Source organism: Numenius arquata, chromosome 18, assembly GCF_964106895.1.
Source record: "Numenius arquata chromosome 18, bNumArq3.hap1.1, whole genome shotgun sequence".
Classification (NCBI taxonomy): Eukaryota; Metazoa; Chordata; class Aves; order Charadriiformes; family Scolopacidae; genus Numenius; species Numenius arquata.
Genome location: NC_133593.1, coordinates 6403377 through 6474098, shown reverse-complemented (window position 1 = coordinate 6474098; position 70722 = coordinate 6403377). Strand labels below are relative to the sequence as shown.

Sequence of the window (70722 nt, the reverse complement as noted above, 5' to 3'; positions counted from 1 at the left end):
GCAGCCATCAATACGCCAATTTTCCAGACTGCGATGGAGAGAAAGGGAGCAGAAATGGCAAAATCAGGACTCACTCAACCCATCCTGCTTCCAACACCCCCCGCACGGCTTCTCCGCTATTTCCAAATACAGGCACGTTAAATAGACCGCTTGCAGCGAACGTTAAACGCCATTTGACCTATTGCCATAGGAACCAGCTGAATTCTGTAGGTGTCTTCCCTAATAGTAACAACTTCATGTTCTCTTGCATTCAGTCCTATAGGAATATTCTATTTCTTGCTTTCCTAAGGAAAAAACGAGACTTTCTCTGCCGGAGACGGAGCAGAAAGGGCAGAACTCCCCAGCCAACGTGCTGCTGACGCTTGTAAAACGAAATAAGAAACTTTCTTCACTCGTGTGGCCGGCGAGAAGCTTTTGCCCTTAGATCAGGGCTTTCGATTCCAAATACTTTGGGTTCCTTTGGGCAGAAATCCCTGCCTCGCTCCGCAGACAGCCTCTGACTAACTCCAGGCGGATGGAAAGCAGTTGTTTTGGGTTTGTTTTTTTTTTTTTTTTTTTGTGCAGACACCTCCACAGCTCATTGCACAGACTTGCTGAGAGCCAGGAAGGATGATGGTAGCAAACCATCAGTGACCCAGATCTGCAACGTGCTGCCCCAAATCAGCAGTGCCCCTATGAATGACCTCCCCATGCCGGCCTGGAGATAAACGTATATACATACGTAATGCACATACATATATATAAATATATATACACACTGGAACAGGCTCCCCAGGGAAGTGGTTATGGCACCAACCCTGTCAGAGTTCAAGGAGCATCTGGATGATGCTCTTAAGTCATATGGTTTAGTTTTAAGTAGTCCTGTGAGGAGCAGGGAGTTGGACCGGATGATCCTTATGGGTCCTTTCCAACTTGAGATAATCTATGATTCTACACACACACACACACACACACACATATATATATATGAATTCCTGCCACAGTCTGTACTTGCTGTGGGGTGGCCTTGGCTGGCTGCCGGGCACCCACCCAGCTCCTCTCCCGTTCCCCTCCTCAACAGAACAGAGGAGAACACAGGATGAAAAAAAAAAACCTTGTAGGTCGAGATAAAGACAGGAGACGGCCCGTGGCCACCAAATCGCCGCTCTAGTGGCCACCAGAGTGCCCAGCCCCGGCACAGGGGGACGCAGCCCCTCCACCACCTGCGTTGCCCCCCCAATTTGAGTTTCCCAAATTGTCCGACAAGTGCGTTTCCCCAGCACAGCATCGATGCAAACCGGCCGGGATGCAGGCGAGGCAGCGCCGCTGTTTCTCCCTCAGCGACTAAGAAAATGTGACTATGCGATCAACCCTCATGAATGCACCGGGGGAAGCCTGCCAGTGCCTGCATTTGATTTCTTGCCTAAACTCCAGCCAGCTTAACGCAACATCAGCTTGGAAGCCATAAAACACGAGACAAACAATGTAAATCAATGCGACCAGCAGAATTTAACAGGAAACAGGCTGTGCTCTTTATTTTCTGGACGGGAGAGCAGCTGGCCGGCGCAGCCACGATTACCTCCGCGAGCCCTTGCACCCATTTGCTTATTTGCAAGCAGGGAAAAGGGAGCTGAAAGCTGATTTCATGTAACATGGGGTTTGGTATAAATCAACTGTATGCGACTTAAAATTGGACAAAAGGCAGAAAAGTCACAAGAAGAGACAGAGGAAATGCTATTAAACTAAAAGACTGGAGTAAAAAGCAAGCAGAGGGATGAAACTGGTGTCTGGAGATGTTGGGATTTACTGCTTATCTAAGGACTGGCAGCAAGGGCAGCAGCGTACATCGTTCATCGCTGCAGGAGTGAATGTCTACCACAGAGCTACAAATAACGGCACTTAACACCTCTTTGGGGTATTTTAAGGCTGGCAACAAGGCTGGCAGAAAGCTCAGTGTTGCTTCTCCCTCCAGCAGATATATTCTCCTCCCAGCCACAGTCCGTGCTCTGCTGGAGGGTCTCAGCCACGCTCAGCGACGGCACCCGGTGCATCGGCCCCGCGGGGCTATAAACGATAACAGGGATAAAGCCAAAATGCGCCGGTGGGGAGGCTGGGAGCCAAGCGCTGAGCTCGCAGGAGGACGGGACTTGAGACAGCCGTGGGGGTCAGCTCATGAAGCGCCCAGCTGATATAATCCCTCTCACAGCCCGATCAAAGCCTGCTAAAATCCATTTCCATTCATTTCCCCCCAACCCCGTCTATTCCCCTGCAAAACCCTGGCAGCAGCGCTCGCTCGGTGCTGCGTGTCCCCGCAGGATAACGCTGCGATAACCCCCCTAACACCATCACATCTCCCAAACTGCAAACACAAATGGGGTTTTCACCAAAACCAGCCACTATCCCAAGTCCGACCCGCCTCGTGAAGAGCATCCCGCTCACCCCCGACCCGAGCGACGCAACCCCCCAACTCACGGCACTGCTGAATTTTCACCTTTTTAGACTTAAATGGGTGATTCTGGTCCCCATGGGCAGTGAGTTCTGGCTCTGGGCAGACCCTGTCCTTCCCACCGCAGCCACTGACCGCCGAAGGGATCACAAATATTTGAAGAAGGGCTCAGCCCGGAGCTGGAGCCTGATTTCAGGCAGATCGGGAGGATCTCCCCGTGACGAGAGGCAGCTCAGGACACGCACCGGGTCTTTGGTGATCTCTTCCCACCAGCTGCTATTTCTTCCCCACCCGCTTTTATAGGAGCCTGATAGCTCCCATTGGCTCGAGGCACACTTATTATAGCGACTACTATGACCCATTTAAATTGCGTTAAATAATTTCTCAGTTCATTGTCCTGCAGAGATTAGTTACATATAAGCATATTTTAATGATTAACTATTGGGCTCTGCTGAGGCCCCAGCAAAAAAATGCAGAATCCGCAGCCTCCCTCCGTCCCTCCCTCCCCTCCTGCCAGCTCCCCATCGCTATCCCCATCACGCTCCTTCATCACCAGTCTCGCAATATTTATGGTTTTCCTCGGAGCCTCTGCTCCTGGCCTGATACAACCAGCTCAGCTGGCACTGGAGGGAAGGCTCCAGCTCCCGGGGCTGGGAAAAGCTCAAACCCTACTGTTCAAAGATGAAGAAGCAACATTTGGAGGTTAAATCACAAAAATGCAGCATTTGTAGAGTCAATCATATGTTTTGGAGCGAATCGCAGGCTTTCACAGTGGGTTGGGGGTTAGAGGTGAACCCGTGGTCGGACCTCGCTCCCGGTTGCCCTGGTGAAAGCCAGCGAGATGCCGTGGGTAGTGGTGAAGTTACCTGGGACACGAGCCAGGGTCCGTGCAGAACCTGCACCGCACGTGGCTGATGCCCGCTGCGGTCCTTGCTCCCGGCATTTCTTCCTACACTCGGCTGCGAGGGTTGGGGCTCCAGCACCAGGGCAATTTGGGGCTGGATTCACCTTTTGAGCCGCTCTGCGCACAAGGAAGATAGGTAAGAAGCAGCAATTGCTCACCCTTGTGTGCACGGCCCCCGGTTCAAGCGATCCCTGCTTCTGCACCCACCTCTGCAGAGCAAAGCCTCCCCTGGGCAAAGCACATCAACCTGCCCAACAAGCCCGAGGCAGGAAAAATTGCCTTTCACCAGAATAACATTGGACGCTCGTACGCGGCTCGTCCCACCTCGTCCCACCAAACCTGGCGGATTCTGAGACGAGGCAGCAACGATCCTGCCGGGGGCACCCGGCATGGATGGGACAACCCCAGCACTGAGCGGGGATGAGTTACACCAGTTTTTTGGACCACGAGGAGCATTTTAGGGTGGTTTTTGGTGCAACACCCACAGCATTTGAGCCACCTTATCCAGATTCCTGAACCTCCAGGGTGTCACCCAAGTCGGTGACACACGGGCAGGGGTCCCGTTCCACTTGGAGCAGGCCCACAGGGCTGGGAAAGAGAAAACCTTCTGCTGAGCCCACGCCTGGGGGAAGGATACTGCACAGGAAAAGGGAAAATGTTTAAATTGGCGTGAAGTGGCCCATTTCCACCCTCGTCCCACTCACTGGGCAGCTGGGAGCAGCAGCATTTGGGGGGTTTTATGGGCTTTGCCGGGCGATGGAGAAGGAACCTGTTGGGAGGACGCAGTTGGATCCCAACAAGTTGAGTGGGTGTTTTCGGCGCTTCCTTTTCCCTCCCTCCCGGCTGCTGCCTCCCAAGGAAGCCTTTAGCCCTGCCTTCCTACGGCGTTTAAGGAAATCAATGAACAATACAAAAGGGGAAAAAACCCACCTTTGCAAATTAATTTGAAGGGAATAAAAAAAGCAATTGTGTCTTGAAATGATACGCAGCAGATTGAAATTTAATGCTGCAGCTGGTGAAGCTGGGAAGGGGCTGGTCCGCAGCCAGCCTGGGATGGGGGAACAGGGCTCAGCCAAGGAAGGTGGCACCAACCACCTTTCCCATGGGACAAGGGACACCAGGCGCCCAATACATCAGAGCGGGGACCAGGAAGCCACCTGCAGAGGTGTCAAGGTTCTTGTCCTGCATGTATTCCCTAAACCCCAACAGCTTTCTGTCCACCGTGACATTTCCAAGCTCACTGTGTATTGCTGTGTATCGCTGTTCCGTCCTGGGGCAGCCAGAAAATGGAACACATCTAATTAACAAAAAAAAAAAGCAATTTGAATCAGGTGATGAGCCCTCTCAGCCCAGTGCAAGAGCAGACACACGAACCACAGCTGCCCATGAAAGACCCCGAGTTCATCCCAGCTGACGCCCTCTCTCCTTAAGGGGCAGCCCAGGGAGCAGTAAACTTGAAAGTCCTTTTAGACCTGGCAAAAATATCGCTAGTCCAATAGAGAGCTTCTTTTTTAAAGCCTTTAGCATGTCTCCAGGGGTTAACTTTTACTATATATATAAATATACACATATATAAAGTGTGGGAAGAGCCGGGAGAGCACCCCCCAACACACTCACCGCTGCGCTGGATAATTTCAACTGCTCAGACTTTCTATTTTTGGAAGCCTTTTTCCTGACGGCGTCTGGTTTGTAACACAGGGGATTTGCTCCCCGAACCGACATCCCACGGAGCAGCCCCAGGGGCGAGATGTGAGGTCAGGGGGCCAGGCTGGCTCTGCCGCCCCCAGACATCCAGAGTTTTTGGTGGAGGAGCAAAGGGTGAGTGCTTGGGGTGAAGGGGGGGTTTATCCCGGAGGAGTCCCAAGGGTGGCAGAGGGATTGCAGATGGGCAGAGCCCTCCTGGGTTGGAGCAGAGCTCACTGCTGGGGCAGTGGGTTTAATCTCAGGCTTAACATCCCCTTCTCCATCCCTGATGTTCCGCAGAGCCCGCAGCCCATCGCCAGGGGAACAGGTTGGGTTAATCGAGGCATCACCCACTGGTGGCTCCTCCGCTGTGAGAGCACAGCACAGCAAATGCTCCAGAGGAGCTGCAAAAACGCCCCAAGCTCCAGGAGCAGCAGCCAATGTGTATTTTAATTCCCTATCTTTTAAGGGGAAAAAGCCAGGCAGTGCATAAGGAGCAAATCTGTCAGGAGGAATGGCCTTGCTGCAGAAACACAAACGTACCAGGTCCCCGACACACTGCAGCAACCCAACGATGACAGGAGCGGTGGCAAAGACGTCCCGTTACTTGTTTCCAGCTGGGACCGATGGTTTGAGATCATCCCTGTGCTCCCAGCGCTGATATCCCAGGTGAAAGCCCCGCTCCACGGCCTCGCTGCTGCCTCAGCTCATGTTAGACATCACCGTCCTGCGGCCACATCTGGCTGGGAAGCAATGGAATGATGGGGAATCTGTGACCATGCTGTCCTCCTGTCCCCGGAGAGAACAATGGTGGGCATTTTTTGGGGTGAGAGGTGGGGGACTTTTCAAAACAGCTGGGTTTGGTGTGATTTTTTTCTTTTTTCTTTCTGTTTTTTTTTTTTTTTTTTTTTTTTTTGTAAATGAACAATGAAGTTTCTGCCCGGCCCCATAAAAGAAAAGGGCCGGGTGATTCCTGCCAGCTTTTCTCTCGCAGCTCTGCAGGGCACCGAGCAGGAGCCCGGCGGGGCCAAGCACTAATTGCACGCAGCGGTTCGGGCGGTGAAGCTGCCCGTTAGAAGGAGGACGGGGGGTGGGATGCACAAATAAGGGCTTTAAACCACAGCGGCACAGAGAACCCTCACGCTCAGCTCTACTGAAGCCCATCTGAAGTGACCAAAGACACTGGTGCCACCAGTGCCACCACCACCTTCCTGCACCCAGATACTACCGCGTCAGGGACCTCCAGCACCAGCTGGGATCAGGAAAAGGATAAAATAAACCAGAATATCCAATAGCTCTGCAAAACCTGCAAGGGTGAGGCAGAGCTGTGCTGCGGCCTGGGTGGCTGCATAAAAATGCACCATCAGCACCGCTTCGCAGGTGGCTGCGAGAAAAAGCCCCTATGGCAGGCTTGGCTGTGGGAAAAAGTGAATTTTGGACAGGGATCTCGGTGTCGGGCGTCTCCGGTGCCCCCGTGAAGCGTGTCCCCCAGCTGCCTTGCCAGGATGTGGCAGAGATGCTGGCAAGAGCCATTCGGAGGATGCTCTTTAATCCCCCAAGTACCCGCCAGGCACTGGGCCCTGCTGGGACTGTTTGCAGCGTCCTCGAGCCCTCCCTGCAGCTCCCTTCCCAGCTTTCTTATTCGCATCAAGTCCTTCCCGATGATTTTTTGGCTTTCCCATCTCTTTTCAGATGTTCTCTCACCCCATTTGGCTGGTTCTCAGGCTGGCTTTATTGTAATTATCTTTAAAGTTTAACAGCATCTCAGCTATCTTTGATGGTTGTTTTTATAAACACTGAAGTTAATAAAATAAAGATCCTTAATGCAGAGGGAAATTAATTTAAGCAACATGTGCAGGGAGACTCTTGCTCGTGGCAAGCAAAGGTTCTTGGGGCTTAACAAATGTTTCCTAAGTGCTTGCTGCATTTTAGTTGTGCTTTGGCTGCAGCTCTGATTTTTTTTTTTTCAGCACAAGCATTTCTTTTTGCTCAATAAAAACTTTGCAGCAGGATTTCTTTCTGTGGGAACAGAAAATATTTCCTCTGTCAACGTCTTCAGCAGCTCCAACCTAAACAACGCTGCCATCGACTCCCTCCAGGACGCTGGCCGGATCCCAAGCTGCGCCTCCATAGCAGCCCTTTGGAAAGGGGGATAACATGACCTTCCTCTCTCCGGGAAGGTTATAAAACATCACTTGTGGTTTTAAAGGGTGCTTTGGGCTTCTTCAGAGAATTCCCTGGGCTCATCTGGGGGAGTGGGGAGGTTTGGATGCATCCAAGCTGCTGTTGAAAAAAGAGCTTTAACATCCCAAGGACAAACAGTTCCCTGCCTGCCCTGACCCAAACCCCCTCCCCTTTTGCAGGAACTCACCCAGGAACAGGGATCCCAATCCCTGATCTCCCAGTGCGGCACTGGGAGCGTTGGGTTATCAAGTTGGTGGTGAGGAACCGGTGTCTTTAGGGCAGGATCTCACTGTCCAGATGAAGGCATCGCTCTCACAGGCAAGGAAGAGTCATGATGCTCATTTTGGTACTCACCACTCATTCATCTCTTGGTGGCTTTCCAGCTGCCTGCTTTCTGCACTGCTCTGCCCATGTCCCCAACATCAGCTGTACTATGGGACACAAACTGGGTCCTCCCTACCAACACCAACACCTCGCTGGTGCAGAAAGGCCAGTTTTGGTGTCCCCAAGTTGCCCTTTGCAAACTCTCCTGCTGGGATAGCACCAAGCGCTGCGCTCCCCACCTCTTCCTTGAGCCACAGAATGCTCCTGCACATGTTGCTGTCATGACACCAAGGTCAGGAGAGCAACGTCCATGCACGCCAGCTCAGGATCTGCTCCAACCATTGTATTTTAAACACAAGAGAAACCTGTGCAATTTCGGTTTCCTGCATAAACATAACCCTCTGATAAAATAAATGAGCTGGAAAGTGTGACTTTCCCCTGCTGAAGAGGACATGGCCACCACCCCCTTGGGGCCGGCACGCTGGTGCCTGGCAGCCCACCCGTGAGGGAACGCTCCTCTTTGGCCTCATAGCTCAACCCCATCCTCAGACTTGATCTCGTGCCCAATTCAAGAGCACAGATGTTTTCATTAGCAAATCATTTCATCACACAGCTCCACTCCCCGTTACCTCTGCTGCCGGCGATGGGAGTGATGTGCAGCGCTTGGCAGGACGTGCCTTCACAGTGGGGTAATTCCCAGGGGCGCGAGGCTGTGAAGTCTGGCAGCTCCCCGCCCTGTGAAATTCCCGACTCGACTCTCTCTAATGAACGACCTCTAAGTGCTCACCGCAGAGACGCAAGTACATGGTCATGCCGGGGCTGCTGCAGGAAGGAGACAGCCCCAGCTGGGAGCAGGGACCACCAGCACAGCAGACACACATGTCTCCAGGAGGACGGGACCATGGTCACAGCAGTGCCAGGACACCCACACGTGGGTCTTAAAGCACAGGGAAAGCCGAGGGCCGCAGCCTCCTCATCAGCTCCCGGCTGTTCGTACAAAAGGCTCCTTTATCTGTCAGAAAGCACAGAAATGTTAAACAAGCCCTTGGGCCGCGCTCCTGGGGTCAGTCTTGCTGCAAACCCCGAGCGACAGCCCTACCTGTGCCCAGCCCATCGCCCACCTCGGGGTCCCGAGGGCTTTGGAGGAAAAACATCAAGGCAAAGAGAAGAGAAACAACTTCCCCGAGGCCACTGGCCAGTGGCAGAGCTGGCATTTGCTGATTGAGCCTGTCTCCAAAGCCACCATATAACTCTCCTCTTCTCTCACTGGTTGGGTGGTGTTGGAGACCCAATGGAAAGCTCTTGAGGTGGCAAATGCCAACCCTGGGATGCAGCCCCCTCTCCACCTGCATCTCGCTACCCATCCAGCCATCCATGGCATCTCCCACCACCGGAACAGACACCACCCATCCTCCTGGACACCACCACGCTGTCTCCCCGCTCCACATCTCCCACCCCAGCGCTGCTCACCTGCGGGAAAGGACATAAGTCTCTAAGGACAAAGAACTGACCTCTGGGAACAGTTTTTAGTCCCTGCCCACCACCCGGTCACCACCTCATCCTAAAAGGGTGATAGATGTTGCTCAGATTTAAATGCAAGGCTTAATTTCTGTGGGTCAGAGCACAAAGAGGCAGCTGCTGTGAGCATCGAGGAGTCAACGGAGCCATTTCCGTGAGTCCTTCTCAATTACATTTCACAGGAACATTTCATAACCACAGATGTTATCAGCGAGGCAAAGCTCACAGGGTGAGCCGCTATCTGTTATTTAGACCAACCGCTGCAATTACAAAACACCAGACAAGTTTTCAGCCTCAAAACATCTTCTTCATGCTCCTTCTGCAGTATGTCTTTTGAAACAGCCTGGCATCCCCACACACTGGGAGCTGGTACCAGGAACAGGCTGGAAAAGGCTGGTTATGGGTAGCAGATGGAAAACGAAGAAAGAAAAGCGGGAAAAGCTCCATCTTGGCTAGACCAAGTTGCACACAGGTTCCCCTGACTCCCCTTCCTCTCACCAAAGCCCAAAGCGTTTCAGAAGTCTCTTGAACAACAGCTCCCAGTAGCTCCCAGTTGAGACCGGTGCTTTTGAAGCTTGTGCCCAAGCACAAGGAAGCGGATTTCATGCCTAGGAAGTGAAGAGTTTTCTGGGATACAGAACATGGTGTTTGCATGTTGCTGTGGCAAAGAGCTGCCACCCCCGGGGGCAGAGGCAACAAAAAGTTTAAGTCATAGAAAATGCTATACAGAAAAATGTGTGCGTTTCAAAAACCAGGATCCAGAATAACCCCAGTTTGGGTTGGGTTCGTTGACCCATGGCTTGACTCAGGGGAGCCGAGTACAGCCTGCGTGAACGAGTGAGAGTCTGTATTTTAGCCCAAATTTAAGACAGAGAGGCGCTACGGATTAATTTGGCCCGTGGAGTAACATTAAGCAAAACTCAAGAGAAAACTGTGATTAAGATCACACTGAAACACCATCTTATTCCAGCAGCATCCTGGGACACATCCTTCATTCCAGAAGAGCCTCTTCTGGAAGGGACCCAGCTCACTGTCGTAGCTGCAACGTGCAGAAGGATACGCTGCTCATGCACAGCAACTTTATAAACTGCAACTTCAGGCTCACACAACTGATGAAACCGCAGGCGGGACATAAAATCCTGCTGTCATCTTTGCAAGACTGTCCCCTTCTCTGTCAACATCCCAGAAATAAAGTATCTGGGCTGGGCCAGAGCCCCCAGCACACACTGGCAAAGGGGCCGGGCTGCCCCAGGCGTGGAAGGAAAGGGGGACAAGGGAGAAACCCCCAATCTGCTGTCTCAGCTTGACGGGAGCTGCCTTTGCCTCTCACTGGGTGAGGAAACAGAGACATCCTGAGTCCACAGTGGGAGGAAGGGACTTGGAATGACAGAAACACTGAGGTGGAACGGGAGCTCTGGGGATCACCAAGTCCAACCCCCCTGCTCAAGCCAGCTCTGCCCCCTTCCCTACCAGCTGGGAGAAACTCATCCCATTCCCAGGGGGTTGAATAGCAAGGTACAAATTGGGCAGCCTGGAGCTCATCCCACTCCTTCCCAGCACAACCTCCACAGCAGCGCTGGGACCAGCAGGAATTTGCCCAGGGCACGCACTGACTTCGCTCTGCAGCAACTCCGCTGTGTTCCAGTCACATCTCTTGACTTTTTTTGCATCTCAGGTATGACACAGTTTGCTTATTCTTCACGTGTCAGGGGTCACACAGATTACAGCAGCTGCAGACACCCACCCCTGACGCCGTATCGTTAGTGACCAGTTAATTGTTTTAGGGTACGATTCTCAACTGGTGTAGATCAGCCCAATTTGGGCAACTTCAAAAGCAATCGGTCGACTATGACCAGTAGAGATTTAAGTAAAAAGCTCTGTATAGCACTGGTATTGACAGGACCTTTTAAAAAACCATTTGTATTAATGCTTTTAAACTTCCAGACACTCCGTAGATGTTATTTAACCCTTCCAGCACGCCGACACATCAGGCTTGAATGCCATTTCCATGTACTACTACAAAGTTGTTCAAAGACATGCTTCAGAAGAAAACCAAAAACGCCAAGCTTTTGGAGTTTTTGGTTTGCTTTTTCTAATTAAGACTACACACCTTCAGCTGGTAAATGCACAACACAAATACAAACAAAACACATTTTGCTCCTTGTAAGAAAAGCAGAGGTTGTGAAATTCTCAGTGTGGGCAACAACCTTACACACACGGTGTGACCACCACCAAAGCTGCTCAGCTCATCTGTAGGGATTTCCTGCATCTTCTACAAAATTCCCTGTGAACATCTCAGTTTCCAAAGTACCCGTTTCCCTTTCCCCGCACCAGAACACAGCCAGGCAGGAGCAGCAGCTCCTTTTCCTCCCATAAAACAAAGCTTCTTGCTAATAAATCTTCTCCAGCGAGGACTGTCAAACAGCCCTAAGGAGAGCCATCCTTCTTGGGCTTCAGTCTACGAGAAGAGAAGCCGCGGCACCTCACAAACAGCCTGAAACCTCACCTAAATTCTGGCACCTCATTCGCCCTTTCTCCCAGAGCACAAGAGCTGCCATGACAAGAGCTGCCAACCTGCCAAAACCCACGCACGTGACACAAAATAAAAGCAAGGAACACACAAGAAATAGGAAAGCTAAAAATAATATGAGCTTCTAAATACTCAGAAAGTGCCAAGTTCTCTGCCCTTTTCTTCTCAAAATTATGGACCAAGCTTTTAAATGCCTCGTACTCACAAATGTTTCTTGTACCCATGACGCATCAGAGGGCCACTCTCTTCATGCCATCTTGTCTCCTTCAAAAGGACGAGCAGAGTACATTTTCTGTGTTAGGTACCTATTAGTTAAGAAAACAAAAAGCAGCGTTGGAAGACAGACAGGTCTTTTACGTAATACATAGGACACTGGGAAAACGGTATCACATAAGCAAGATGACATTAGCGTTCCATAAACCATTTCTGAGTCTGGGGTTTCCAAATAACACACCCGAGAGCAAACCCCACAAGGCGAAACCTGCTCCCGAAGCCAGAGCAATTCCTCACCTGTACTTACACCCTCAGAGAGCACAGACAGGAGATTTAAAAATGACTTCTCGATGTAATGCAGATGTCGAAATCCCAGGTCCCTTCAAATATTACTTGGTATTGCATTTTTAGGGAAATCATAGTTTACGTATCTTAATTGAGACTGAACAAGCCATTTGCACAAGTTTCATATATGTATCCATCTGGAATGGATTTTGATAAAAAGGTTAAATAAAATAGCAAGTGAAGGGGTTCTTGTATCTGTTACAATACACATACAACAGATGACAACATGGATGTTGGCAAAAATCCACCGTGATAACAAACCAATTCCCAAGATGGAACACACAACTTCAGAGATCTGTTAAAATATTCCTGCTGGCTAAGGATACTTGCGATCTGTTTCCATCTGCTTTTCGTAAGTTTAGAACATGCTTCAATAACTTAATTTTAGAAAAAGACAACAAATAAATATGTAAACTCCTGCAGGCCAAGGCCACAGCACGTCAAACAACACCAGTGACTGCTAAGAGTAAAAATGCTAATTTTAACATTAATTTCACATCATTGCATGATATGCTCTACTCATCTCTTTCATTTTGTTGCCCATTTAGAGAGAAATATATATTGACCTATCACAAAAACCACCAAGGACTTCTCCCCCCTAATACTATACTTACCCAGTCAAAACGTACCTTTAGTCTTCAGCCTTGGAACGCGTTTAATAGAAGATAAATTAAGTTTAAGAGGTAAAAAATATATTTTCCAATCATTTCCTTTCCTCTCCAAACATCAAAGAAGCTTAAAATACTACGGAAATGCTATCATAAAACCCCCAGACACTGGAAGTTATCACTCCCTTTCATATATGGCCCAGCTAAAGGTCAGAACGCGTAAATTCTTCGCATAAGAACACAAAATAAAACCACGACAGAAGTGGGGAAAAAGTCAGAGATTCTGACTCAAGGTCTTATTTCTTTTCTATAAACCACAAAATTCCCAGGATGTACTTCAAACTTTATTTCTATTTCCAGTATATTATAATAATGATAAAAGAATGGTCTGCAGTCACAGTATAAAACCAGTGCCATGTGTAATTACTGACTTACTGTGTGTATATATGTATATATACAAAAGATTTATTATAATCATCAATGCTTTCAACGTTAAATACTCAATCCTGAAATCTTTAATCAGAAGAAAGCTCAGTACACAAAAAATTCTGCTTCAACAAGGATGGATTCTCACTCTTCTAAACCAGATTATTCAGTGTTGACTCATTCATTTATTCCATGGTCGACAGCATGTTCACAAGACTGTGACTTGGCTATAGATAAATATTGAAACAAACATTCAATGGGAAAATATACACCTAAATGTTCTTCTGTCAGTATTACTAAGAGCCTTAACATTGGAGTCCAGAGTCTCAACTGCTGTAAACTGGTGTGACTCAGCTGATTTCAGTGGCAATACGTTTAGCTGATGACCTGGATCTCTCTTTTATCGAGCACAGACTGCCAGACATCCCTGAGAACAGATACCCTACCAACACATCCTCTCACTTCCGTGATGCCAACAGCCTACTTGAGAGCGTCTGGCCAGATACCAAGCAGTTCTTGTGCATCACTGTATGTTCTGATCACTGCAAACAGCCCTTTTCACAAACAGCTCCCAAAGTTGGCTTTGTATTGTAGACCGTATTCTGAAAACCAGTTGGGCAATTCAAAAGCATATGAAAGCAATTATAATTATAGTACTGCTGTGATAATGAAAACATTGCCAGCTGTATATAAGCCTATTCAAATGTACAGCTGTTACATGGGTAATGGAAAAAATACAAAAGCTTCAGATTCTGTGCCCCATAAATTTTCAGACTGCTACATTACAAACCCACTCACTACCATTCCTGTTTATGACAAAATGCCAACACAATGGTGTCCTTTTCCATGCTTTCTTGTAAACAATTGGTTCCCTCATCACCTCCGAGCAATAAAAATTGTAATATATTTTACAATGATGTCCAATACAAGATTAAACTGGTATCAAGTAAGAAACAGAAAAGTATTAGTTGATTCTCTTCTGGTGAAATTGTTGCCAGCTTTGGTCTAGATGCCTCCTATGCTCGGTCACCTTTGTCTTCGGTTGCCATTGCTGAGTCTCTCTGTTGTTCTTCTGAATCCCCTGGAAGAATACTGGTGACTGTCTGGAGAAGTGACTCAATCTGCTCTTCTGTTAGCCTTTCCTCGCTTTCTTCTACCATCTGCAGGTCAAAAAAAAACACCTATTGTAATCATTAAATCCATACTTCCTTCCTCAGCTCCAAACAGAAGGACTTAACTAATTGGGAAATGCTATTCTCAATGGATGCAAGACATTGTCTGCGCTCGTTACAAAAGCATTTTACAAAGTGGAACTCTTACAGTATTTTAAAAAAAGAAAGAAGAGCTCCATTGTTAACCACTACAATTGGCACTCCATAATGAGACCCTGCTTTCTTTACAACAAGGAGAACACCATGCTCAGAAGAGGCTTTCCTCACGGGTTTCTCCTAAAGCCTCTCTCAGCCTACACATCCGTATCGTGAGCCAGGCTTTTCATTTAGCTCACGTGCAGACCTACCTTCCAGCCCTGTTTCCCTAAGTTCCTGTGCTTTCATGTGAGAACAGAAATGAGATAACCTAAGAGTGGTTACCAAACCTTGGTATCTTATCCAGCACCTAGACTATAAGTAATCAGGCCATAAAAGAAACCACCTAATCCTACAGCAGCTATACTTTATTGGAATTTGCTTAGATTGTGAGATTCCTGAATATAAAGGGATATAAAAGCTCTGAGCAACACAAAACATGCTGTCACAAACCAACAATAAAATTCTGTAAGATTAATTAGGGACCTACTCTCACTGCAGAGCTGTGGGAACTCTTATATCACTGCTACCAGTAAAAACAACTGCCCTAATTTATAGGCAGCTGTTAAAAGGAAAAGCTTGTGAGAGGACTGGAAAAGCAAGCCAAAAGAACTCTTCAAACGCAAATGAAACCAATTAGGATTGCGGAGTTTGAGATTTTCTTTTTTATACAAAGTCCTTTAAAATGTCCTTTGAAGAGCAGTGATTTATATTAATTATGGTTCCAAGTCAACGCAGGTTTCAGTTCTAGCTATAAATTGTCAGCTGTTCAGATGCATCTTGCCTTCTAAAAAGCAGAGTGGTATATTCAATTAACGTTTTATTTCTTCAGTGTCCTGTGAGCCCTCTTTGCACAATCTGATCATCTTTCATCAGCCATTACCCACAGATCCTTGACGAGAGGAAAACGAGCACGCTAGAATCCGCTCATGTAGCAAAAGGCAGACAGTGAATATCCATTTGGAAATGACCTGGGGACTCTCCCGATCAAAGGATGGAATTCTCTTTGGAGCGGCTTTCCAAGTACGGTTAGTTCAAGAACTACTGTAGGACCCCAGCTTGAAAAACAGCCCTGGCTCTCATTACTGCCAGCTGCTATATGATACACTGCGAGTTAAAATATACTAAAAATCCTCCTAACGTTACCCTTCTGTGTAAGCAACTGCTGCAGCTACTGAAGTGGTATCGGATAATTGCCTGCTGGGCTGCATTTCAGAGGGGATCAGCAGCTTGACGAACACACCTTGGGGCATCAACATTATACAATAATGTATGTTGCAATGCATACATACGCTCTTTGCTGCCGATACTGCTGACAAAGCCATTACTTTTCAGATGACCTATGCTATTAAGTTCTGTAGAGGATTATCAGCCTGGTTTTTGGACTGGATTATAGTGTTATTAATTACTGTTACATTGAACTTTAAAGGTGACAGCCCCATCGCAGCAGGAACCGTACAAAGAAAAAGCCCACATCCTTTGGACAGGCAATATCACTTAAGGCAGAGTGATTTATCTCTTAGTGGCCGATGTCTCCTGCATTCGTTACCATCCCACTGCCTTCCCATCTTCAGAAAAATGGCACCTTGCCTGGTGTAGATTTGATTTATTGGATCACATGAAGTCCGCCCTTCTTCCCCATTTAAATTTTATCCCTCCCTACACATCTCCTTTCCCTCTCTTCTCCAAACATTTTCTCCTTTAGGTGTTTGCTTCAGGTAGCCAGAGTTAAACACAAGGATTTGATCAGAACTTAAACAGATAATAGACAGCGATTTCTAGGTCAGCATCAACTCTTCTCGACTTCTGCATTTAAGGCAGAATATACTTACGCGAGCGTCTCATCACGGCTTCTTACTCACTTCCCAGTGCCAAATGAGTAATGCCCCAACTCCCAGTATGAACAATCACGTTGATGTCATTTGTACTGGCTGAACACAGAAGCCTGCAAGACTGACAAACTGCAGATACGACTGGGGACATTGACAGATGAGCTCTGGCGATTGCTCTGGCAGTTTAAGAAATCACACTTTACCAGAAAGTTGATGAAAGAAAATAAGTCTCTCATGTTTCAGATGCTTTGGTGCTGTAACTGATCGGAGTGTTGAGAAAAGCATCTTTAAAGAAAGATGCTGGAAACTGCACGGAGGAGTGGGTAAGGCAGCTCCAAACTCCCTTCTGTTGACAGATCCATAGTCTCTGCCAGAGGGAAGTGGTAATTCCTTAAAATGTGGAGCAAATTCATCAAGGGCTCACCTCTCAGTGCCTTGGAGCTGCGCATCTTTACGGCCAGCTCTCACACCAGGAACCACCGATAGACAAATATCTGCATTTGGCAGGATGGACAGTTTAATACTGAAGTTGATGCTTCAGCGCTATTTAGCTATGATACTGTTCAAGAGCTCAAAGGATCAAAAGCATAAGCTATAAAAATCAATTTTTTTCACTCTTCAGGGAAAAAAGCCTGAGGAGCGACTTATGAAAATATAAGCAATTAGGAAGCAGCAAAGCAGCATGGCAAAAGGGAAAATTCAAAAATTAAGCACCAAGAGCACATAGAGACAAATGAAACTGTCCTCAAGGAAAACAGATAAAGATAAAACAGAAGGTCACTCAGAGGTTTATTTTAGATTCAACAGATATTCACACAGTCTTCAGATTTACAGCTAGAAGACAAAATACCTTTGCTATTTATATTGCTAAGAAATAACGTTATGATGCACAGAAGAGAAATTATGCGTAAAAAAAAGCTTAAAAGGCAAAAAGAAACCATTGTATTTAAGTACCTACTTTTCCAGCAAGGATTTCAGCAATATATGAAAAAATATCTACCAAAAAGCCTTGCTAACCTCTAACTTGCAATTGCCTGAAACTGCCCCAGCAAGAGATTCAAACCATAAGCAGTCAGGAATGCGAAGTTTATACTAAGGAAAACAAAAATGCAAATGTTTTTAATAAGTGTATGACATCAGATGTTTGTGTTGGCAGTGCCACACACAACGAATGGAAATAGATTACCCTCACAGATGATGCCACGTGCAAAGTGTAGGGCACCATCACTCCGCTGAACTGTGCATTTTCAATATTCAGGCGTTTGTGCAAGTAACAGAATTGGACAATGCTGCAGGAACACGACTGACAGATAAAAAGCACCCTGGTGTGCAGCAAGACGAGCGTGTCTCCTCAGGGCTGAGAACAAGGATTTTTTTGAAATGAACACAAGAGAAAGGCAGCAAGCCGTGTCAGCTCTGCTGCATCTTGCAATAAATAATTCCCCAGTCATTACTGCTTTTCAGCACCTATACTATACCAAAATAATGACAGTGGTTTTGTAGCAAATGTTGTATCAATGTCATTCATACGTACGTACAGTATGTATTTTCTATGAAGTGCAATTCTGTGGCCAAGATTCAATTCGGTCAAGTCAGGCCTCAATAACAACTTTGATTTCACTCAAATCAGTAACAGTTTTTTAATTCTCACTGCACTACACGCATACAGGAAGCAGTTTTCACATTTCATTTCCCCCCCAGCTAATGCTCTTAAACAATATCATCCACAGGGCGACTAAAGAAGGAATCAAGGAAGGAAACAGGAAAACTTTACTTGGTAACTTAATTGGTATAAAACTCTTACAGCTAAAAAAAGGAGGCATGTTTCCCCTTGCAGCTAATATATATTTTCCAAGCTTGAGTGCCTCGAGTTCCTTTTTATTTTATTGATAAATGTGTCGATAAAAACAGATCTTCAGAACTGTGGAATATATACAAAATATTCAGAAGGCAGCTGAAGCTACTGTACCGCTCACCTCTGAAAGCAATGCCACCTTCACTTAGAAGTCTAATAACCAATTTTTCACCTGCTTAAGCACCTTGTACCTACTGCGGTTAAGCCACAGCTTATGTAGTGACTGAATTTGAAATACTCAAGAGGTACAACTAAGCTTAAAGTTAGGCAAACATTTACTGAATGGAGACTATGTCAAGACAAGGGTGCCAATTCTGTTCTGCCTCTCCAGATACACCTCTGCGGGGGCTAACGCCGCAAAATGAAACGTGCATCCAACATCCACCACCGAACCTCGCTACAAGAGAAGGAAAAGACAAGTCTCTCGCCAACTGCAGAATTAAACACTGGCAGATGCCTTGCTCAGTAACGTAACCGCTGCTGGGAACCAGAGCTGGGCTTATTAAACCAATGTGTATGTGGAATATTGTGCTGCCGCGCAGCCAGTCCCAGCTGCACATTCTAACAGTAGCTTTTTTTAATTGAGCACTATGTATCGATTTCTCAGAGGAACAAAACAGCCATAATTACCAAATCAGAACCTAATAACAGAATTACGTTAAGCAGTAAGTCACACTAAAGCTTGCTGATGGCAGAATGTTATTTTCAGAAGTTTTTAAAGTTTTTATTTATTGAGAAGGTAAATCTGAAAATAACAGCTAGCCTGACTATCAAGATAATTTCAAGGATTAAAATGTTTACTCATAAAACGAGCATGCAAATCCGTATACCCGTAGTGCCATGTATACATGTAAGCACAAAATATGAACACAGACACATACTACATATATATATATATACACACACACATATACATACTTGTCTATATTTTTTTTTACTTGGTCAAACGAAGACAAACATTTTAAGCATGTGCTTTCCCTAATTATAGCCATACCTTATGTACTCTGCTTACCCAAGTAAAAGCAAAGTAGAGAGACTTCATCACCCTCCCTGTACTTCTTTTAAGCTTTCAATGCTAATGGTTATTTCATTTAGCCTTCTGAGACATGACAATACACCGAAAATGTTAAAGAATAAAGACACACTGAAGAACCCTAAAAAGTTCTGAAAGAACTGAGAAACTGTCTCAAGCATAAGTAATATTTGATGGGTAACAAACCTCAGTGTCACAGGACAGAACAATTTGTGGGTTAAAAGCCATTGTTTGTTTGAATAAGTTAAGTATTCTATTTAAATATAATCATCAGTAAACTGCAGTAAAAAAGGAAATAGGGGTTCTGATCACTTCCAAAGCTATCAAGCATATAATTTACCTCCAGTGTAGGAGGTACATATTTTATGAGAAAATGACCACTACTTCCTCCTTGGAGCAGTAATTTGAAATTGTTCAGCACCAACATGCTAAAAGAAAAAAAGCACATTAAAAAAGGAATAAAAGACTGAATGACTGGATTAATGTCCCTCAGAGATAATTAACTGAGTATGCAAAGTGGGAATCAAAATATATTGCTGAGAAAATAAAATGTTTAATCCTCTAACATCTCCTGTTTTCCAGAAGAACACTTTATATTATTATTTTCTATTCAACAATAAAAGACAATCTGCCAGGCTGGTTATGCAGAGCACACATCACAAGGTACAAAGCTCTCCGAGAGGGAAATCTAGTTTTAAAAAGCACAGAATTAAAATCTGCTTTTCCAGTCAGAAAGAAAAATGTGGAGCAATTTGTTAATTAGAAAAGATGATACTTAATCTTCAAACCCATCATGGTTCAGCATGAAATAAAGCTGGACCACTGTCATGCTTAGATCAACATCACTGTCTTTTATTTTTTTCCTCCTCCTTTGTGAATTACTGAGCCAGGAACAACATATGTTAAAGATTAAAACAGGAGGTCAAGATAGCTGCAATGTGTACAGTGTTTTACCCTGTGGGATATGAATTAGAATTTCATGCTCCTTTTGTTGCTATTGTTGTTTGCAAATAAATCCTGGCACACAGTCCAGAAAAGACAAATATGAACAATACAGCAATTTATGCACGGAGACTTACAAAAGCACTGGAGATCAAAAGATCACAACATAAATTTGCCTTTTAGCTTAAGTATAATTTTATCAAAATTGATTTATTGTTTGCATACTACTAAAGACAAGGGATTCTGTAGAGGGAAAGTAAAGAACCAAAAAGCTGGAAAGGCAAAAAAGCAACAAGGAGTAGTAAATGTGACTATCCTCCCACTGCTGCTAAAAAGCCCATCAGGTAAATCTGACTGCGTTCCACAGACAGGCAGCACTGAATGAAAATTTGAGACACCAAAACTATTTAAGCAAGTGAGAGACAGAGATATGACTTGCTTGGCATTTTGTTTAAATCTGGCTTTTTAAAAAATAAGATTGACTTGCCTACATCACATGAAGCGGTCAAAAGTTTTCATCATCATTATCAATTCCAGGAGTGACTTAAAGCTTTTGAGTGGCAGGGGCAAGTTCAGTGAAAAGAGAAGCAAGACAATTTTAAACCTAGAATTCACTTCTCTGTAGGTTGTCTCTCATCTGTTGACTGCAGTGAATTGACTTGCCCGCACAAAATGTGTCTATGGGGAATCTTCTCCCCACCGACATCAAAGAAGAAAATGCTGTTAGCCTTCACAGCTCTGCATTATTTTATACTCAATGACGATCGGAGAAGACAGAGGTTTTCTGTGTTCAAAGACGCTGCAGTGCTACACTCTCTTTCCCCAGTCCTCACCAGAAACCAAAATGACTCAGGACAGCAATCAAACAGCAAAATCATTTCCTTACTATTGCTCCAGTCTCTGTATTTCACTAACAAAGATGGCCTGCAGTTTCCTAGCAGTTATTGAGCTCAAAAGCTCTTTGATGTGCTTTGATGAAAGTGTACTGCAATTTTGGGGAGGTCTAATTTAACACAGCGTTAACAATCCAGTCAACCTAGTTTACTGTAATACTAGTTTTGGAGAAACTTGCCCTGGGAATTACAGGGGTATTGCAATGGAACAGAACTAACTGTATCCCCGATACTTCCATGATGATACAAACTTGGGCTAGTCCCCAAATGTATGAATATTACATTTTTCACAAGTTGCTTTTGATCATTAGAGAAGGGTTACGTACCAACGATGGACTGATGCTGAACTCAAATCCTGTACCTCTATTCTGTAAGTTTTAGCAATGAGTTTTACCTAACTTTGACATTACAAACCTTGGAATATTGAAAGTACAACACTCTGAAGAAATCTGACTTCTAATATAAAGGCCCAAATTTCTTATACTCGCCTCCTGGACTTCAAACACGACACAGGAGCAAAACTATTTTCAATATTTTATGGATAGGTAAAATAATGAGGAACTAGGTAGGATAACAAGGGAGGAGGAGAAAGACAGACAAAACCACACAGTCCCTTGAAAGCAGCAAAAAATTACTGCATTTAAAGAAGGGGAAAAAAAAGACTGTGTATCGCCTAGGGAATATAAGAAATCTGTGCCTAAGCCCATGAAGCTAATAAAGGTATGAGACAGGCTCTACACCATTGCTTATAAGAAACTTCCTAAGCAAAACTCACACAGCCTTAATACTCTTGGTTGGGCTGATGATTGACACTGATCTCATCAATCACAAAACACTGTATTAATTCCTCAGCTAGAAGCATTCTTTTATGAGATGCCTTCAGCATTACACTGTCTGCTCCTCGGCTATGAAAGAAAAATAGTCCTACTGGTACCTCTTTAATCCTTCCCTTTTTTTTGCAGCAAAATATGATCCTGTTACTACATAGTTTGGATTCAGGATAAGATGGTAAACAGATGTTCTTAATGTAAGAGATCTTTATTAAAAGAATATCCTTATTATAATAATCTCTTTATTACCACAGGATTTTGTATTCCTAAGGAGATACTTCAGAGAATAAACCATCTATTTCTACTTAGCAACAATCCCTCTTATTATGCTTAACAGATTGACGAGAGCTACATTACAGCAGAAAGTCTGTTTATATCCATTTCTCATTCTGCATCACTGCGCAAAATTCCGTATCAGTGATCACTCGCTCACTTTCAGCATGTTTAGTTTCACTATACCACAAAACCCTGCCATCAAAACAACCGTGTCATCACAGCTGTCAAAACGTGAAGTACTTGATTAGGGAGCAGCAGCGAGAAGACTCAGGTTAAACATATTCTTCGTCGCGATACTGTAACTAACCTTTAATGACTCCGTTGGGCATTTTCACTATGTGACACTGGAGCAAAGAGGTGGAGAATCTGTCCAAGAGAAAGATGGGCAAGTCTCCGAGGAGGCCTCAGAGAGGAAGCTGAGCGGATTTGAAACCGTGAACGTAAAGACGTGCATAAAGGGATACATTCAATCACTGACCATGAGAAAGTAATTTATCAATTGATCTTCAAGGTTAAAGCTGCTTTCGTTTAAGCTTTGAACAGGCAGGAGCATTGTTACTCACCAGCTGGATTTCAACTGCTGTTACAGGCCTGTGGTTAAGCAACTGCAGCTTTTCTGCCCTGTTTAAAAGCAAAGCGTAAAACAATCCGCATTACTATATAATTTAAGGATCCTCCAAAATGACTGGTAAGCAGCAAATACATTCCTGATAGTTTAGTTTCTGACTGGGTTCACAGTGTGGTTTAATTGCTATGATAATCTGGGTATTTTAAATACAGTACTTTCTTGTGTGTTCAGACATATTGCTGCTGCCATCTCTAGTCTAAGGTGGGAAGGCAGAGGACCTTAGATCATTAGTGTACAAGCATTAATTAACATGCACTGTTGCTTTGTTAAACGCCATACAGAAACGCTAAACAATTTGTCAAACATCAGAGTCTTTTGCTATGAACACACAACCACAAGAACAATTACCATACCTAAGAAGTTACAATCCATTAGCCAGATGGTAATAACTTGTTTATTCTTTTAACCCACTGCAAATGCAATGTTAAAAAAATAAAGCAAAACAGCTTGAAACCACCCTGTGTCCCACACAGTTTAAGCCAATGTATTTTTCACACATTATTATAATGGACTGAGGCCATACTTTTACGTGTATCTTTGGGCAAAAAGGTCTCTTCATCTCTGTTCCCACACAAATCTACCTTTCTGTTGTATTTCTACAACTGGAGCCAGTGGCAAAATCCCTGGGACATTCAGAACCATCATTAAGCTCACCCAGCATCACTGCTTTTCTGGCTTCATTTTAACCAAACAGCTATTAGCTCTACCTTTTCATCAAGAAATCACAAGATCTCACAAATAACCATTAAAACACTTTGATCATTAAAATAGAAAAGAAAGGGTGTGAGGGAGAAAATTTCATTGATGTTGAAAAATAATTTTTTTTTTTTTTTGGAAAATGTGATCAAAAAAGTATGTTCATTAAATTCAAACCACAACACTTAGGCAATGGCTCTGCAGCCAAAAATTATTAATTTTTACACTCTAATACAAATAATTCTAAAACCAAAGTAAAAACAGCTGTCACATGCCAGTAATGCACATTTCGTTCATTTCAGAAGCCCAAAACATTAGCATTGACCACATAATAGCAGCATGGCTAACGATCTGAGCCTATCTTTGTGCTTTAGAACAGAAAAGCACAATAATACGACTCTCCTAAAGATAAAACAGATGTTTAAAAGGGCGTATGAAACAGTAACAAATGCACTTTTATAATGAAAACATACAATTACGGTGTAATAATAATAGATACGATGAGTAAACAAACTCGAACATACATTTGGGGGGGGGAAGTCTTCAAAGGTTATTACTTGACAAAGAGCAGCCATCTATTTTCAGCAGCCACCTATTTTTAAGCAGCAACTCTATCACAGACATTCATGCCTTGAAGTGAGACCTGACAGTTAACATGCACAATCTTCCAGTCTATGATACAGTAGTAAACTATGATTTTGAAGAATAAAAGCTTGGAATTTGTTATTATTTAAAAGGCGTCTTTAATGCATATTTAAATTGATTCCGGAGTTTCCCCCCTGGTTTATTGGATCTGTGGGTGGCTTCCAGGAGAACACAGATGCTGTAATTCACAGCCCCGAGCTCTCCCATGGAGGTGTTTACAACCAACAGGTCCATGTCTATGTATCTGGAGATACTTCAGAGACACCGTCTTATTTCAAGTGGCCTCCGACACCGGCTGCCCTTAAAATCTAACAGCAGCCAACAGCTTATAATATCGTCAGGCATTTCAGAACTTCATCATTCATCTGTGTGCACCGGTACGTGTTCAAAGACTGGGGTGTTGAGGCTTCTTAGGAGAAGCCTTGGAGAGGTGATGTGTTGCTCTGGTGTACACACACACACATCTATATGTCAAGAGACTGAATTTCATACTTAGGAAGGCAGGCAGCTGACTCCCAAAGAGAATAAGGCCCTTCATTTAGCCACCAAACGAGCAGCACCAGCATAAAATTTTCCTGGCTGATGTCTCCTGGAGGAAAAAATGATGCATTACCACAGATTGGATGATCTAACAGTCTCTCTTCAGCTAAAATGTCCATGATTGCAAGTTTCGCAGTGGTGGGAACAGGACTATGGGAGACCATGGCTCAGTGAAGACCAGGGCTTCGCTTTGCTGATACCAAACACTGGGATTCATTATAGCAGTGAGTTTTGTGATGTGTATTCACAGCCCTTAAGAACAGAAAATAGTTCTGAAGAGGTAACACACTGACTGTTGCTTTTAGACCCAGCCTCCTGGTAACAAAACCAAAATCCTAAAAAACCAATTAATCTGGAATTGTTCCACCTAGTCCATTCTGGCATCCTTTTTACAAAACGCTGGCAAATAATTTTAATCATGACTTCCAGCTTCAAAAGAAAAGCTTGCAATTTTAAAATGTGGTGTTTGTGAAATACTAAAAATTCACAACAGAAAGCTCCAAGAAATCATTTACCGTTAAAAGATGTACCTAATTCAACATCTTGAACTTACATTTATTTTACAAATGTACCTATTTTTTTCCTCTCTAAATCTCAAAATTGGAGAAGGGCATAAGGAATTAGGCTTCATAAAGAAGAAAAAAAGAAAAAAAAAGAAGAAAACTCCATTTTAGTCAACCACAGAACTGTTCAAAAAGTCTGTTTAAAAAACGAGCTCAAACACTTTGGGTACCACCCTACCCTTTTAATCTTCTTTTCTACTTCTACAGAACCACATCAGAAGATTCTTCTCAGTCTTCAGAAAAAGCTTGCACTAAAGTGACATTTGGCACCTGGGTAAATGCCAACAAGAGTGGCAGCTTTCACATCGATTTTAGATTTCACAGCTAAAAGATTATTTTTGCTGAAGAACAGGAAGACGTTCCTACCTGCACATCAGCCTTTCCAAGCAGGGCCATCCATCTACTCCTTAAAAACAAAAAAAAGGTGCCTAAATATGTTCCTAAAGCAAATATTTTAACAGTGGTTTCAAAGTGTTTTCTAAGAAATACCAATTATCAAATTAGTTTCTTGAGCTTGCCCACATTTATTTGTGTTGTATATAGTAGCAAGGATCACTACTCCTATTTTAGAGAGAGTAAGACTGAAGGGAACAATTAAGCAGTGACTGCTTTAAAGGTGTTGGGTTTTGGAGGTGTAAGAACAGAGAGGAAATGTGGTGTGGGAGGAGAAAAGGAAAGGCCCTTGATTCAGCACATGGCAGCCGAGGTTGCTGTTCTCTTGAAGGCTCCACTAAATAACGCTGAAAAGGACTGGCCAAACCTCCTCCTTCCTCCTGGAGTTTCTGCAATGCCTGGAAAAGGGTCTGTCCTTGCATTCATGAACTGTAAAGTGCATCCAAGCTGCAAAAATACAGGAGGATGCTGGGGAGAATGTATTTTGTGTCAATTATGGTTTAAATCATCATTTAAAGGCAATTCCCACTGCAGTGACCGTGTTCTCTGTTCCCTCCTGCAGAAAAACTGTTCACATTTTTCCTCCCTCTCCTGTTAACAACTCCTTGGCATCACAGGGTTTGGTCTTCAATTCTGAATGCTGCGATTTTACAGACGACACAAAGGAATCAGAATAATAATCAGAAAAAAAGGAATCAGGTTAGCCAGAATTATCAGATTGCTTTGGTTTTGGAGAATCCAGGATGAAAGCCAACTATGTTTCCATTGGTGAGAAGCAGGGAATACACCTCCTTTGTTCTCCCATGCTAATCGTATCTATTTGGCAGCTTGATGTTTACAACAAGAGACTTTTAAGAGCATGGCTGAATTTAACACTGAACTGAGAGCACCACTGTTGGCTGCTTTATTGTCAAAAAGTGAAGGTATTTATAACTGCTGCCATTTATTATAGTCATAAGTAAGGAAAGGACGGAAATAAAACCTTAATATAGATGGGAGACAAGTGCTGATATCTTTTAGACCAGAATTAAAATCTAGAGCAAGCCATTTAAGGAATCAATGAGAGAAAACCCCCACCCTCATAAAATTGCAGCAAAAGACATCACTTGCCATAAGAGCAGAAGTCCTAACAGAGCTGGGTAAAGAAACACCTTCAGCGTACCAAAATCTGGCCAATTCATCTGAAAGATGAAAGATTTAGTGCTTTTTCCTCAAGAGCAAGGAAACTGCCTGGTTTGGTGCCTGGAGCAGTTGACGGAGGCGCAGGAGCTGCCACGCTGATCCCAGCTTTCAATGTTACTTGCTTTATGGTCCCTGCCCAAGCACGTGCCTCTGCCTCAGTTTCCAGATACCTGACACAGAAACAACATTTTCAGCTCTTGCAGGGGAGCGATGAAGATATCTCCTTGTAAAACACTTCCCCCTCCTCCCAAAGCCCTACTTACAAAGACAGACTTTTAAGTTCACCGTTTAATGAATTCATACGAGTTTCTCACTGCACTGTTCGCTCACATGCCACTTCTGAGATCACAGCCTTTTCAAACAAGTCTTTCTTCACTTTTGCAGCAAGACATATTCCAATCCAAGCCTACAGCTCCACCACATCTCCAGACAAAATGTATTATTTGACTTTTACAAATGAAAACATAAGATAAATTCTCATATTCTTGTTTTTCAAAGTAACATCTTTGAAATTTGTTGCCAACAAAACTTCAGAGTATTTGCAGTTTTAAAAATGTGTGCAGAAGAACGAGAGATTAATTCGCAAGTAAATCATTAAAATGTGTTATCTGAAAAATTTCACGCTTGTTTTTGATCTGCAAAGCTCCCTACTGGAAAAATGACTCAGAACATCAAAAAGGAATTAGCTGCAGGGTACAAAAAACCAAAAGCTACATAAATGACATATTTAATCTGAAGGTGCTTGTGTAGTGTTTCAGGGTTTTAGAAATTACGTACAGTAATTAACACCAAAAAATAATAATCTTTAGACATGTTAACATTATATAATTATTACTTAAGCAATGCTTTTTTTTATTTACATATAGATTGAACCCAAAGACACAGAGAAATGACCAACTATTTAGTAACTGTCATCTGAAAATTGGTACTTAGCCAGTTATTTGCTGATCAACCTAAACATCGTTCTGATAATGAAGATGTAAATTATTTCATTTTGGCAAAATATTGCAAGATGGCAAAGGGATAACTGGCTGTAATTGAAGACATTTGGACAAATATGTTGATACTAGTGTGGGCACGTCGGATAGGTAGACGTGCTCCTCCTGTAATAGAGAACCATAACATTTTATCTTTTCTCTAGTGTTTAGAAAATATCCAGTTCTAAGATTATTTAAGAAATATGTATGTAAGGCATGAGTGGTTACCTCTGCTCACTCAGGAGGTCCCTGTTAGCAGCTCTTCCCACTGTTTGTACAGAACACAGACACACACTCCAAGCTCAGGATCTGAGATCAGCTCAGGGGACCCTTTTGATGTTTTGGTCCCAGCTTTTCTCCCTGAGTGCAATTTCCGACCTTCCTACATGTAGCAAACAGAGCAACCAGAAGATTGCTGCTCTTGGCATCCCCTTGAACCAACCACAAAATACCTCTGAAGTTCAACGCTGAAATAGAAAACCAGATTCCTCAGCACTCAGCACCCACAGTAAGCAGTGTATCACTGCGTGCGGGGCGAGTCAGAGCTCAGTACCCACTAGCACCAACTTTTTCTAACACCAACACCAAAAATTGACTGTTAGGATCAGAGTCTCTGTGTACCTCGGATTTCTTCCTAGCACGTACACAAATTAGAACGTAAAGACTCACAATTCCATCAGAAATGAGTTTTAAGGAAGGCAAACGCTGCAAGCCTGAACATGCATCAGTGTCAGTGCAGCATTTTGCATGGGCGCTGACATGATAAGCCTGAGTTTTGTTCATGCTCCATTACATCTAAAGAATAAACAGAACTTTTTCCAACTCAGATGAATCCATCTTTACACTTTCCACAGCACGCATGTTTACATTCACGCTCATTAAATAAAAAGGGTAACTGTCCCATTCAACTAAACAGAAGGTAAAGAATATTTTCAGCTTAATTGCCCCCCAAAAGTAAGTCTCTGTATTTTCTCTGTACTGCCTAGATTTTAGTAACACTGTTTGGAACACGAAAGCTGCTTGTTGAAGAGAAGAATACATACAAAAGATGAGTGACAGCTGAAAGCCATTTTCTCACATAGAAGTACGATTCCCCTAATCAGAGTTAATCGCCCGTTATGCAGACTCTTACGGGCCCTGCCCAGTGAGAACTCCCCACATGGCAATTACTGCCGTCAGCCCGAGCAGAGCCCCCCGCCTCCAGGCCACAGCCAGCAGCAGCCGAGACTCAGCCCGAGCCAAGATCAGCATCTCCAGCTGAGGGCAAAATGATGTGGAGCGGGCTCAGGGACACATAAAGCTCAGGCTGCGGGAGACAAAAATGTGGGCAGTTACAGGAGAAGATGATGGGTCTGAGGTCTCCGTTTGAGGGGAGAGTGTATATTGTAGGAGGGGAGAGTGTATATTGTAGGAGGCGAGGATGTAGGATTACAATAGCGTAATCCTTCACAATAAAAAAAAAAAAAAAATGTTCTCCTAGAAGACGAGAAAAAAAAAAAACACCAAACCACTGTTATGTGTTCAAGATGACACTGCATATCTGGGGAGCCAGGATGGACAGCACGCTGCTACAGCACATAATAAATTCACAGATTCTAAACAAACAAAAAAATAAATAAAATAATAGAACAGTTACGTACTGTTGTGTAAATTAAGACAAAATGTATCATACTCTGTCAGCAGTGAGCAAATATTTACAGCATTTATATTTTAACCATAACCTCGTATTATGTGTCTTGGTATTGCCTGTTTTTTAGCTCCTGAACTCCTAGACTGTATGGAAATATATATGCATGCACATTTTGTCTTCCTAGTAAGAGATCTATAGGCATGGGTAAGAAGAGAACAGTATTAATGCCAAGATACAGCAGACAGAGCTATAAAAAAAAGCCTTAAAACATCCGTGACTGTGCAGAGGCAAATTTATCCTCAGGATGTGTATTTTTTAGTTGCTAGGAAAAGCATAAATTAACAGCAGTGTGCATACCCATGTATTTTATTACTAGCTGTAAATATCTAAGAGTCAAATCCTATGGTCTTGAGTCAACCACGGCCACTCATGCAAAATGTTGGCTGAATCAAGACCGCAGGATCTGGTTTAGGGATGAGCATTCCCGAGCGTGGTCTGTGCAGTCCCGGCACTGGTCTGCGTGGGATCTGTGCAAACCTCTGCAGGGGCTACCGCTGTGCCTTCAGTGTCAGCAACTTTGTCCAGGATGAAAACCGAGGGCTGATAATAGTATCTGAATACAAAACACTGAGCCAGAGATCAAAGGGTTAATTCCCCACCAATTCAGAGGGAAGCCCAATAGTCTTTTTAAAGACTACTAAATGATGCTATTGTTAAACCAGCACCATCCTGACTTTCCAGGAGTAGACAAAAATTACAAAGTAAATCATTCAGCTTTCAATACTGTAGAGGTTTATATTTGTTGTAGGTTTTGGCAGTAATGAGGGAAAATACTTTCTTAAAGTACTACTGATTTTCAGCCCAACACTTCCTTGAATGTGTTGATTTAACAACGGAAAGGGCAATGTTTATGTCCAATTTTTTAAAATTATAATAATACACAGTGATTGGAAATTTGATTATTCCAAAATTAGATCCAAGATAGGCTATCAGTAACAGGAAGAAGTACAAGTAGAGCCAATTTTCATTTAACCACAATTCCAGAGTGCAAGCTTAATAAATGTTCTTTCCATGCAATGCCATTTGCGCTACCTTAGAAAATATGAAGCCATTCCAGGGACTAAAACTGGAAAATTACCTGCTAGTGGCAAACTGGATTTCGAAGTACCACATGGCTTACTGTACTGTGGCGTTAGCCAAAGCTTGAGGCCTCAACAAGGTAATAATAAAATTCACTATGATGTCAGTTCAGAGCTTTTCATTTAAAAAAAAATATATAAAAAAAAAAAATCTCAGTTCTGCAGTTTCAATTTTACCAAAATAACTGATGACAAGGAAAAAACCGTGCTCTACCATACTTTCCTGACTACATCAGTGAAATATATATTTAGGTGTCTTTGAATTCGCTCCATTTAGCAAGGCAGCTATCTGAAATGACTCTGAAAGGTTTAAGTTGTTTGTACGTGTTAGTATTGATTTTTAAAATTTGTCTTTCAGGAGAAAGTACATTTTTCTGCCTGTAACACTAATCGCAAAATGGCTGGCTGCCAGCAGAAGAGAGATGCTGGTCTGTTAACCTGGTATTTTGAGTAGCCAATATCAGCAGTTACAGAAAGAAGAGACTCGAGGTGATTTTACAGGAACTGCACCATTTGCCAGCACAATACTATCAGCTCTGTAACTGGAGCGAGAGAGCTTTAGGATATCACAGGTAGCCTGACGAGCCCTGCATTTTGCACGACTAGTATTGCAGGTTGAAGGAAGGCAGGAAAAATGAGAATTCACTTGATGAAAAGCTTTGTTCTTTAAATGAATGTACCTCAATTCTTGTGCTTCCCTGGATGGTGTCTGGTCTTTCTTCGCTACCCGGAAATTCTCAGATGCACTGGCACAACCTAGTGCTTGAGTGCTGCAATAACACACTGAGCGGGGAAAGCTCATCACACTACCTACCTCCATCAGAATTTTAGATATAGCTGCAAATCCTTCTTATATTTAAAGCCATAAAGTCCTTGTATTAGAAAAGAAGTTGCTGAGCCTAATTAGCAGCATAAACTCACCGCTTAATTGTTTCCTCCTTGATTAGAGGCAGAGTCATAACAAGGAATTTAAACGGCAGAGGAAGCGGTTTAAGTTGATGAGGTGTTTCTGACCAGTCGTGCCTTTTAACCAGATTCTCTATTCCTCTTGCAATGAGAAACAGAAAACGCTGCTGTGCCCTCACTGAGGTCAGACACCAACTAACATATATCTTAAATCAAACCAGCTACCTTCAGAAAACCGTTACCAGCAGCACATGACCAGCTACGAGATTAAGGGAGAGAGCACATCTTTGAATGCCTTACCCAGAAAGGAAGTAGCAAATAGACTCAAGATCATTACTCTTCGTGGGAGGAAAGGTCATTACAGCGAGATCATGTAAGCAAGGTCCCGGAGAGCAAACATTGCAGGTTCTTTCCTCTCACAGGGGCAGAAAGCTCTCTACCAGGTAACTGGAACAAAATCTCAAGTGAAGTCTTTTATACAAATACCACCTCCATCCCACAGAATGGAAATGATTAAAGCCTTTAGTTTTTCATCTATCTAACAACAGAGCAGCGTTGAAATGGTCTTGGTTATGAACCAAAGGGTAGTTCAAAATTTCCTTAGAGGCATTACTATTTTAAGCGGTTTAACATAAAGTGCATTATATAGTAATTGCACACCATATGCTTTCTGTGTTTTGGGGAGAAGAGGCTGCCAGATGGGCTCCGATACTTCTAGCTTGAAGTGTGTGAATGGAAAAGATTAGAAGAAAGAAGATGTGCCAGGATCACACTAAACAATTCTGTTTCTTATTTTGTAAAGTACGTGGCAAATGCAGAGCTGGCAAGTTCTTTACCAGATGACAAAGATATTAACAAAGTACAAGTTGTAGAGGATGCTCAAGAAACTAAAGTACGACAGTCCAATCTGAGCTCTGATAAGCTATAAATGCAGTAAATTTGTAACTTAAACTAGTGGTTGGCTGTTCACTTTCATCCTTCTGCCATTATGCAGAAAGAAATGACTTGGAAATAATTCTCCTGCTTATCTTACAGACTGATCCAGAGAAAAAGGACAGAGAGGATGATACCTAAAACCAAAGGCACCTCCTAGCATCCATAAAAAAATAAAATCATCAAAAAGCTCATTTAAACCTTGTAACTGTTTCAACCTTTGCAGCAGCGCTATAGCTCACAGAACAGGCAGGTGGGGGAAGGTGAATATTTGGGTAGGTCTTCTACAAAACAGCTGGGCACTATGGAAGACGGAGAGATTCCATACCTAGAATTTTCTGTGTTATGACCCACCATCATTTAGTACTTCACTCTTGGAGACCCCGTATGCGGGAGCAGATGCGGTCAACATGGTAACAGACCTCCCCTGCCTTTTTATAAGGGTTAACCCTGAGGTCCTGGTCAAATTCTACCAGAAACAAGTTTAGAAATGAGCTTTAAAATAAAAAAAAAAAAAAAACCCCACACTTTGACTTTTACTAGGACTCATACCTAATTCATTCACTTACTTCTGAAAAATCCTATTCTGCTTTTTTAAACCCCGCTGGCTTTCTGCTGTGATCCAGCATTCTTCTGGTGCCTTCCTAAACTGCTGCCCTGTACAGACCAAACAAGCTTATTTGACTTCAAAGCGGATGACTGTTTCACATTACCACAAATGAAGGATTCTCACTACTGACTCAAGAAATATTTTGCTGCCAATTTTAAGATACCCTCTTTCACTTCCATACTATCAGCTCTTTACAGTAAACAGAGTATTTTCCCCATGATTCAATACCTCCGTGGCAGAAAACAATTAAGACACCTTGCCCACTGCAGAAATTAGTATCCTGCTACAAAAAATGAGCGATGGGAGGACTAAACACTGACATACTGACCTGGCAGCTTTCGTTCTACAAAAGAAAGCACTACAAGCAAAGTTGTAATACCCGTGACAAAGCTTCCAAGTACTAGCACCCCTGTGTCTGCAATGACAGCACTACTGTGATCAGGGCTGCTGATGTACTGGATGTGAGCAGAATTGTAGGGAGGGGGCACTGAAAGTCAACGAAATAGCTGACAATCTGCTTTCTACTTAACTTACTATGCTTTGGACAGGCTAAAAAGTTGCCTCGTAGCACTCTCAGATGCTCTCACTTTGCATTTCTTTCTGTGACACAACCAAATTATTAGCAAGGGCCTCCTTCCCAGAGCACAAACTCCTTGGGAGTCCTTCCAGCACGGAAGAAAAATGCAGTCAGTGTCTATACAGCATAAACTACTCCTTCGTGGTGGAGGAGGAGCCATTTAGAAGCAAATAAATCTTTTCTCTTTCTGCTTTAAAAATCAGATGACTGATTAGAGCTATCCAAGCAAGCAGCCAACTGATTAAATTTCTTTTGGGGCTATTTACAAGAGGCTCTGCTCGTGCTCTGGAGAGAGGTTCAAGAGGATTATGAGTTTCAAGCACTGCGAAGAGGCATTCACACTGCTGCCAAAGAGGGAACGTGCCCTTTGAGTCTTCTTTTAACTGTGAAGGAAATCTTTTAATTCCTATGCTGGACTTCACAAAATAAGAAGAATGAACTGTATGTTCAGCTTTACTAAAAACTGTGGGCGGGAGGGAGGGAGAGAGAGAGGGAGAAAGTCGGGGGGGAAGGAAGGTTGATTGACACAATATTTAGGCAACTGAAATGTACCTCTCAGAGATCCTAATGGACATAAATATCAGTGGACAAACAGCACAAAAAGAGAAGATGAACCTCTTAGTTCGCTAAACACCAGTTAGAGAGCTTAACCCTGAGAGATGGTCTGTAGCAGCTGGCGTTCACAGATCCACATAAAATTTAACTTCAGAATAACATTCTTTCCCACACATCTATATTAGGATTTTATTTATTTATTACATCCCTGCGATAAAGCCACCTTTTTTTTGCCTTTGCTTAAGGAAGTTTATAAAAATAAACTGATTATAAACCGAGGTTAGGTTGGTTTTTTATTTTCAGTTCTCTTACTGTGTTCAAAACCCATTTATAACTTACAAATTCTTCCTCGGAAAATATTTGATGAACTCTACTTTGTGCTTGGATCACGTGAAACTATGCTAAAACCCAAAATACTGACAAGAATCTGTTTGAGAAAAGTAGGCCTGTGTTTACCAATGTATAATAATGTATACATACTCATCTGTGTAGGCGTTAATGAGTGAAGGAAAAGATGTTTGGATGAGTATTTAAATAAATGGCAGAAAATACTTAAAATATGTTAATCAAAACCAGACAGATTATCACATGTACACGATCCCCTGTGTACATGGGGATCAGTTTTTCAACACATCCATGAGTTTATACTTTTATTCAAAGGCACATTTCTACTTACTTGGTTAGTTTATGGCCTTTCATTGCTGCGAGGAACTCTCTCACAGTCTCAGGACTCTGGTATCGACAGGGTGTTTTTGAAATGTACTTCAGTGTCTGCAAGGGGTAAGAAGGAAGTATACATTATTTCACAGTTACTATTTGCTTTACCAGTTGTGTATTAAACAAGCTGATTTTCAAAAGGCTCCTTGGTAATAGAAAAATTGGAAAAGTCAATTCAGGTTTTGGGGTTTGGCTTTTTTTTTTTTTTTTTTAACAGCGGGAAGTGCTGTCGTAGATGATAAATCACTTGCATTTTTCAGTAAGACTATACTGATATTTGCTGAAGGAGCAAGAAACAGGCAATACGTAAATACAACATTACGTAATAGAAATTACATTAGTACTTATCCAGAAAGCCCCAATGAATTTGTTCTGTAAAGACATGACCCAGCCAGCTCACGACACATCCAGGTGGGAATAACAGTGTTGACACTTCCCTCTGTGGCTTTGGACGGGCATTTATCTGATCTGTTCAAAGCCCAAAATCCCATGTGGAAGACCAATGAACATTTACATATTCAAAGCTAGCTTAAAAAGGTACAAAGACAGAGGGGGTTCAGGGATTTGTTTGTGGTGTTTGTTGCTGGGGTTTTTTTGGGTGTTTTGGTTTGGTTTTTCAAAAAGCAGTAGCACTTCAGAAAAGCTGAATGCTATTCACCCTTAAAACCATGCTACCTTCTGCTAAGTTTTCATGGGCCAGTGATACTCTCATTGCCAACCCATAAATAACTCATTAAGCTCTCCAATCTGTGGTTGTTTTCATCCTGTATATGCATTTTGGCAATGCTTTCTTAAAGTTCATAGAAGCAGGTGAGGTGGCTCATCATGGAAATCTGCAAGAATACTGTAGTGTTAGAAATGCTTATCTGACTTGAGATGATTTGTCTTTGCTCTATTTTTTACATCTAACACTTACCAAACTTAGCTAACATTTGCTGAGATTATTTCTGCTTTCTTTATTTAAAACACGACACCTAGAGACAGATAATACAAAATGTAATTTGACCCAAGTTAAAAAAAAATATAATTGTTGATAAAAACCCCCCACACAAATTCCAGTTCACAGCTGCCTTTTCACTGGAAGTAGCTTAGAATTTTCCTGAATGTCGCTTTGATTAGACCCCAAAATGATGAGTTGCGAATAATAAGCATCAAAAGTCAAGGAAATCCTTGCATTGTCTGCATTGTGTGCATCAGCAACTGAAGGATTTAAAAGAGTATTGTCAATGCTTGTTTTGAATTAAGGAAGAAAATCTTCATCAGTTGATACTGCATAGCTATACATAAAGCTTAAAAGTGTCAATGCAACTGACTCATGATGCACTAACTGCATTGCAAATACCGAGATGTGTGGCAGGATGCTACACGCACAGATTATCTATAATATTAATAAAACCCCATAAAATTCTATAGAAACTCAAAGAGTATCATTTCTCAGAAAATCTTTAAACTGAATACTTTCATTTGAAAAGTCAGAAGCCAAAAAAGCTGAATCAGTAGTCACAGAGCAGAAAACAACAGATACTAGGAAAAAATGAGCTACAAGATCAGTACGGCAAGTAAGAAAATATGCAAATGTTATTTCCAGTGTAATTCCATTAAAATCTGCTATCACTTAAAAATGCTAGGTAAGGGAAAACAGACTTCAACAACACGGGATAATTCACCCTACTTAACAGGTAAGAGTGTTGATGAAATATGAATCACTGGTGTTCTTAAGCACCAGTTTCACTGGAGAGATTTAAAAGCCCAATAAGATGTTAGACAGCCCTCCCTTCTCCGAGTTCCATCCCGACCTTTTCAGATAAAATGGAGTTATTATACACCAGTAATGCCTGACATGAAAACATCGTGTTATCATGTAATAAGATTATTTAATAGGAATAATTTCTTTTGCAGTTTAGTCTTTTTCAGCGATTTCAGATTAATTAAAATGCCAGACATACAGCAAAGCACAGCTCCAGTTTAGCAAGTTTCATCTAGTTGTTTCAGTACCAGTGGATACAAGCCTGCACAGAGCTCACGCAGACGTACTCAGAACGAATAAAAACAATCCTGCAAGATGAAATTCGTGTTTTCTTTCAGTCACATATAGAGAAAATGTACCTAGAGTTTACACCAGCTTCACTCCATGCACAAAAGCGAGCATCCTATAGTTATTGAGGATGCAGCAATATAACATGGCAATTAAAGCTTTAGGATGTGTTCTGACAAAATAGACTTACAGGATCTTTCTCAGTCGTTTCAAAGAGGTACCGGAAGAGACTGTTAGTCTCCATGAAGATTTAAATTAGATTTTTTGTAAGCCCCTATTTTGTTGAATATGAGGCTCAGGAATTACAACTCTCTACCTTTTCAAACAAAGCCAGAACTAAAACAAAAACAAAGCCTAGGCCAAATCTTATTCGCATGAGTAGTTCCACTGCTCAACAGGATTACTCATGCAAGCAAGGCAAAGTGCTTTCAACATTCTGCCAGCCCTGGTGCTACTCACGCAATGCTCTGACACGGACACAATAGGTCACGCTCCAAGTTTGTTACCAAGTTGCTAATTTGAGATATTGGAAATGTTAATATTTGCATTATGATTTTAAAAGTTCATCCTAGCAACAGATCGAACATTTATTACCAGTGTGGCATCCAGCTGATGTTGCTATCTGCACATGTGACTTTGTTATTCAGGTTGTCCATGTCTTGCCCTTTTGACCAAAAAACAATATATATATTTTTTAAAATATCTATTTTAGTGGGAAATTATTAGTTTAATTCCGTTAATAAGAAAACATCTGTGCCTCAGCTTTGAAATCGCGATTAGGTGGTTATCATTAGTTCATCAGATGATGGCAAGTTCTGCCCTGGGTCTTAAAAGGATAGAATATTTGGAATTCAAAAAAACCACACAAAACTAAACAGTTAAAATACAAGGCATGATTTATTCTTTTTGTGATTTTAATAAGAGCAGCTGCACGCCTTGACAGCGCCATTTATCCTACAACCTGAATAAAGTGACTGCAGAGAAGCAGCAAAAAAAAAAAATTCACTGTGTTTTTTAACAGGGTAAATTTGATAGAAAATTATAAGTATACAGAGCTAAGAATGTGAATTACTCCAGCTTGGGCTAATTTGCAAAGGAATTTCACAGTGCTACTCACTTCATACATGATTGTGTTCAGATTCTGCTGACCAGAGCTCTGCTTGTTTTTTCCGCTCTCTTTGCGCTGCTGCTTAAGATCAGTAAGTAACTGGAACACCTGGGGAAAAAAAAAAAAAAACGCATTATACAACATTTGAGAGTATTTTACCTAAACATACTACAGCAGGAAAATATAGATGAACAATGCAAAATCCTACCAACTAGGCAACAAAAAACCACATGGCTTCTTTGGTGAATGCACCAGCAATTGAAAAATATTATGGCACCAGAATGATGAATAACTATGTCCATTGTTTTTTAAAAAATGTGACTATTTTAAAACAGATTTTTAGGGCTTGTTAAATGTTATCCAAGAGCCCCAAAGGAGCCCCTGTCCTACTTGTTTATCTTATCTCATGCCCTGAACAGAGTTGGGTCATACCCTACTGTACTAGCACAGAGCTCCCATTGACATATGAGTGATGCTTGAAGCAAAACATCACACAAGTTTATGGCTCTACTGGATTTGTGATGACAGATGCACCTATAATATTAAAATGGATATGCATCTTGTCTCACAGAGATGCAATTTTATATTATCTGCAAAAAAAAAAAGCTGTCACACTGCCAGGAACCAAGTAAATAAATGCTTGACCTATAGATGCTCCTGATATTAGTGATCCTATTGTAAATTCCAGTGGAGTTATTCATACTAGTAAATGTTACAGTGACCGGTACGGTGTTATGATATGTTAAACCACAAAGATTAAATTAGCTCCCTATTTTATCAAAACAATGTAACACACAAGCAGACATTCTTGAAAAGAACGTAATAAAGTTGTCTTCACATTTATGATGCAGTGAATATTGATGGAGGAGCCAGACTCAGAGGGTAACTCTGAGGGCAAGGAAAGCGGTTTGATTTTTGCAACTGTGCTTTGTCAAGTCTGTTGCAACAGCACCACATCTTTATTCCTCATAGCTAGATGTGCACCAAAGTGTCGAGACAGCATCCCAATTACTCTTTTATTCCCATATTAAATCACATTAGGTTGAAACTTCTTCAGATGTTTTGCTTCAGGCTTTACAGTACATCCAGAGCCAATAACCACAGCAAAGTAACAGACCACTTCTTACTGCTTAATCCCTTGATTTTTAACTAGCTTCATTAAAGATCCAGTTCCAACGGTATCATAAACTGACAAATCCATAGAAATAAGAATATAAACACTTCTAGATAATGACAAATAAAAACATTACTGGCTACAAATCCTGCAATTACTTTACATTGCATCTTCTACAAAAAAGGAACACCTGTAAATCCTGACTTGAAAGCCAAAACCCAAAGTAGGAGCTTTTATCTAATAAATATTTGGAGAAAATGTAGCCAGTGACAATAAAACACAAAATAACTCCAAACTCACAGGAGAAATGTAGGCATGGAATATACAACATGTCAGTCCTGAATATCCCTTTCAAACATCACTTTCTGTGCAAAAAATTACCTCGATAAAGAGAATGTTAGCTATGCCAGGCAAACTGCAACCGGAAAGAGGAGCAAACAATGAGATGGGTTGTTTTAAGGGAATCAGAACTTGAAGAGCAGAGAAAAGCCATGCCCCAGAAGCCTATAGCTGCAGAGATCGTTTTGCAATAATCTTTGAAATATTTGCTATTTTCTTTACTGAAATGGTACATTGTTTTTAACAAAGAGACACTTAATACTAGTTTGGCTGACATAATATAATCTATTTCTTAGGCAAGACAGTTCTTTCCAAGTACCTCATTAAAGCCCTTCTAACAGTCAGCAGATGGTTGCTCTGCTCTTTGCAGGGAGATGCAGCTCAAGACAAAACATTTCAAGATTTATTTCGGAATGGGATGAAGCAGCTGTGCAACTTCTAAGCTTCAGCAATAAAACAGTTATTAAAACCATTCCAAAAAATTACACTCATAAACAAAGCACTGAAATCTTTGCATCACCTGACTGAAGTTAAACCAACAAGAACATGACGTTTCTTTCTACCTCACTAAAAAAATACCTTTGCTCGGCAGAGAGGAAAATGATTCAGAACTTATCCACACTAGAAAATAAAATTATTTTTTTATTTGCATGCTAATATTTATTGTTTGTTACGACAAGGCACTGTAGCTTCCCGTGACACCAGATCAAGGTACATTGCTGGCTTCTAGGAGTGTTTATCCTGCATAACACATCTCAGATCAGCAAACTGCCTCACCTTTACTATAACCTCTAACCTGCTTTGGAAACACCTCAAGATGTTTAAAAAAAAATACTGCCAAGCATTCAGAGGTGTAAAACTGCATTTCCTGCACTGGTCTTTATAAAACTAGGTGTTAATGAGTTACAGGTTCTTGGATGGTACTACACATCACGAGGTTAAAGTTAAATAGGAAACATTGATTCTAGCAGCATCCACCTGCGAAAAAGCGTTTGAATTTTTCTGCAAGAATTTTTATTTGCAATATTAAAGAGACTCCAGCAATCGGTATTTCACACGCATGGCGGTATATTGGCTTCTCATAAGACAAAATTCAAAAAAGATACTTGGACATTGCTGCCCAGTTTCTGAGGTGTCAACATTCCTGATTTGGGATCTGACGCACCGTACATTAGACAAAGCAGCAGTGAATCCCATGCACTTGCCCAAATACACAAGTGTTTAAAGATGTGGAGAATCAAATTCTAAATAACAAACCACCACACACAAGAGGATTCAACAAACTGACCACACAGCGACAGAGTAAATACAATAAGGCTGAAGTTAAAGTTACTGACATTCTAAAGATCTGCTCCTCATCTATTTGAAAAACATATTTATATCTGGTTTTATAGATTTGGGATCAACCAAATTATACTACAGTACCCATTACTAGTGAAAATTGAAAACTAGTAATTTTTCAGAGAACTAGATTTTCTTTAAAAAGATTTTTTCTTAATAACATCAAATGGAGTAGGTGGAAATCACATACAGGTCTTGCTGAAAATTGCCAGTGATAATCAGCTTCCAAAGAAGTATGTAAGTGACTGATTACAGCTTTAAACAGCTGATTTAAACCCAGGACGCAGATTAACTTCTTACCTCAAAGTTACTCAGCAATGCAGCATTTGCATCTTTTCTAAAACAAAAAATGAAAACGATTAGTTTACATTCCAAATGAAACCGTCTAAAATTTTTCTTTGCTGAGTTGCGCGGGCTCTAAAAGAACAGATACCACTTTCATAAAGTTAAAAAAAAAATCATCATTAAATCTATTTTTGGTGATTCTATAATTACCAAGTTGTGGCCACCTCTGGAAAATAGTTTTTCCATGTTGTTAGTAGAATTATTACATAAATATACTGTATATTTTGCACAATTTGCCCCATAAATCATAACACACTTTTTTTTTTAACTTGGTCACACAATTTCATTCACTCACCCAATTAAACAAACTAAAACAAAATTGCCTTGCCTCTTCCTTACCAAAAAGGGCCTCCAGTTTTACTTGAATAAAGACTGACAGGAAAAAATCATTCAGATTACACACGCTATTTATTTATTGGTCAAGAGTATAGAAAAAAATACCATTAGTATTTTTAGTACAGTGTACACATGTGTGTATAGTTACAGATATGGCACTATATTTATACATACTGTACTGTGTAAAAATACCTTATTGCATTTCCACTTTATTTATTCTTTGACTCTTTATGTGGCTACTGCTTTATTAGCAGGGCAAGGCTGAGAGCTTCCCATTTTCCACCAGCCAAACATTTCCCTACTAATTCTGTCCCAATTAAGCACAAATCGTTATCCACCACTGGCAGGCTGAATGCACTCTCTTGGACTCAAGCTCATATTTAGATTAATCACGCCTCTATTGCTACCGGCTATTGTAATTTTATATTTTTAAATTTAAAAAAAAAAGGGAGAAAAAACTAACACACAACATCCTATATTCCCAAACACCACATTCTGCTGAGCAGTCAGTAGCCAACACAACAGAAAGTTTCCATACAAAAGGAAAAAAAGGCCTTTCTCAGGTCTGTGCAGCAGCTTATAAAAAGAAAAAAGGTACAATGTATTGTTAAGCATCATCAACTGTTTGAATAGAACTGTCACGTTCATCACTTTCAAACGAGTTAAATGCGTCCACAAACTTCCACAGGTTCTATCATTGTTTTTAAATGAAAAGGACCCTCTAAAATACGCTGAGATGAACTTCAACTTCCATTTCGCTGACTAGAGTGAAACTTCAGCAAGTGAGCTCACACACGCATTAGCTTTCATTCATGTTTTACAAACCATATAGCTTTTTTTGTTAGGTAAATGCAATTCTTCAGAATGTTTGCATTCAGGCTACCACTACAGAAATCCCTATGGATCAAAGACATTCTTTGTTAGAAATAATAATGCTACAGAAGAATTATTAAGGGAATTATTGTGTTAAATAAGTGAAAGGGTCATATAGAGTAAATACATCACTGTGTAAATGAGCCTGTGAAATCTATCCGAAGTTAAATTATTTAAGACAACATTTTTTTAATTCAAAACCACTTTATCATCAGGAAAATATTATTTTTCTTCTAACAATGGATAGCAAATGAGTCAGTCTCAGATCTTCAACAATTTTTGTTGTGCTGAAATACCAGAATTCCAAACTGATAAACAAGACCAGCTTGAAAAACTTATAAAGTAGAAACACAATTTTCTTCAGTCCTAACTCTCATAAATCAACTATCAATTTCACATCCAGAAAACAAGAAATTATAAGTGATGTAAATTTTTAAATAGTCAACTAAACAGTATGTTTAATTTTTTACAGGATTATGACTTAAACAAAAAGGAAAGAAATCTCATGTTAATATCAAATGTATAAACACTTTTTAGAATCTTTAAACAGGTAACATTTGTCCAAACCAAAATATTATTGAGAAGGTTTTCTGCATATAATATAGAAAAATATTGAAGTATATGGCATCACAGCTCTAAAAATATCACTGATGCTTCACGTTTTTAAATCTATTGCTTAAAACATGTTGTACATTTAAACCACGATGTTTTCTGGAGAGTTCTTTTGTCTAGTCACAGATACTTCTGACACAGTAAGAACTTAGGAGAGGTTTTCCTAATTCCAGAGCTTCCCTCTATGAAGACAGAAGGAAGGAGGTAAAAGATTAGGAAGATTAAATTCCAACAGCAATTCAAGTGCAAAACGGACTAAACTGTTCCATTCCAATGCAAGGGATATTCACCCATAGCTCAGGACTTCAGCTCCCAGGTCTTCTACCTCTGAGGCACCTTCCTATTGGTACTATAAGAGGTAGCACCAGTCAAACAAGTTGGGCTACTCAAGGCAGTAAAAAACAAGTGGATGTATGAACAGTATCACTGACTTCCTATTAATGGTACCAAAAGCATCTCTCCCAGCAGGGCAAATCCTATCTTTCCTCACATGCAACAGCAACTTTCAGCCTGTGTATGTTTCACAGCATTTTTCAGTATACAACAGCAAGAACAGCTCATTTCCCTGCACTTCCCCTACTCACGTTGAGGCTAACATAATAGAACCCCGTATTTCAAAGGATGTTTCTATTTGCTATCTACTTCTGAATTTTATGTATAGAAGATTTAATTGTAGTAATATAGACGATTTAACGACAATAAAGCATCCATGGATAACATCAACTACAATAGCTCAGCTGACTTCGGCGGATGCCGACATATATCCCATGGAACTTGCATCCTCCGTGCCCCCATTCATTAGGAACCAGCGCCGCATACATGTATCTAACTACACAATGCAACAGGCTCCACAGAACTCACCAGAATGAGTTTCTAAGCTTCAAAATAGGTCAAATCGCATTGTTTTGTGCCCAAGCGATGCTAACAAGAGAGAAACGCACATAGTGCTGTCAGCGTAGGACGCCAACAAAACTTACTGCCTGGGATGGCAACCAGGGGGCCAGCTGGTGTAAGTGCCACAGACCCTCAGCTAGCCCAAACTGTGACTCCTCTCTTGTATTTGCAATTCCTGGAGCACACCCACTGGGCTTCCTCTTTCTCCAGCACATTCAGCTCCTACAATTAGCTGTCCACCTGAGGCAATTAGCTGTCCACCTGGCGCCCATGGGAATCACTCTCTCCCAGAAGCCACAGCAGAGAATTCACGTTTCACCTCTCCCTGGGCAGAACAGAAAACGGAGCACGAGGGGAGCGGAGATGGGGACGGAGAGCAGGATTCAGGCTGAGCCACGACACCTTTTGCCCAAACACATGCTTCAGCAAGACTTTTTAAGCAAACATAAAAACCCCAATTCAGTTTCTTATCAAAATGCCTGAACACGCTGCTGGTTACAGGGGTGTTACAGCCAAATATACCCCCATATGTTGCACAGGAGGCCCATATATCCATGCCCACTGCAGGCAGGCCCATATAGATGCACCCCCCTACACTACAGCAGGCAGGCCCATATAGAAATACACCCCCATGCCACAGGCAGGACCATATAGATACAATTCCCCGCACCACAGGCAAGCAGGCCCATGCAGAATTACCCCACACACACCACAGGTATAGCTGTGCCCCTACCACCACCACAGGCAGGCCTGTATAAATACCCCCCCAACACCACAGGCAGGCAGGCCCATATAGATTTACCACGCACACTGCGGGCAGGCCCATATGGATATACCCCGTCTCCGCACACCCCCACCCCGGCCCTGGAGCCCCCGCTGCCGCCAGGGAAGGTGGCAGCTGTGGGGAGGCGGCAGCTGCCCGTCCCCTCCGCACCTCCCCCGGCTCCTTACACCTCCATCTTGTCCCCCGCCGCGCCGGGACCGCCCCTGGCCGCCGCCGAACTTCCCTTCACACGCGCACACCCGCGGGACGGCGCGGAGGAGACCGGCGTGGAGCTAAGAGTCGTTTTGGCGGCCGGGACGGAAGCGGAAAAGGAAGGAGAAATAAAGAGAAGGGAAAAGAAAGAAAAAAAACTCGACTGCATTGGCCGGGAATCGAACCCGGGCCTCCCGCGTGGCAGGCGAGAATTCTACCACTGAACCACCAATGCCGGCGATGTAAATTATTTTCCCGCCCCCTTCCTTGTAACTATTAAGGACAGAAAATGGGGCAAAAATATATCACCTGTGGTAAAACGTGTTCTGCAAACCTACTCAGATTCTGACAACTGGCCACTGTTAAGTATGATGACAAGGGAGAAACACTATTGTAGAGCGCCTTCCAAATAAAATCTCTAGCCGTGTGCAAACAGAATACTGTTAAGGCTGAACTAATTGTGTAATACTCCTACGGTCTTTTCAAGCCCCTGTACATACACCTTACCAGGCTCACCAGCACCATATGTCTTTTCCTACCATCACTGTGATTCTTTCCCATTTAATCCACGTGCTACTAAATTTTGTAAGAGCCCTTTTCGTTCTCGAGAAAACTGGTGACTCTTCATTGAGTTCAAACAGCCGAAAATCCTGTTGGCTGCAGCGAGGAAAATCGTCTGGCTCAGGGACTGAGAGCCAGGGAAACGTCAATTAATTCGCTTTGCCATTATCTCTCAAGCAAAAGTTTATATGCAAAACACAACAACACTAACTCCCTAAGGAGTCACAGACACAACACACACGTGCTTATTTGCAGCAGGGCTGTAAGAGCAATCCAGGGAACCGAATGTGTTAGATTTCTTGTGCCCACAACCTCCAGCTCGCAACAAACAGCTCCCGGCTCTCTCCAGGAACCATCATCGGATACCTAAGTGCTGGGTAAAGTTTAAAAGCCTCCTGCAAAGCTTTTTCAGCCCCTTTTCAGCTGCAGACCCCTAAAAAAGATTTAGTGGACATCACATACAGTTTGTAGTACAGATAGAAAAGATTCTGGAGTATAAATTGATTTCTCTTGGAGTCCTACGGAAAAAAAGAGCCAGGAGAAAGGTCTCCAAACTGTGGACTGAAAGGCGCTGGTCTGACTCAGTGACAGGATGTAATGGATGGATGCTGTCCTTTTGCATGTCAGGATTAACCGATCTTGTAAGTTGGCCAAAACTGGCACAGCAAATGCTCTGTAACTTCTCTGCCATGTCCCAAACCCTGCACATGAAACTGGCTGTGGACCCGCTCCCCACCGGGCTAAAGGGAAGAAAAGAAGAGGGAGGATGTCAGCTTTCATTTGAGGATGTGATATTTCCAGACTATCAAATTACAGAGTTTTGTTCCAGAAATCTACTAATCCTTGCCATCACTCTCTTTAGATACAGGTTCAAAATCCTCAACTTATTAATTTTATTTCTCCTTTGCATCTCCTCTTTATATCTCTCCCCCAGCACCAACCTACCATCTTTATTTTCACCATTTCTCCAGAAGTTTCATTCCAGACCTGGATACCTGCTGATAGACTTTTTTTACAAGCCATGACGACGCCTGATCCCAGCAGCTGAGACGAATGAGCACAACACAAATGCCTCTCTAGCTTTCAATTTATGTTTTTTTTTAAATAGAGAAATTCTTCCTAAATGTTTTCCAATGGAGACGTATAGCCTGTTGGGGTGTAAATACACACGAGGACCAGCTACAGGTCCACTGACATCATGCAAAGGAGAAGGGGAATATCTAAGAGAGGGCCCATTCCTCTTACATACAACTGATTAGTTCAGGTCACGTTGTTTTTAATTGCTGCACTTTAGGTGTTAGACAGTTATGCTACACCATCCATAGGGAATGCAGACATAGGTTTTTCTAAATGTGCTTAGCATGTCAACATTTTAAGCATCGGCTTGTGATTGTTACCACTAAGGCTCGGTGAGAGAGGGGCCTCGGTATTAACTATTGAAAGCAGGGGGCCTAGTAATTGCTATTGAAAGCAGATCTGCAGGGTATTTGTATTCTTTGTCATGAAAGGTGTTGACTGTATTCAGCATTTCGCTGATCACCCTATAGTGGTCTTTTTTTTTTTTTTCTTTTACATTCAAAATTCATTAAACAAAGTTGTTTTTAACAAAAAAATGTCAGCACCGCTTCACATCAGTCTGGCTGACAGGGCGTTTGACTAGCACTTTCAGCCCATAGAGCTTTTTTCCTTTTTTCTAAACCAAAACGACAGTTAAAAAAAGAATGTTTTTAAAGCAGGTACGCTGTAGCAGTTTGTGCCAGCCTTTTTCTTCACAGTTATGAAAATAAGTCCTATTATGAAAAGTGTCCTTCTAGAAACCACTAAAGCACTCCTTCAGAGCTGCTCTCCCCAAGTACTGCACTCTGCTAACAAAAATGCTCTCTAAAAGAAATAGTAAGGCTGTAACTGATTACAAAAACAAGTACAAATAAAGTTCAAATCTTTGAGGACATGAAAATATATTTAATTAAACAACTCAATGCTGCAAAATGGGCAATTTACTCTCTAGGGCTACCTCGTCGTACATCAACTTGGAAAAGGCTATAACTGGGAATATTAATGTATGAACAATATGCCATTTGCTGTGCCAGAAGGGAAAATAAGTAAAAGACCTTTCTCTCAGACCTTCCTTGGTATTTAACTGTGAGGTGGGGATTTTGGGGGTTAACCTTTCTATTTCACTAAGCAAACAAAATACTGAAAGAAGATGATGGGGAGAAGACAGTAATGAGAATACATTTCAGTGTATATTAGAAAATCTGCTTTGCAATACTATTTCACTGTTTTCCCCTCAAAAAAGTTCAACTTTCCAGCTCCAAGTGCCTTTAAGAAAATCTGTGTCTTCAATGTTTGTTTTTACATTAATGACCTCTGCTTGGATTTACAGTTTCACTTCCATTTTTATTATAAAAATATCACTCGGTATTCTGCATTGCTGATTATACAGAAAGGATAGTTATTGCTTGCTTAATCTAAAAATGGGAAAAGAGAGAATTAATAATCTCCTAGATATAAACTGGGACAGGAGTTAAGCAGCGTAGTACAAACAAACTAATCCCTATGAAGTTTGCTAAACACACAGTGATACTGCTGACAGATCCCATGTGAAAGCACGCGTCCTTGCCACATGTAATATCAGACATAGATTAATAAGATCTTATTGACATAGATTCACTCTGGTTATAAATTCAGTGCTTACTATTTTCCCAACACACCAGTAATCTCCTGTCAAAGCCCAGAGTAAGGACAAGGACGCTCCTAAAAGGTGAATAAGACAAGAAAAGCAGTTAAAATTAGGGATTTCAGAGTAGGAAGGAACATGATCACAAAATGATCAAGCACTGTTTCCTAGTGTGAAAAGGAAAAGGAGGTAAGTTGCAGAACTGAGAGAAGAGCAGTAGAAAAGCACAAGAGGGTCAGTAAAAGAAAGAAAATAACCCAACGAAATGTGGACAAGAAAGTTGGAATATGTTTCCTGAGCTCTGGGACAGGTTTGGACCATGCAGATGGAAAAATATTATACTGTAGTAGCACACTCCGCAAGGTGAACCAGCAAGTGTTCTGCTTTCTGTGGAGCAGCTGCAGAAAAGTGCTCTGTGTCTGAGGAGTTAATGAGAAATTGGTGCTGAGCCGTAGCTTTGCGAGTTGCTGCTCCCAAAGCTCTCCTGTATCTTAAATCTGTTCTTTACATTTAGCATTTGATGAGTTTACGATATGGGCTATTTGCCAAGGCTGCCGGGCACAACCTCTCACCCCACGGCCACAGTCTGAGGCTCACAGGAGCCTCTTGGCAAGAATGACCCCATGCAACTGGTGACAGCTGGGAAGCCCCAAAGCTGGAGCTGCAACATCCTTACAAGTGGGGTGAAAAGTCTCACCCACACAGAAATGGGAAAAGAGCAAGTAGCTCCCATCTGTTTTATTCTTGTGTATTTGCTGGGGTCGCAACAGGGACACAGCAATGATGATCACGCCATCACGTCAATTACTTTCATATCAAAGACTACTCATTAGAGGGGTATGACACAGAGTGATGTGACTCTTTCACTACAAGAATATTCCCAGAAAAAGAGGTGAACTGTCAGGGAAACCACACAGAAGACACTGATGCTGCAGGAACACTTACCTAAAGCTACACCAATAACTTCACTAACAAGTAACCTGAGAGCATCTCTCCCAACCCTCCTCCTTGCACCATCCCTGCCTCCAAAGGAACTCCTCTCCCTGACTTACTAATCATTCCCTGGTCGAGCAGGGGCCGGAGGCCAGAGAGAAGTGGGATGGGCAAAGGGGGCTGTGTGATGGGGGGGACCGGAGTGGGGCCGGTCCCGGGGGACACCCCGCCCCATCGGGGCGGGCCGAGCCGCCAGCCCGGCTCCGAGGCGTGTAAAAGCGGGGCGGCGGGGCCGGAGAGCAGCGAGCGACCAGCCGGGGCTGCACGGCCGAGCAGGTGAGCGGGGCCGGGCGGGCAGCAGGGACCGGGGACCCGGGACCCCTACCGGGACCGGGAGCAGGACCGGCGGCAGAGCCTCACCTCACCTCGCTGTTCCACAGGTTGCACCAGTTGCCAGGATCGCCGCACAAACGAGCAAAACGTCGTCCGAAATGGCAGCCGAGGTGAGGGTGACCTTTGCTTCTCTGGCGGGGTGGTCTCGGGGTGCTCTGGCAGTTGCAAACTCAACCGTGTGATGACCCCAGCTCTGCAACGTGCCACGCTTCTTGGTGCTGCTTGCTACTTGGTTTGGTTTCCTGGGGTTTAAATGGAGAAAGGGACAGCAAACATATTTGCTGCAATATTTCTGACAACTCACCTCTGATTCTGGTGAAAACCCACAGCAGTGAGGATAGACTCAGGTACCTCGGAGATATACTGAGATACCTCCTCCCCATCCAAGTGCTTGGCTCCCAGCACTGGCCTTGCCCACCCCATTCCCTCTGCCACTCGCCCCAGGGGACTCGTTTCCCAGCCAGGAGCTGCAAAACTTTTGCTTTTTCAACTCCAATTCTCACCCCACAGCTCCTACTGACAAACCTGCTTCAAAACCAGACCTCCAGCGCCCCGTGCCTATGCCCTTCCCGCGGTTGGACTTGATGATCTTAAAGGTCTCTTCCAACCCAAATGATTCTGTGATTCTATGATTCTCCTGCTCGCAGGCGGGCTGGTTCAGACAGTTTCTGGGGAAAGGGCCGCCGGGCTCACCGGCCCCAGCCCCGCCGGACGGTGGCCACCAGCCACGGGACTGGCCCCGGTCGCCGCCCGCTGTCCATGGTCCCGGCGCCGCGCTGCTTCGGAGACCTTCCGGGGGGGAAGAGTTTGGGGCCATAGGGCTTTTTCCTTTCCTTTTCATTTTACCCTAACACTTGTAATACTGAAAGGTAACCCAGACCTCCCCGTCTGGATTCTGCACCTTAACCAGTTTTGTGCTAATCTTACGCCAAAGCTTGCAAGAACATCATGGACTCTGGAGATGCTTCAAACGGTAACTTCAAACACTTCATGGTTACAGGTCTGTTTTAGAGCACGTGGCTTGTTTTAGAGCTGTGGCCCCACAGCTCTTTGTCAACCAAATATTTTCTTATAGTCTCCCTAAAAGAGTGGGGTTTTATTAATTATTCTTTCAAGGCACAGTAGATACTAGCTAGCACTATATCCCTGACTCCCTTACCTTTTTTTCCCATGCCTAGAGACTATCAAAGGGTGAGTGATCAGCAGCTGCTTTAAAAGGGAGATCCATGCTGATCTTGCACCATATGCCCTGATATTCATTTTCAAGGAGAGGACATACTCCCTCTGGAGTCTTGCAGAAGTAAAATATCTTGGAGAATTCCTGAGCCAGACGTGACACCTCAAGGGCTAAATTCCAGTGACAATGACATGTTCTTCACTTCTACAACTACTTGCCAAACCTCTTAAAGTCCAGAGCTTTTATACCTTTTAAATGCCTTTTTTAATGTACTTTTACAGCACAGAAAAAACATGCCTGATTATGTCGTCAGGTTTGCTTGGATAAAGAGTGGGACAGATATTAACTGATTTTTAGGGAATATATCAGTAAGTTTTGAACATGCCTCTTCAATTCATTACTTGCAGGGGGATAAAATGATGGGAGGAAGGTTTGTCGGAAGCACAGATCCAATCATGGAGATGCTCAGTGCTTCCATCAGCATTGATCAGAGACTGGCTGAAGTTGACATCCAGGGGAGCATGGCTTATGCCAAAGCCTTGGAGAAGGCTGGGATCCTATCTAAAACTGAGCTGGAGAAGATCCTGAGTGGCCTGGAAAAGGTATTTATTTCTTCATATCTGTCATGCATGGTGGAATGAATGGCTTCTTATCTGACAGCATCTGTAGTAGCCTCCCTGAGTTGCCCTCATTACACTAGGAAGAATTCTGGGCAGGTGATCAATGCTCCAATTACATCCCACTAAAGGCACCAAAGCCCAGCAGTAGGATGGGAACCAGCTGACAAGCCCCCAGTGACAGCCTGGTGCCCTGGTGGGCATAATGTCAGTGCTCATTATGGCAGCCCCACTGCCCCAGTGAGGTGTGCTCAGAGTGATATGACCATCCTCCTCCTCAGACTGAACAACCACCATTAATTGTTTCAGTATGAGTTAGGAATATTCTTTTTCTGCTGGCACTTGGGATCCTTTTGAGTCTGGCTGCCCGAGTTAGCAGAAGGCCATGCATAGCAACCTATAGGGGTGAAGAGAAGTCAGCACAAAGCACTTTTTAAAAATATCCATTGTTGTTGCTCACCCACCGCAGACACTGGTGACTCTATACAATGTCCATATAGAAAAACCATTGTGGACAACACTAAGGCAATCACTGACATTTCAGGTCACTTTCTCATTGCATTGCTTAAAGCCTCCTATAGCCATCACACTGCAGGATCATCACAGTAGACAGATGAATCCCACTAAGCGCAGTGTAGAATATCAGGATATAGGAAGCAGCCAGCCTTGCCCTGAAAGAACAGGAATGTCAGTGCTCATGTGAGACTGAACACTTTCATTTCCATTGGGATGGCAGAAGTTGGTATTCACTGGGGACAATTTCAGGCCTCATGCGCAGCAGGGTAACAGTAGTGGCTGACTGGTGTTTCTGCTGATGTTTGTAGATCTCTGAGGAATGGTCTAAAGGAGTCTTTGTGGTGACCCAAACTGATGAGGATATCCACACTGCCAACGAACGCAGACTAAAGGTTTGGGTCCTCTAACCTCTTGTTCCCGTTCCTCTGTAGCTAGATCTGCTTGACGTTAAGTGCATGCACCTTTTCCCACTGTGAAATTCCTCCGGACCTTGTGGCACTGAAACCCCAGGTGCACAATCAAGTGTTTCCAAGACCCTTTTTGCGGAAGAGGCACTGTACAAGCATAAAACCCAAACCTGCCCTTCCCCAGAAGAGACCCCATGGCTACTCACAGGATCCTAGATCTGAGTCCCTTCCAGGCAGGGAGGAGGTCTGCTCATGTGGAGACTCTTCCTTAGAGTACAGAGACACTGATAGAAATCCTCCTTTTGTCCTCAGGAGCTGATCGGCGACGTAGCTGGAAAGCTGCACACTGGAAGAAGCAGGAATGATCAGGTATGTACTGAATCTTTTTCTTCCCCTTTGTACTCCTCCCCCACCTCACTTCAGGAGACGTCAGACCAGAACAGCTTTGGATCTCTTCCTGGAGAGCATGATATAGTGGCATTATTACATCAAAATGACCAAATGATGAGAGGAAGATGTGCTTTCCCATTACACAGAACAAGGAGGGGTTTACTTTGCAACAAAAGTGGCAAGTCACAAAGTATGTCACATTCTACTTTGACTGACCGTGGCCAATCTCACGCAGGTTGTGACTGACTTGAAGCTGTTCATGAAGAATTCCCTCTCTGTCATCTCCACTCACCTCCTGCAGCTCATTAAGACCCTGGTGGAACGCGCTGCCATGTAAGTCCTTTTCCATGTCCACGGCCTTGGCCTTTCAGGGGCAGGAGACTTCCAGGCTTCCTCTTTGACTGACACCAACCAGGGCAGCAGCAGGATCTTCTGTGAAAGAAGTTACAGACAGACAGTGGGCGACAGCACAGGGAAAGACAACGGACCCTCTTTCTCCACAGTTCACATCAGAGATCTTCCTCTTCCCCCCAGTGTATCCTGGCAAAGGAACTAAGGGGGGAGGTCCACACAAGACTTTAGAAGGCAACAAATCCATTTAAAGGAGTGGAGAACTTGAACGTGTTTCAAGTTGTTCCTTATGAGAAAAGCTCAGCTGTGATAACTCCCTGTCTAACTCTCCTCCTCACCAATAACACTCCCAAACGGTGGTGGACTGGGGAATCTTTGCCTGCCACTGAGAGATGACTGTACCAGGCAACTTTCCAGGGAGGCCTAGGGCAGACACACCAGACCGGAAGAGCGGGAGATCCAAACCCTACCTAAGTGGGCTTACGTAGTAGGTGACAGGCAGAGGAAGACATAGACCAGCTTCATCACAACACAGGCTAAAGAAGTTCTCTTTGTGACCTTGCCAGGAAACCCTGGAGTGTTCCTGCCACTGCCCTCTATCCTGCTCACCTCTTTCTCTCCTTCCACATGCAGAGAAATCGATGTTATCTTGCCTGGCTACACCCACCTGCAGAAAGCTCAGCCCATCAGATGGAGCCAGTTCTTGCTCAGGTAACCACCTTTCACACTTGGCTGGAGGAAGCCTTCTCCACCCTTGGGGCCCTGCTCAGCTGGAGCCTAGAAGCGCATCATCCTTTGAGGAGGCAGCTCAGGGTAGTGGACAAACCAGTGCTAACCTTGCAAAAACTGGAACAGGAGCTCCCCGTGTTCCTGGGTGGCTCTGGGACCAACCTGGGACTCAAGCACTGAGTGGGCAGAGGATGCCAACTGCCTGTACGCTCCATCCTTTGGCCAGTGTTACACCTCAGCTACTGGAGTCACGTGGAGCAGCTTGTATGGCTGATGGCTGTTCCACTTCCAAGGGCCTGAGTGCCCAGTCTCCACTTCAAGCCTTTTCTGTTCAAGAGGGGTTTCCAGGCTCCAGGCATGGCAGCATACTGCTTGGGAACAAAAGTGACATCTTCTGACTTCGGGTGCTTTATCTCTCATGTCTTTTCATGTCCTTTCTTAGCCATGCTGTTGCTCTGACCCGTGATTCTGAGCGCTTGGGCGAGTTGAAGAAGAGGATCAATGTCTTGCCTTTGGGAAGGTAAGGTCTACTGTTTGTGTAATCAGTGGGCCTTGCTTTGCTCTGTAAAGTCTTTAGATGTATCTTCCCTGCTTCCTAGAGCTTAGTTGTGGTTGGAGTGTGCAGGCTATCATGCATGACTTGTGTTTATTTCTTCCCTGACAGCGGTGCTCTGGCTGGAAACCCACTGGAAATCGATAGAGAGCTTCTGCGTAGTGGTAAATGTCTCCCTTTGATTGAGTGGCACAAGGCTACTTGTAATATCTAGGAGGGAGGGAAACATTGATATGTCTCCCAATGGCACTGTCCAGGAGCCAAAGCCTTTCTTTTATAAGGCTTCTTACTGCAATGAGACAGGCACTGCCTGTGAGGCGGGAGCAGGAAGAGGCACCTCTGCTCCATGCTGGATGCCTAGGGTTAATAACCAAGGCCCCAGTCAGTGTAACACTTAAGCACGTTTGTGTTTCTGGGACAACTCGAGGGCTCACAGTCACCTGCATGCTGGGGCATCCTGCTGCAGTCAGGCTCCAGTCATGCCAAGCCTGACCTCCGCTGTCCATCACCTTCCTTACAGAGCTGGACTTTGCTTCCATCAGCCTGAACAGCATGGATGCCGTTAGCGAGAGAGACTTTGTGGGTAAGCACAACTCAATCCCTTCTTCCCACCATTGTTTTAGAAGCTGGTCTCTTCTGAGACCTTCCCAGGGGACCTCCTTTAATAAGGGGACTGAAATCCCTCACTAGGAAGTACTTAAATATTAAAGGTCCCTTCCAAGGTAGACAATTCTGTGATTCTATGATTCGCTCACGTTTAAATATGAGTCAGGGCTCTCTGGGTTGTCAAGCAAACAAGCACCTTCTTCACCTGCTGATTTCCTGCCTTCTCTGCAGTGGAATTCCTCTCTGTTGCCACCCTGCTGATGATCCACCTTAGCAAGATGGCTGAAGATCTCATCATCTACAGCACCAGCGAGTTTGGATTTCTAACCCTCTCTGATACCTACTGGTAGGTTTCTGGGCTCTGGGGAGTAATTCTCCTCAGCTATACTCACCTGGGAGAATGAGATAGTGTTTGGGGTCTCCCTGCTGACACAGGACTAGAAAGCTGGCAGAAATGCAGCCTTAGGGTGAATACCACTTATTTCTGATTCTGGTAACTCAATCAAGCCTGCATTCAGCAGACACTCCTCCCTGGCAACTGCTGGCAGAGAGAACTTCCTCCTCTGCTGGGAATGCCAGCCAAAGGCCTCCCTTGATCAGCCAGGTTTGCAATCCTAACAGACTTCCTGTCTCTCGAGGCTGCACAACCACAGCCCTCCCACTCCGAGGTCACAGCAACACTTAGGCTGCCCTGTTGATACCAACACCGGATGGGCTTGGAGGCAAGCCTCCTTTTTGCGTCCTCTTTGAGAGGTGGGACTATGTGGTAGCTCTAGTAAAGACTGCAAAAACAAAGGCTCTGTTTTGAGAAACATGAGAAATTCCACACACTCAGTTTTCCTACATCCTAGAAAGGTGTCTGGGGTACAGGGACCTATGTATCACCTTTGGAGGGCTGGACAAGTATGTTACATCTCCTGTCTTAGCCTGTGTCTGTAAGACAGGGGTCTTACTGTTACACTCCACATACCTTTCTTTCAGCACTGGCAGCAGTGTGATGCCTCAGAAGAAGAACCCCGACAGTCTGGAACTGATCCGCAGCAAAGCTGGCCGTGTGTTCGGACGGGTGAGCCTGCTAAAGAAAGAAGCGGGATGGGAAAACTGCTCCTACCGGGGCTGAAGAATCTTGTTTCTTTGTAAAGAAGAAACCAGTCTAGAGTCAGCCCAGTCTAAGGTCTGAGCCTCTGCTGGGGCAATGTGCTTCTCTTCCCAGAACTAACTGCCTCACCTGTTTCTCTCTCCAGTTGGCTGCTATTCTTATGGTTCTCAAAGGACTTCCAAGCACCTACAACAAGGACCTGCAGGTAAAACACATGATGGGTTTCACTCCATTTCCCTGAGCAGACACAGCCCTTTTCTGCTCTTGAGCAGTCTTGCCACTACATTTCCCTGCTTTTGTGTGGGACACTGAGAAAGGGGCTGAGGCACGGCACACTGCAGTTGACACCCCAGCCATAGCAGAAGCCCCTGGGATGACGTGCCTGCTCTGCTGGCTGGGCTGCTCTTGGGCTTTTGGGCTGCATCAGCCTGACTTATAGCAATTTCTGTCTCTGCTCTCATGCAGGAGGACAAGGAGGCTGTCTTTGATGTTGTGGACACCCTGAATGCTGTGCTCCAGGTTGCCACTGGAGTTATTTCTACCCTCCAGGTAAGGCTTCAGCCTCTCATTATTGAACGTGGTTTGGGGGACACATTCTGCGAGTGAAGCACAGAAGAGAGCTCTAGACTGGTCCTAAGATGAAGGCTCTTCAGTGGCCCACCCATACTGCTCATTATGGCCCCCAATGTCAGCTAATGTGTCCCAAAGGAGGAACTGATGATAATGTCTCACTCTGACCCTCCTTTTTGCAGATCAACAAGGAGAACATGGAGAAGGCCCTGAGCCCTGAGATTCTGTCGTCTGATCTGGCTCTCTACTTGGTTCATAAAGGAGTAAGTATCAGAGGAAGACTTGGAGCTCTGATTTCTTGGGATGCAGAATACTGCTCTGTGAAGGCCTGAGATGAGGCCTTCTATTCTGTCCTCAGGTGACCAACAGTCTGGGTCAACAAACACGAAAGCTGGAAACCCATTCTTTACATGTATCCCAAGTAGTGGAACTGCTCCCAGGTGGACTAGGTAGTAATTAAAGGTGGAGTTTTACCTCCTAATGCATACCCTCTTCACACCCCAGAAAACCCAGAATCAGATTGCATTGCCCTAACTGAAAACAAGCCCACCAAAAAAGACAGCACATCCATTTTTTCCTTTGAGGCTGCACCCCAGTTGCCTGGTCACTGACTGCAGCCTCTCCTTCTCACTGCAGATGCCATTCAGACAAGCCCACACTGCCTCTGGGAAGGCCGTCCACCTCGCCGAGTCTAAAGGCACCACCATCAACAATCTCAGCCTGGATGACCTGAAGAGCATCAGGTTTGTATCACGATTATTTTGCCATGACTCCCCTCAACAGGCAGGTATCAGCCTCCCTTCATATGGGCCTCCTTATGGTGTCCCTCCTCAAAAACCCAAAATCCTCCTGGCCTGAATTTCAATGCTGCTACTGCTGGGCCTGAAGTAACTGAAGGGGGACAACATCCCTACCATGCAGATCCACCGAGGCACGGGCAGCAGCTATAGGGAGGGACTGGAAGAAACTCATGCCCTGACCTGGAGACACCAGCCCTCCACAGGACTTTGGCTCCAAACTTCCTCACTCTCCCCTCGGAGCTGACTCTTTGCTCTGCCCCAAGCAGCTCCTGCCAGGCACTAGAAGCGCAGAAGCAGGGCTGCAAGAGGCCTTTCCCCTCAGAAAAAGGCTCTGTCTCCACTCCCTCACCCTCTCTGCAGTCAGCATGTAAAGCCAGCCCACAGCACCCAGCACTCTCCGCTGACACCTCTTCTCTTTGCCTCCCCAGCCCCCTGTTTGGCAGTGACGTCTCCCAGGTCTTCAACGTCGTCAACAGCGTGGAGCAGTACACGGCCATGGGCGGCACCGCCAAGAGCAGCGTCACTGCCCAGATCGAGCAGCTGAGGGAGCTGCTGAAGAAGCTGAAGGAACAAGCTTAGAGTGTGGGGAGATATCCCGTGGATGCAGCGTTGTGCCTATCACACTAATCTGGAGTTAATAAACACTGTGTTGTATGTAGTTCACTGAAACTCCCGTCTTGCGTCTTTCTTCTTAGGGGCAAAGTTGAGCTGGGCTTCCTCAGCCCTTGTGAGGCTCAGGGCAATGGTCACTGGTGTGAAAGAATGGGGGGGCTCTTTCCCCTCCCTGGTAGTGGAGCTGGTTTATGGGGTGTTCAAGCTCTTGGGGGCTGGTAGGTAGAGAGCAGCAGGAGTGTCTGTCTACAACAAGAGACTTGAAAATGTGTCTCTTGAATGGGAGGTTGGTGGACTAGGGAAATGATGGTCCCTTTGTACTCAGCACCACTCAGCAGTGAGAACAGACCTCAAATACTGTGTTCAGTTTTGGGCCCCTCACGACAAGAAAGACACTGAGGTTCTGGAGCATGTCCAGAGAAAAGCAATGAAGCTGGTGAAGGGTCTAGAGCACAAGTCTTATAGGAAGCAACTGAGGTAACTGGGGTTGTTCAGGCTGGAGAAAAGGAGGCTGAGGGAAGACTTTATTGCTCTCTACAACTACCTGAAAGGAAGTTGTAGTGAGGTGTGTGCTGGTCTCTTCTCCCAGGTAACAAGTGATAGGATGAGAGGAAACACCCTCAAGTTGCATCAGGACAGGTTTAGGGTGGATATTAGGAAAAATTTCTTCACTGAAAGTGTCGTCAAGCATTGGAACAGGCCGCCCAGGGAAGTGGTTGAGTCACTATTCCTGAAGGTATTTAAAAGACGTGTAGATGTGGCACTTAGGGACACGGTTTAGTGGTGGACTTGGTAGTGTTAGTTTAACAGTTGGACTTGATGATCTTAAAGGTCATTCCCAAACTAAATGACTCTATGCAGCACAAGGCTGGGTCCAGCAGTGCCAGAGCAGGCTATACAATGTGCTGAGGGAGACTTGTGGATGTGCACGAAGGATAACTGATACTGCATCTGTAATACATGCCACATCTCCAGCTATCACTGCCCTCCTCATAGGAGTATATTTGCCTGCCTGCCTGCCTCCTGACAGGGGAAAATAAGTGGCCAAAAGGAGTCTCCTCACCACCTCACACCTAAGCTTGCATAGTCATAGGCAGCACCTGGCCAGCAGGTCAGCCCACTGGTCATTCCAGCCCATCACAAAACCACCTTTGGCTCTGGTTTCCACCAAAGCACAGGGATTGCATGGTCCCAGGTCAAGCTTTTTCCTCTGTGTGACCCACGCCAAGCCATCTGGGGCAGAACGCTTGAAGAGACTGGTGTGGCTGGATGCCTCTTACAAATCATATTCTATCTTCCTTCTGTCCTTAGAAAAATATAATCAGAATAAAGGAAAAAAGGAAAAGCCTTACTTGGGGAATGAGAATGCAGCAACCTTGTGTCTTTCAACAGATGAAAACATTTGATTAAACAAACACTCGAAACATTATTCTCCGCTATTGTTCTGCAGTGATTTCAGGATGGAATATGCCTGCTACTTGATTCAAAAGGCAGAGAAAGAACAGTTGTCTACAGGGAAGGTGAGGCAATTTTCATTAAACACTAAACCTGCTTGAACCTGTAGCACAGTAGCACTAGTTTTGCCATGGACAATCTCTTTTCTGCCACAGCATTTTAAAGCTGGCGTTTTGCTCAGCACCCTACCCTCCACGCTGATGCAGCAACACATTATTGACTCAGTCCTGCAAGTCTCTGTAACCCACGCAGGTAATGGCAGTAGCACAAGCATTGCCTCACCATGTTTAGGTTAAGGGCTGTAGGACAGACAGTACTAACTACCAGGAGCTAAATCTCTGCCATTAACGAAGCACCCCAGGAGACACAAAGCGGTCTCATCCTACCTTTATAGTATTTGTGCTTTAAACGCGTGCGAGAACCAGCAACAGAACTTCCCTTTCTTCAACACTTCCCCTCAACCTCAGCCTCCCCTTATTCTGGCCCTAAACCTGATCTGTTCTCCTGCCATTTAAAGAACAGCACATTTCAATCACCACTCCATAAACAACCTCTGTGTTTGCTCTGTTACTTTCTGCTGTGTTTCTGTTTTGGCACTTGTGTCTCACTCTCCAGATAGGTTTGCTGTGGCCAGGAAATCACTTACGCCCACTTAGGAGTGGGAGCAAGAGTATGAGAAGCAGAGAATTAATAGTTGGCTATGAATCCAGATTGAGAGTTTGAGCCTTGTTCTGGACCGATACTGAAGGCAGCACACTGGAAACACAGCTGCAAAAGGTACTTGCTCATTCAGGCTGTGTAGCCAGAAGCTGCCTGATGCTAGCCATGTCACTCTGCCTGTGTCTGCTCCGCTACAGAAAGCAGCAATCCCACTGTGCCCTTCATCTTCAACTCAGAAAGAGGATGAATAGCAGGACAGAGAAAGAAAGGAAAGACATAGGAAATATAGGAAAGACAGCTGGACTAGCTCCCTTCCTACCTGAATTATCCTACAGTCCTGAGACAACAGGGCTCGTTAAAGAGCAGAAAAACCCGAAAGGGGACAAGAAAACTGGGATGCACTTCCTGCACTCGCTCAAAGGCTCTGACAGTGCACAGAGAGAAAAATATGCCGTAGCAGCACACTCCCCCAGGCACAGCAGGAACACCCCCGCCCTGCATGAAGGGAGGGGGGGGGACCGGAGCGGGGCCGGTCCCGGGGGACACCCCGCCCCATCGGGGCGGGCCGAGCCGCCAGCCCCGCTCCGAGGCGTGTAAAAGCGGGGCGGCGGGGCTGGGGAGCGGCGAGCGACCAGCCGGGGCTGCGCGGCCGGGCAGGTGAGCGGGGCCGGGCGGGCAGCGGGGACCGGGGACCCGGGACCCCTACCGGGACCGGGAGCAGGACCGGCGGCAGAGCCTCACCTCTCCCCGCTGTTCCACAGGTTGCACCGGTTGTCAGGATCGCCGCACAAACGAGCAAAACGTCGTCCGAAATGGCAGCCGAGGTGAGGATGAACTTTGCTTCTCCAGCAGGGTGGTCTCGGGGTGCTCTGGCAGACGTCAGCAAAACTGAGTTAAAATCTAAATTCCTGCCATTTCCTTCAGGCTTTTCCCCGAGAGACGCTAATAAGTGACGCGTTTCATTCCCACCGACTTGCGTTTAGGCAGGAGGTACCTTTCAGCAGCTTGTGTAAACATTTCTCTGTACAAAAGCTGCATTTTCAGTTTCTGTGCCTGGTAGGTGAGACGTGACTAGTCATCTTGGCCAGTCACGCTTTCTGCCTTCCGAATGGCTACTGCAACCCTGGCCTCCTGTGCTCCGGGTTGCAGAGAAGTGCCCATCAGCTGCCAGACTGTACTACCCACTTCTCTAGTCCGGGAGCTAGCTAAAGTTAATCTTTCAGTTTTGATTTCCCGATTGCAAATGTATCTGTTGCAACGTTTCTGCTGACCCACCTCTTACTTTGGTGGAAACCCCTAATACTGAAGATGTACCTAGATGGACCTGTTCCCCATTTAAACGCTTAGCCTCTGGTACTGGCCTTTAATTTAGCATCCTGTGGGGACCAGATGCATGAGGAAGACCTCTAACACTTTTTTCTTTTTCAATTCTGATTCCCTCCTCTGCCTTCCCTCAGCTTTCTGACAAAGCTGCCCTACAGATATCAAAAACCACGTGCCTACACTCTTACCTCCGTAGGCTCTCTCCTGCTGTCCTCTCAGGCATGTTGTTTCAGCGGGGATCGGCAGACGTGTGGAGACAGTCACTAGGGAAAAAGTTTCTAAGGTTACTCAACAGTGCTTTGTCTGGCTAAGGAAGCCCTGGCACAGATAAGTTTGCAAACTGTTGGGCCAGGTTCTTGCTGTCCACGGTAGCTACAGCGTACAACAGCAGAAGGAACCCACAGGGGTGTTTAAATAATCAAGTACATTCGTATTTAGGCCCTTCCCCTTCCTTTAAATGTTCTCCCATTTCTTTTTTTGTGGCTGCCAGCGTTGCAGAGTTGCTTTTGAAATCTTGGATAAGTTGTAAAGTCTCCGCACGAGTAAAATTCCTACCCATTCCGGTGCATGTTTGCCAGAGTTAGGGCTTCAGGGGGCTACCAGGGCAAGCAAAAAAGCTTCTGATCAAGTGACATACATGGCTCTTCGCTAGTGAAGCCATTGAGTTGCTGAATCAGTGGTGAAAAAAGCTTACACACGCCCTGCTGTGATGCGTGGCTGGAATTGTGTACCTGTCCTTGGTCACCCAGTGTAGTAGCTACGTAGATGACACATTCAAGCATGTGAGGTTACTGTATCAATGCTGGTTTGTGTAGAAAGACAACCTTTGTTCCTGTGTGTATTAAAACCTTCTTTTTGTTGATTTATTTTCCTAAACATTCCTGATGCTGAAAGGTACGCAGGCCTCCCTTTCTGGATTCTGCACCTTAATCAGTTTTATGCTAATCTTATGCCAAAACTTGCAAGCACATCATGGACTCTGGAGATGCTTGAGAGATTCCCGAGACCGACCTGACACCTCAAGGGCTAAATAATAGTGACAGTGACATGTTCTCCACCTCTTCAACTACTTGCCAAAGGACCTGAAATCCAAGGGCCTTTCTGGTCAGTGCTACCATGTTGAAAAGACATAGCTGAACATGGCCTTTATACTGGATAAGCAGATCACTGGATGTTACACGCATAGCACTAGAACTGAAGTTATTACACCTTTTAATTTACTTCTTCCTCTCAGGGCAATAAACTGTGGGGAGGAAGATTCAGTGGAAGCACAGATCCAGTCATGGAGATTCTCAATGCTTCCATTACCACTGATCAGAGACTGGCTGAAGTTGACATCCAGGGGAGCATGGCTTATGCCAAAGCCTTGGAGAAGGCTGGGATCCTATCTAAAACTGAGCTGGAGAAGATCCTGAGTGGCCTGGAAAAGGTATTTATTTCCTTCAAAAACTGTCATACATGCTGGAAAGAATGGCTTCTTATCTCACAACATCTGTAGTAGCCTCCCTTTTTGCTATAACAAAAAACATCTTTAAATGTTTTTTCACGTCCTATTCCTTAGATCTAGGCATGTGCTGAAGTGCTTTGTGAAAGGGAATGCTGTACTAAATCATGGACATGACAGGCCCATGTGTATTGCCTTCAGTACACGTGGAGACAGGCAGGGCATCGATGCTCCAATTACATCCCACTAAAGGCACCAAAGCCCAGCAGTAGGATGGGAACAAGCTGACAAGCCCCCAGTGACAGCCTGGTGCCCTGGTGGGCACATTGTCAATGCCACTATGGCAGCCCCACTGCCTCAGTGAGTTGTGCTCAGACTCAATGAGGTGTGCCCTCCTCCTCAGACTGAACAACCACCATTAATTGTTTCAGTATGAGTTAGGAATATTCTTTTTCTGCTGGCACTTGGGATCCTTTTGAGTCTGGCTGCCCGAGTTAGCAGAAGGCCATGCATAGCAACCTATAGGGGTGAAGAGAAGTCAGCACAAAGCACTTTTTAAAAATATCCATTGTTGTTGCTCACCCACCGCAGACACTGGTGACTCTATACAATGTTCATATAGAAAAACCATTGTGGACAACACTAAGGCAATCACTGACATTTCAGGTCACTTTCTCATTGCATTGCTTAAAGCCTCCTATAGCCATCACACTGCAGGATCATCACAGTAGACAGATGAATCCCACTAAGCGCAGTGTAGAATATCAGGATATAGGAAGCAGCCAGCCTTGCCCTGAAAGAACAGGAATGTCAGAGCTCATGTGAGACTGAACACTTTCATTTCCATTGGGATGGCAGAAGTTGGTATTCACTGGGGACAATTTCAGGCCTCATGCGTGGGTAACAGTAGTGGCTGACTGGTGTTTCTGCTGATGTTTGTAGATCTCTGAGGAATGGTCTAAAGGAGTCTTTGTGTTGAAACAGAGCGATGAGGATATCCACACTGCCAACGAACGCAGACTAAAGGTTTGGGTCCTCTAACCTCTTGTTCCCTTTGTTGTAGCTAAATCTGCTTGATGATAAGTGCATGCATCTCCTTCCCACTGTGAAATTCCTCCAGACCTTGTGGCACTTCAACCTTATGGGACAATCAAGTGTCTCCAAGACCCCTTTTGTGGAAGAGTGTTTTTATTATGCGTTTTGTACAAGCATAAAACCCAAACCTGCCCTTCCCCAGAAGAGATCCCATGGCTACTCACAGGATCCTAGAGCTGAATCCCTTCCAGGCAGGGAGGAGGTCTGCTCATGTGGAGTTTCCTCCTTAGAATACAGAGACACTGATAGAAATCCTCCTCTTGTCCTCAGGAGCTGATTGGTGACATAGCTGGAAAGCTGCACACTGGAAGAAGCAGGAATGATCAGGTAAGTACCAAACTGGTTGTTTTTCCTCCTTCCATGCCTCCTTCACCCCAGTTCCTTAATCAAATTTCTTTATGCCATCTTTCACTTGCCCTGACATTCTCCAGCATGTACTCCCTGGGGCTTTAAACTAGTGACAGTGATGTCACTCATCCGCAGAGGAGAATGGGCTCTGCAGGATGGCTTCCCAGTGGTATAAGGCCACAAACGTCCACTGACATCCCTTTGAAAGCCTACAGAAACCATGACTTTACTGGCTGGGTGCCGTGCATCTTTCAGGATCAGTCCTTCTACTGATGACGAACTTGTGTCAGTTGGGGACTTTCTGATCCAAAGTTGACAATACCCAAAAAGTCCACTGAAAAGAATGGGCTTTGGTTCTGTTCATGGAAAGCAAGATTCAGTGGCATTCACAAATCAGTGACCAGGGACACATCTGGTAAGAGGAAGATACCCCTTCCCATCACATAGAACAAGGAGGGGATAACTCTGCCAAGGCTTTCTGCTGAACAATATTTGGTCACAAAGTATGTCACATTCTACTTTGACTGACCATGGCCAATCTCACGCAGGTTGTGACTGACTTGAAGCTGTTCATGAAGAATTCCCTCTCTGTCATCTCCACTCACCTCCTGCAGCTCATTAAGACCCTGGTGGAACGCGCTGCCATGTAAGTCCTTTTCTGTGTCCACGGCCTTGGCCTTTCAGGGGCAGGAGACTTCCAGGCTTCCTCTTTGACTGACATCAACCAGGGCAGCAGCAGGATCTGTGAAAGAAGTTACAGACAGGCAGTGGGTGACAGCACAGGGAAAGACAACGGATCTTCTTTTTCCACAGTTCACATCACAGACCTTCCTCTTCCCCCCAGTGTATCCTGGCAAAGGAACTAAGGGGGGAGGTCCACACAAGATTTTAGAAGGCAACAAATCCATCTGAAGGAGTGGAGAACTTGAACGTGTTTCAAGTTGTTCCTTATGAGAAAAGCTCAGCTGTGATAACTCCCTGTCTAACTCTCCTCCTCACCAATAACACTCCCAAACGGTGGTGGACTGGGGAATCTTTGCCTGCCACTGAGAGATGACTGTACCAGGCAACTTTCCAGGGAGGCCTAGGGCAGACACACCAGACCGGAAGAGCAGGAGATCCAAACCCTACCTAAGTGGGCTTACGTAGTAGGTGACAGGCAGAGGAAGACATAGACCAGCTTCATCACAACACAGGCTAAAGAAGTTCTCTTTGTGACCTTGCCAGGAAACCCTGGAGTGTTCCTGCCACTGCCCTCTATCCTGCTCACCTCTTTCTCTCCTTCCAATGCAGAGAAATCGATGTTATCTTGCCTGGCTACACCCACCTGCAGAAAGCTCAGCCCATCAGATGGAGCCAGTTCTTGCTCAGGTAACCACCTTTCACACTTGGCTGGAGGAAGCCTTCTCCACCCTTGGGGCCCTGCTCAGCTGGAGCCTAGAAGCGCATCATCCTTTGAGGAGGCAGCTCAGGGTAGTGGACAAACCAGTGCTAACCTTGCAAAAACTGGAACAGGAGCTCCCCGTGTTCCTGGGTGGCTCTGGGACCAACCTGGGACTCAAGCACTGAGAGGGCAGCGAATGCCGACTCCCTGTACACTGCATCCTTTTGCCAGAGTTACCTCTTTGTCCTTGTGACATTTTCTGACCTCAGGTGCTTCATCTGTCTTGATGTTTTCTTCCTAGCCATGCTGTCGCACTGACCCGTGATTCTGAGCGCCTGGGAGAGGCAAAGAGGAGGATCAATGTCTTGCCTTTAGGAAGGTAAAGTTTGCTTTCTGTGTAATCCTTGAGCCTCACTTTGCTCTGTGAAATGGCTAAGAGGCAGATCTTTACATCCCCTGAACCACTAGTGCTGGTATGCCATATGTGCTGCAGAGCTGTGAGGGCACAAGCCTTGCTTCTCTCACCAAAGAGAAGATTCCTCACCACAGATACTGTTCTTCTCCCTCCTTGAAATCAAGAACTACAAGGCTTTCATCAAGCAAACCTTCCTCTTTGGAAGGGAACTTCTGGTTTAGTCAAGAGTTGAGAGTTTGCTGAGCCAAAGGCTACTCTGTGTGACACCAGTAAGAACCGAGGGAGGGAAGCTTTCAGAAAGGTGTCATTACTGCCTGCTAGAGCTCAGTTTTGGTTGGAGTGTGCAGGCATGACTTGTGTTTCTTTCTTCCCTGGCAGCGGTGCTCTGGCTGGAAACCCACTGGAAATCGATAGAGAACTTCTGCGTAGTGGTAAATGTCTCCCTATGACTGAGAGGCACAGGGCTACTCATAATATCTCGGAGTTGTGGAAGCATTGATACGTTGTCCTGATGTTATTTTGGATGTGTTGCAGCACCTTAACATAGGGATGGAGGGTAATAAATACTAAAAATGAGTATGATCTGATGCTCAGTGAAACGGGTGGGAGGCAGCTCCTAATGACTCAGAAAGCCAGAAGGCTTTTTACTACTATGAGACAGCAGATGCCTGTAGGGTGGGAGTATAAACAGAACCGCCTCTGCTGTACACTGGCTGCCTGGGGCTAATAACAAACCCTTGCTCAGCACGTTTGTGTTCCTGGGACAACTCGAGGGCTCACAGTCACCTGCATGCTGGGGCATCCTGCTGCAGTCAAGCTCTAGTCATGCCAAGCCTGACCTCTGTCCATCACCTTCCTTACAGAGCTGGACTTTGCTTCCATCAGCCTGAACAGCATGGATGCCGTTAGCGAGAGAGACTTTGTGGGTAAGCACAACTCAATCCCTTTTTCCCACCACTGTTTTAGAAGCTGGTCTCTTCTGAGACCTTCCCAGGGGACCTCCTTTAATAAGGGGACTGAAATCCCTCACTAGGAAGTACTTAAATATTAAAGGTCCCTTCCAACGTAGAAAATTCTGTGATTCTATGATTTATACAGAAAATCTGTTTGCTCACACTTAAATATGAGTCAGGGCTCTCTGGGTTGTCAAGCAAACAAGCACCTTCTTCACCTGCTGATTCCCTGCCTTCTCTGCAGTGGAATTCCTCTCTGTTGCCACCCTGCTGATGATCCACCTTAGCAAGATGGCTGAAGATCTCATCATCTACAGCACCAGCGAGTTTGGATTTCTAACCCTCTCTGACGCTTACAGGTAGGTTTCTCGTCTCTGGGAAGAGAGCCCTTCCCTCACTCCTCACTCCACAGCTCTCCTCACTTGGGAGAATAAGACAGTGGTTGGGGTCTCCCAGCTGCACGAGGCTGACACAGCATTAGAAAGCTGGCAGAAATGCAGCCTTAGGGTGAATACTCCTCAGTAATGACCACTTATTTCTGCATTCAGCAGACACTCCTCCCCAGCAAGTGCTGGCAGAGACAACTTCCTCCTCTGCTGGGAATGCCAGCCAAACGCCTCCCTTGACCAGCCGGATTTGCAATCCTAACAGACTTCCTGTCTCTCAGAGTGGCACAATCACAGCCCTCCCTCTCTGAGTTCACAGCAAAACTTAGGCTGCCCTGTTGATATGAGCTATGGAGAGGCTGGTGGGGAAGCCTCCTTTTTGCTTCCTCTTTGAGAGGCGGGACTGTGTGGTAGCTCCAGATAAGACTGCAAAAACAAATGTTCTGCTTTTGAGAAACATGAGAAACTCAGTTCACAGCTTTCCTTCGCCCTAGAAAGGTGAAGTACTGGAAGTACTTTGGAGTACTGGACCAGTATGTTGCATGACCTGTGTCAGTAGGGACTGGGGGTCTTACTCACTGTTACACTCCAAACACCTTTTTTTCAGCACTGGGAGCAGCCTGATGCCTCAGAAGAAGAACCCTGACAGTCTGGAACTGATCCGCAGCAAAGCTGGCCGTGTGTTCGGACGGGTGAGCCTGCTAAAGAAAGAAGCAGGATGGGAAAATGCTCATACTGGGGCTGCAGGATCTTGTTTCTGCTTGTCTCTGTGTACAGGAATGTGCCCAGTCTAGGGTCTGAGCCTCTGCTGGGGCAATGTGCTTCTCTTCCCAGAACTAACTGCCTCACCTGTTTCTCTCTCCAGTTGGCTGCTATTCTCATGGTTCTCAAAGGACTTCCAAGCACCTACAACAAGGACCTGCAGGTAAAACACATGATGGGTTTCACTCCATTTCTCTGAGCAGACACACACCTCTTCTTCTCTTGAGCAGTCTTGCCACTACCTTTCTCTGCTTTTGTGTGGGACACTGAGAAAGGGGCTGAGGCACGGCACGCTGCAGTTGACACCCCAGCCATAGCAGAAGCCCCTGGGATGACGTGCCTGCTCTGCTGGCTGGGCTGCTCTTGGGCTTTTGGGCTGCATCAGCCTGACTTATAGCAATTTCCGTCTCTGCTCTCATGCAGGAGGACAAGGAGGCTGTCTTTGATGTTGTGGACACCCTGAATGCTGTGCTCCAGGTTGCCACTGGAGTTATTTCTACCCTCCAGGTAAGGCTTCAGCCTCTCATTATTGAACGTGGTTTGGGGGACACATTCTGCGAGTGAAGCACAGAAGAGAGCTCTAGACTGGTCCCAAGATGAAGGCTCTTCAGTGGCCCACCCATACTGCTCATTATGGCCCCCCAATGTCAGTTGGTCAGAGGGTCGTTTTAAAGCTGGGTCCCTTCTAGATTAAGTCCCCTCATGGAGACCACTATCGTGTCCCCAAGCAGGAGCTGATGACAATGTTCCCTCTGACCCTCCTTTCTGCAGATCAACAAGGAGAACATGGAGAAGGCCCTGAGCCCTGAGATGCTGTCTACTGATCTGGCTCTCTACTTGGTTCGTAAAGGAGTAAGTATCAGAGGAAGACTTGGAGCTGTGATTTCTTGGGATGTATAATATTGTTCAGTGAGGGCCTGAGATAAGGCCTTCTGTTCTGTCCCCAGGTGATGATCATTCTGGGTCAACAAACCTGGATTCACATGGCATTGCCCTAAGTGAAAACAAGCCCACCAACAAAGACAGCACCTCCATTTTTTCAGAATCACAGAATCTTCATGGTTGGAAGGGACCTTTGAGATCACCAAGTCCCACCAAAAAAAACAACAAAACAAACAAACAAACAAAAAAAAAACACAAAAAAAAAAAAAAACCAAAACAAAACACCACACACCACACCCACCCACAAACAGACACAAACCAACAACCTTGGGCACCAGAGCACGCCCTGAAGTGCCACGTCTACACGTTTCTTAAATACCTCCAGGGATGGCAACTCCGCCACCTCCCTGGGCAGGCTGTTCCAGAGCCTGACCACTCTCAGTAAAGTAATTCTTCCTAATATCTAATCTAACCCTCCCCTGCTGCAACTTTAGACCATTTCCTCTGGTCCTGTCATTATTGACTTGGGAGAAGAGGCCAACGCCCACCTCTCTACAACCTCCTTTCAGATAGTTGTAGAGGGCAATGAGGTCCCCCCTCTGCCTCCTCTTCTCCAAACAAAGCATGCCCCTTTTCCTTTGAGGCTGCACCCCAGTTGCCTGGTCACTGACTGCGGCCTCTCCTTCTCACTGCAGATGCCATTCAGACAAGCCCACACTGCCTCTGGGAAGGCCGTCCACCTCGCCGAGTCTAAAGGCACCACCATCAACAATCTCAGCCTGGATGACCTGAAGAGCATCAGGTTTGTATCACGATTATTTTGCCATGACTCCCCTCAACAGGCAGGTATCAGCCTCCCTTCATATGGGCCTTCCTGGCTACTACTGCCGGGCTTGAAGTAACTGAAGGGGGACAACATCCCTACCATGCAGATCCACCGAGGCACGGGCAGCAGCTATAGGGAGGGACTGGAAGAAACTCATGCCCTGATCTGGAGACACCAGCCCTCCACAGGACTTTAGCTCCAAACTTCCTCACTCTCCCCTCAGAGCTGACTCTTTGCTCTGCCCCAAGCAGCTCCTGCCAGGCACTAGAAGTGCAGAAGCAGGGCTGCAAGAGGCCTTTCCCCTCAGAAAAAGGCTCTGTCTCCACTCCCTCACCCTCTCTGCAGTCAGCATGTAAAGCCAGCCCACAGCACCCAGCACTCTCCACTGACACGTCTTCTCTTTGCCTCCCCAGCCCCCTGTTTGGCAGCGACGTCTCCCAGGTCTTCAACGTCGTCAACAGCGTGGAGCAGTACACGGCCATGGGCGGCACCGCCAAGAGCAGCGTCACTGCCCAGATCGAGCAGCTGAGGGAGCTGCTGAAGAAGCTGAAGGAACAAGCTTAGAGTGTGGGGAGATATCCCGTGGATGCAGCGTTGTGCCTATCACACTAATCTGGAGTTAATAAACACTGTGTTGTATGTAGTTCACTGAAACTCCCGTCTTGCGTCTTTCTTCTTAGGGGCAAAGTTGAGCTGGGCTTCCTCAGCCCTTGTGAGGCACGGGGTAATGGTCACTGGTGTGTGAACCTGGCAGTGGAGATGGGCTACGGAGGGTAAAGTTCTAGGGCCCCAGTAGGTAGAGAGCAGCAGGAGTGTCAGTGCATATGTTGATGGAGGCTTGTGTGTGTCGACAAAGAGAGATGCTTGGTACAACATCTGCAACACACTCCACACCTCCAGCTATCAATGCCTTCCTCCTAGGATTATGTTTCTCTGCCTTCTTTCTGGCAAGAAAAAAAATCTGCTCACCCCCAGCGCTGGAACTTAGCCAACAGGTCAACCC

The 70722-nt window shown here is 44.7% G+C and overlaps 3 protein-coding genes and 1 non-coding gene across 6 annotated transcripts; 2 read left to right on the top strand and 2 right to left on the bottom strand.

The window, feature by feature from the left end:
* Nucleotides 1-12998: 12998 nt before the first annotated feature.
* Nucleotides 12999-45014, bottom strand: CRCP (CGRP receptor component). Of its 2 annotated transcripts, none has more exons than XM_074160544.1 (6): nt 44751-44788; nt 41057-41093; nt 37972-38070; nt 34779-34873; nt 22692-22749; nt 12999-14320 (listed from the first exon to the last, which is right to left on the bottom strand). In XM_074160544.1, exons 3-6 carry the CDS (start codon nt 37978-37980, stop codon nt 14177-14179), a joined length of 306 nt encoding a protein of 101 aa, XP_074016645.1. In that variant the 5' UTR covers nt 37981-38070; nt 41057-41093; nt 44751-44788; the 3' UTR covers nt 12999-14176. The 2 variants fall into 2 exon arrangements, with proteins under 2 accessions (XP_074016645.1, XP_074016644.1); XM_074160543.1 differs by having other exon boundaries at nt 13005-14320; nt 44768-45014.
* On the bottom strand, nt 44957-45027 carry TRNAG-GCC (transfer RNA glycine (anticodon GCC)). The gene has a single exon. It is a non-coding gene; the product is annotated as a tRNA-Gly (tRNA).
* Nucleotides 45028-49412: 4385 nt separating this feature from the next.
* On the top strand, nt 49413-57840 carry LOC141473115 (argininosuccinate lyase). 2 transcript variants are annotated; one of them, XM_074160442.1, is made up of 16 exons: nt 49413-49469; nt 50944-51138; nt 51978-52061; nt 52389-52445; nt 52702-52799; nt 53451-53528; nt 53989-54066; nt 54211-54263; nt 54620-54682; nt 54937-55051; nt 55687-55771; nt 55950-56009; nt 56270-56353; nt 56557-56637; nt 57011-57117; nt 57603-57840. In XM_074160442.1, exons 1-16 carry the CDS (start codon nt 49458-49460, stop codon nt 57751-57753), a joined length of 1401 nt encoding a protein of 466 aa, XP_074016543.1. In that variant the 5' UTR covers nt 49413-49457; the 3' UTR covers nt 57754-57840. The 2 variants fall into 2 exon arrangements, with proteins under 2 accessions (XP_074016543.1, XP_074016542.1); XM_074160441.1 differs by having other exon boundaries at nt 49458-49475; nt 57603-57753.
* Nucleotides 57841-60668: 2828 nt separating this feature from the next.
* Nucleotides 60669-70369, top strand: LOC141473116 (argininosuccinate lyase-like). The gene is made up of 16 exons (XM_074160443.1): nt 60669-60725; nt 62459-62653; nt 63611-63694; nt 64034-64090; nt 64660-64757; nt 65405-65482; nt 65797-65874; nt 66289-66341; nt 66774-66836; nt 67108-67222; nt 67857-67941; nt 68115-68174; nt 68435-68518; nt 68783-68863; nt 69589-69695; nt 70133-70369. Exons 1-16 carry the CDS (start codon nt 60714-60716, stop codon nt 70281-70283), a joined length of 1401 nt encoding a protein of 466 aa, XP_074016544.1. The 5' UTR covers nt 60669-60713; the 3' UTR covers nt 70284-70369.
* The last annotated feature ends 353 nt before the right edge of the window (nt 70370-70722 follow it).

Bases quoted from the DNA above. Each gene is read 5' to 3' on its own strand.
- CRCP (XM_074160543.1), bottom strand. From the start codon at position 44,961: ATGCAGTCGAGTTTTTTTTCTTTCTTTTCCCTTCTCTTTATTTCTCCT. The intron at 41,094-44,767 runs GTAAGGAGCCGG...TTTTTGTTTTAG, and splicing joins GCGGGGGACAAGATGGAGGT to AAAAGATGCAAATGCTGCAT. The intron at 34,874-37,971 runs GTGAGTAGCACT...TACCCCTTGCAG, and splicing joins TGAACACAATCATGTATGAA to ACACTGAAGTACATTTCAAA.
- LOC141473116 (XM_074160443.1), top strand. The intron at 65,483-65,796 runs GTAACCACCTTT...TTTTCTTCCTAG, and splicing joins TGGAGCCAGTTCTTGCTCAG to CCATGCTGTCGCACTGACCC. The intron at 68,519-68,782 runs GTAAGGCTTCAG...TCCTTTCTGCAG, and splicing joins GAGTTATTTCTACCCTCCAG to ATCAACAAGGAGAACATGGA.
- LOC141473115 (XM_074160441.1), top strand. The intron at 53,529-53,988 runs GTAACCACCTTT...GTCCTTTCTTAG, and splicing joins TGGAGCCAGTTCTTGCTCAG to CCATGCTGTTGCTCTGACCC. The intron at 54,067-54,210 runs GTAAGGTCTACT...CTTCCCTGACAG, and splicing joins AATGTCTTGCCTTTGGGAAG to CGGTGCTCTGGCTGGAAACC.